At 35.4% G+C, this 70,876-nt stretch overlaps 2 protein-coding genes and 1 long non-coding RNA gene across 3 annotated transcripts; 2 read left to right on the top strand and 1 right to left on the bottom strand.

Moving 5' to 3' along the window:
- Positions 1-54,231: 54,231 nt before the first annotated feature.
- Positions 54,232-55,481, bottom strand: LOC142241679 (uncharacterized). Its single transcript, XR_012723756.1, has 2 exons — positions 55,379-55,481; positions 54,232-54,458 (listed from the first exon to the last, which is right to left on the bottom strand). It is a non-coding gene; the product is annotated as an uncharacterized LOC142241679 (long non-coding RNA).
- A 7,382-nt stretch (positions 55,482-62,863) lies between these two features.
- Positions 62,864-65,448, top strand: LOC142239754 (uncharacterized). Its single transcript, XM_075311530.1, has 5 exons — positions 62,864-63,015; positions 63,777-63,905; positions 63,969-64,572; positions 64,675-64,769; positions 64,839-65,448. Exons 1-5 carry the CDS (start codon positions 62,864-62,866, stop codon positions 65,446-65,448), a joined length of 1,590 nt encoding a protein of 529 aa, XP_075167645.1.
- Positions 65,449-66,120: 672 nt separating this feature from the next.
- LOC142239753 (uncharacterized) lies at positions 66,121-67,545 on the top strand. Its single transcript, XM_075311529.1, has one exon. The coding sequence runs from the start codon at positions 66,121-66,123 to the stop codon at positions 67,543-67,545; it is 1,425 nt and encodes a 474-aa protein (XP_075167644.1).
- The last annotated feature ends 3,331 nt before the right edge of the window (positions 67,546-70,876 follow it).

Here is a 70,876-nt window from a genome sequence, read left to right as displayed (position 1 = left end):
CATTATAGGTCTATCCACTGCCGTGTATAGCCAATGCACAATTTTTGGTTTTAGTCCCCACTTTTTTCCTACAGTTGCCTTCCTCGCCCTTTCTTCAATATTAAGCTTAAAGTTCAGCTCCCTGTCCAAAATAACGCCAAGGTATTTTGCACAATCACCAAAGGGAATTTCAATACCCCCTAAGGAAATAGGCCTAACCGTGGGAGTTTTGCGATCTTTGCAGTACATGACTAGTTCTTTCTTTGCAGGATTTACCCCAAGACCATTGTCTTTCGCCCATTTCTCAGTCATCCGGAGGGCCCTCTGAATAATATCTCTGATTGTGGATGGGAATTTTCCCCTGACTGCCAGAGCTACATCATCTGCGTATGCCACAGCTTTTATCCTTTCTTTTTCTAGAGTAACCAGAAGGCTATTTATAGCAACATTCCAAAGAAGAGGTGATAGAACTCCTCCTTGGGGAGTGCCTCTGTTCACATACCTTTGTATGTTTGCTTGTCCTAGTGTGGCTGAAATACGTCTCTTCATTAACAGTTCGTCAACAGCCTGAGTATACATGGATCAACATTCAGAGTTGTCAGTCCATTTAATATCGAGCTCGGATGGATATTATTGAACGCCCCTTCGATGTCTAGAAACGCCACGATTGTGTATTCTTTGACAGATAGTGAGCTTTCAATAAAGCTGACTAGTTCATGTAGTGCGGTCTCAGTAGACCTGCCCTTCGAGTATGCATGCTGTCGTTTCGAGAACAACCTTGAATCGATGCTAGTTCTAAGATAAATATCTATCATCCTCTCCAGAGTCTTAAGTAGGAATGAGGATAAGCTGATTGGTCGGAAATCCTTCGCCCTCGAGTGAGAGGCTTTTCCCGCTTTAGGTATGAAAACGACTTTTGTTTCCCTCCACTTTCCTGGGATATATGATAAGTTGATACATCCTTTATGTATCACCGACAACCAGGGGACAATTTTGTCAGCTACAGCTTGCAACTCCGCCGGAGTAATTCCATCAGGTCCAGGGGATTTGAATGGTCCAAAGCTATTTAGCGCCCATCTTATTCTAGTTTCCGATACAATTTCCTCGACAGGAAACGACCGCAGAGCAACTGTGGCACCGCCAGTACATGGTTCAACCGTCTGATTTCCAGGAAAATGTGTGTCCAATAGTACCTCCAGCGTCTCCTCACTGGACGTTGTCCAAATGCCCTCCGATGTTTTACTGAAACCTGGAGCGGAGTTGGTGGATGCTAGAACCTTCCGTAGTCTGGAAGCCTCGGACGTATTCTCAATACTGCTGCAGTAATCATTCCAAGAGTTATGCTGAGCCTTTCTCAGTTCTCGCTTGTATCCTCTCAGATTCTTCTTGTAAGCGTCCCAGTCCTCAGGGGCTCTGGTGGACTTTGCCTTGTTAAAGAGCTTCCTGCAGGATTTCCTCATATTACTTAATTCCGTAGACCGCCATAATGGTCGATGTTTCCCCCTTGGCTTTCCTCTAGTGCATGCAGCTTTCAGAGAGATGTTGAAGGCCTTAGTAATCCGCTCCACTGCGTGTTCGATATCTTGCACATTTCTCATATTTGTCTCTGTTATTTCCGGTATCATCATATTGAACGATTCCCTATACCTATTCCAGTCAGCTTTCCTAACATTTGGCGGAAATATGATCTTGATGATATGAACATCAAATTTGAAACTGATGTAGCGATGAATGATCTGAGAAGCTGTGTTCACTTAAAACCTGCCACTCAGATACATTTCATTCAGTTCTTGCGAGGCCAAGGTGATGTCCAAAACCTCTTGCCTGTTTTTAGTGACAAAGGTTGGGGCATCTCCCTTGTTGCAAACTACCAGATTGGTACGCAAAATAAACTCTATTAGCGACTCTCCCTTTGCATTAGTATCACTACTTCCCCATATACTATGATGTGCATTCGCATCGCATCCCATAATGATTTTCGTCTTTGTTTTAAGTGACTCCTCCACTAAGGTCTTAACGGCATATGGAGGCATCTCCCTGTCATGTCCCATGTAGACCGAAGATACCCAATATTTGCATTTGGCTATTTCTAAACTGGCATCGACAGTGTCTGTATTGCACATTGAAGGAAGCAGAAACAAGTTGAGCTCGTTTTTAGCAATTATACAGGCTCGATTTACATCATTACCAGTATACTGCAATAGTTTGAACCCCGGAGTACTTAATTCACATATTTTGTTTTTATAAACATATGGTTCTTGAAAAAGAACTATATCTATGTCCCCTTTCATCAGGAGAACTTTTAAGGCAGCACATGCAGCCTTACAATGATGAAGATTTATCTGGAGGATCCGTAGGACCATCGAGATTTTCAACAACCGTCACATCAGCCGCTTCAATCGAGTCATCAAGAATGTTCTCTTCAGAGATCTCGGTGACTCTCGCAATAACCATAGGTTCAACTTTGGTGAGTTCTGAGGCAATAGAAACCTCCTCTCGCATACGGTGTCTATCCATGTCTTCAACTTTGGTATCTCCCTCAACTTCGCAAGAGGATCCGCTTACTTCTGATTCAGACAGAGGCTTGTCCATTTCTGAATCCTTTAGCTGATCGTTTTTATATACCTTCATTTGGATATAATGAAAGCCATAACATACACGGCCCTGGGACTTTGCTATATGTGGCAAAGACTGAGTGTTCAATATGAACACTGCATGCCGTCTTGGTCCATCCACTTCATCCAAACGGCCAACCTTCCAATCAGCTGTTGGAAGATCTGGATTGCATCGTTTCAGTCTATTTAAAATAGATTCAGGGTCAGAAGGGTTTGCAGGTATCCACGCATGTGCTCTAGGTCTAGCCGGTATGTCTTTCTTCTCGACTAACTCAAGAGCAGCTCCTTCCCAAACTTCACCAATTAGTATCGCTTTTTCCAGTCTCAATAATTCCTTGAGCCCATTTTAAGGAATCGCTTTGTTTAGCCGACAGCGTGCTTGGGTCGACTGATCCTAACTTCTTTAGGATAAACAAAGCATTTCTGCGTTCCTTGAATCTCTTTCGTGAGGGATTACCTCCTTTTGATGTCATTACCTTAGAAAAAGTTCGACTTGTCATAGTGTCGCCACCTGTCGACCCGTCTATAGGTCGACTAATTGGGCCTAACTCTTGGTCATTGCCCATATTTATAACTCCAGTCGATACCCGTCCACTGGGCCCTGAAGTTAGCAACCCAGTGGATGACTTGGAATTTCGCTGCATGGTGGCTTAATATCCCACCACACTTGAAATTCTTAGTAGGTACCTATTACGATGAGTTTATCCGCTATTTAGCATAACTCTTGGAATGTTTACTGCAGCAGCATTGAGAATACGTCCGAGGCTTCCAGACTACGGAAGGTGCTAGCATCCACGAGCTCCGCTCCAGGTTTCACTAAAACATCGGAGGGCAATTGGACAACGTCCAGTGAGGAGACGCTGGAGGTACTATTGGACACACATTTTCCCGGAAATCAGACGGTTGAACCATGCACTGGCGGTGCCACAGTGGCTCAGCGGTCGTGTCCTACCGAGGAAATTGTATCAGAATCTAGAATAAAATGGGCGTTAAATAGCTTTGGATCATTCAAATCCCCCGGACCTGATGGAATTACTCTGGCGGAGTTAAAAGCGGTGGCTGACAGAATTATCCCCTGGTTGTCGGCGATATATATAGGATGTATCAACTTAGCATATATTCCACGAAAGTGGAGAGAATCAAAAGTCGTTTTCATACCTAAAGCGGGAAAAGCCTCTCACTCGAATGCGAAGGATTTCCGACCAATCAGCTTATCATCATTCCTACTTAAGACTCTGGAGAGGATGATAGATATTTATCTTAGAACTAGCGTCGATTCAAGTTTGCTCTCGAAACGACAACATGCATACTCGAAAGGCAGGTCTACTGAGACCGCATTACATGAACTAGTCAGCTTAACGTCCATCCGAGCTCGATATTAAATGGACTGACAACTCTGAATGTTGATCCAGGTATACTTAGGCTGTTAGACGAACTCCTAAGGAAGAGACGCATTTCAGCGACACTAGGACAAGCAAACATACAAAGGTATGTGAACAGAGGCACTCCCCAAGGAGGAGTTCTATCACCTCTTCTTTGGAATGTTGCTATAAACGACCTTCTGGTTTCCCTACAAAAAGAAAGGATACAAGTGGTGGCATACGCAGATGATGTGGCGCTAGCAGTCAGGGGAAAATTCCCATCAACAGTTAGAGATATTATACAGAGAGCCCTCCGGATGACTGAGAAATGGGCGAAAGATAATGGTCTTGGGGTAAATCCTGCAAATACAGAAATATTCATGTACTGCAAAGATCGCAAAACTCCCACGGTTAGGCCCATTTCCTTAGGGGGTATTGAAATTCCCTTTAGGGAGTGTGCAAAATACCTTGGCGTTATTGTGGACAGGAAGCTGAACTTTAAGCTTAATATTGAAAAGAGGGGGAGGAAAGCAACGGTAGCTTTATACTCGTGCAAAAAGGCAATAGGGAAAAAGTGGGGACTAAAACCAAAAATTGTACATTGGCTATACACGGCAGTGGTTATACCTATAATGCTATATGGTGTTGTAGTCTGGTGGCCGGCACTTCACCAGCCGACAAGTTAAGACAAAGTTCAGCGTATGGCGTGCTTGTGTATCTCAGGTGCATTCAGCAAGACAGGAACAAACTCCCTTAATGTCATACTGCATCTATTGCCTTTAGACATTTTGGCCAAACAGTCAGCTGCAACAACGGCTGTGCGGTTGCGCGAGCTATCGCTGTGGTCGGAAAAAGGTTACGGTCACAGTTCGGTCCTCAAAATAATGCCAGATGTGCCTAACGTAGTGGATTACACTTTCGCGAGTCCACTTTTCGACAAAAAGTTTGAGACTCTAATTCCCAACAGTGAGGCGTGGTGTACACGGACCCCGGGGAATAAATGATATATAGATTTCTCCACTGATGGCTCCAAATTGGATGGCCAAGTGGGTTTTGGAGTATATTCTAAAGATCTGGAACTTCGAATAGCGAAAAGATTACCTGATCACTGTAGTGTTTTTCAGGCTGAAATATTAGCAATAAGAGAAGTGGTGAATTGGCTGAGAAGTAATGCTCCAAGCAATATTGGCATTAATATATACTCAGACAGTCAACCTGCAATAAAATCCTTGGACTCTGTGTTCCTCAACTCGAAAACGGCCATCGACTGCCGCAAATCTCTCAATGAGATGACTGAGCAGCACAATATTCACCTAATATGGGTGCCTGGCCACAGGAACATACCGGGGAACTGCGAAGCAGATGAGCTAGCAAGGCTAGGAACTACCTTACATATTCCAGGGGAACTAGAATCTGTTGGTATGCCTCTGGCTACCTGCAAGCTCTTACTGCGTGAGAAGGCTGTCATGATGGCAAATGTTCGATGGGAGAATTGTAAGGGTTGTAACGACACCAAGCAAATATGGCCCCATTTAAACTTAAACCGCACACTAGATATGCTAGTGTTCTCGAGACACCAGATATCACTCCTGATATCTGCTATAACGGGTCGCTGCCTGATAGGCGATTTTGCAAAAACTATTGGTGCGAAGTATAATGACTATTGTATGAGCTGTCATTATGCGGAGGAAAAGGAATCAATAAAACACCTCTTGTGTGAGTGTCCTGCATTTTGTGTAAAGCGCAAGCAACTTTCAGATTACTAGCGGAGCTGGAAAACGTTAACTTAAGCAGTCTGCTAATGTTTTTGGAACAATCTGGTTGGTTCAACAGAAGAAAATAATCGAGAAGGTTCAACGGTTAAAACTACAAGTGCCCATATGTAATAGGTACTTTTAGTTAATGTGGTATCACAATGGACTGAATAGTCTAAGTGAGCCTGAATCTTAATCGGGCTGCCACTTTAACCTAACCTAACCTAACCATCCGCTATTTAAAACACGTCCGTTCCGTTCGACGGTTGAATAGTATATACAATCGCACAAAGTTCCGCAAGTATATACAATCGCACAAAGTTCCGCTATAGACTTTCATGAACAATCGAATTACTTGGGTTGTGGTAGCAGTTGCCGATGGCAATGTTTGAAGTCAGATATTTATGAAATAAAGCAGTGGTTGAACTGATGATTGATTCAGTTTAGTCAATGTAATTAAAAAAATAGTAATTGATATTAAAACTATTCTTTCATAAATTAATATCTTAATAATGCTGCGAAAAAGCGTTGCCAAAAAGTAGTGAAAATGGTCTTTTTGGGTCTAGAAGTGGTGCAAAATTGGCGGAGAAGCAATGCATGTAATATGAGCTTGTCATAGGACAAATGTCCACCGTTTCCACAGCCGTTGCAATGAATTTGCATCACTTCTTAAGGTGAGATCCGAATTCAGTGTTTTGAATGTGAACTAAAAAATGTTGTGATATTTTTTTTTATTTTTTTTTATTTTCGTCTATGGATTAAACCCTTACAGACTAACAGTAATATATTACATTATATACATATCGTTTGATTATATATCAAGTATTTAATAATAATGTTATCTTTTTCTTTACATTGTATTTCTCTTCTGACAAATCAAAATAATAATAAAATTTATTGAATTCATTACAAAGACGGCGAAGTGGATCGTTGTTTTCAAAGTTCGTTCGAAAGTATTTAATGTGGAGCAGTTCAAAGTTGCGGGTAGGTCTAAAGGGTACATTGAATGATATGCTGTTAATAAGGAAGTCAGATTTAAATCTTCCGTTAATTAAATCAACCGTAAAACAGATATTCAGCATGGTACGTCTACTTTTAAGTGTAGGTAATTTGATGAGCGATAGTCTTTCTTTGTAAGACGGCAAGGTTTGAGGTGTCCAGTTATTCTGACGTAAACAAAACAGTAAAAATTGTTTCTGAACAGATTCAATACGATTGCAATGAATTTGGTACTGTGGGTCCCAAATAACAGATTCATATTCCAGGATAAGACGCACAAGTGAAGTATATAAGTTTCTTGTAACAAATGGGTCAGAAAATTCCTTACTCCAGCGCTTGACAAATCCAAATGATCCATAGGCCTTATTTACAGTCCTAGAAATGTGAGATCTAAAATTTAGCCTGCGATCTAAAAGTATTCCAAGATCTTTAAAGGATTCAACAGTTTCAAGCGTTGTACCATTCAAGTTATAATTCGTGTCGATATAATTTAATCTATAAAAAGAGATATGCTTGCATTTCCTTATGTTCAGTTCCATCATATTTGATGAGCACCATCTGTACATGCTATTCAGATCAGATTGGAGTAAGGATTGGTCATCACTATTCCGAATAACCTATTCCGAATAACCTTTATAATTTTAACATCGTCAGCATACCTGAGAGTGTAACCATATTTAATGGCTGATGGAAGGTCATTTATAAATAAGCAGAACAATAGAGGGCCAAGATGACTGCCTTGTGGAACACCAGAAGGCACATGTATTGATTTTGAAATAATGTTATCAAATACTACAAATTGTGTACGATTCTTTAGATAACTTTCAAACCAGGATACCATTAATTCACTGAAGCCCATGCGATGCAGTTCGTACAGGAAAAGTGAATGGTTTACTTTGTCAAACGCCTTACTAAAATCAGTATAAATGACATCAGTCTGTAAACGATCTCTAAAGCCTTCATTAACCATTGTAGTCAATTCCAAGATATTTGTTATGGTCGAACAAGATTTACGGAAGCCGTGTTGTTTAGGCGATAGAAGAGAGGAGACTTGATGATTCAAAATATCAGAAATAATTTTCTTCAACAGTTTTGGAATAGCACTTAATTTGGCAATGCCTCTATAATTCGTAATATCTGACTTTCTTCCATTTTTAAATAGCGGAATGATAAATGAATTCTTCCACAACGTAGGAAAGTGACCTGTGCGCAAAGATTCATTAAACAGAAATGAAAGAGCAGTCGAAAGAGAATGAGCACAATATTTGAGGATGTTACTGGGAATCCCATCAGGGCCCGGGCGATATGAACATTTTATCTTTTCCATATAACTCATCACAATATCAGGAGAAATAAATGGAGTAGTGAATGTCGAATATTCCTGTATCTTATATGGGTACGCATCAGATTGCTTGAAATCCTTATGGTAGTAAGTTGTTGCAAAGAACTTTGAAAACAAATTACATATAGATTCATTATCATCCCCTTCAACAGCACCATAGTGAAGGGTTCTTGGATACACATTTGATTGACGTTTAGAATTAACAAATCTGTAAAATGACTTTGGATTAAGCTTCAGTTCATTTTTAATTTTCGATAAATAATTGTTATAGGATTGTTTATTCCACAGGTTGTATTCTGAACGAGCAATTGAGTAGTTTGCATAGTCAGTCGCAGATCCAGATTTTTTATACTTTTTATAAAGTTTATTCTTTCTATTCTTCAAGTTACGTAATTTACTGTCATTCCAAGGTGGACCAGTGTGAGAAGTTATTCGAATTAATGGAACAGATTGGGCAATGAATGAATTCAAAATTTCATAAAATGTATTTATTGATTCATCAAGATTTCTCGCTGGTAAGATTTTATTCAATACGAGTTTTTTTCGCATAGATCTCGAAAAAGACATATTTATATTCATACAGACAGTGGGATGATGAACATCTTCAGGATTTACAACGGCATTGACGCGTGATAAAAACACATCTTTTAGTTCATTTGTAAAAAATAAATCAAGTAATTTATTTTTCGAATTTTGTATGTTGCTAATTTGAAAAAGACCATCTTTTAACAAGTTTTCAACAAATTCAGATTGATATCCATTTCTTAGCATTGGTACGGAGTAATTCATTTCCTCACAATATTTCCATGTAATAGATGGAATGTTAAAATCACCAGACAAAACAATCAAATCAGAGGATCTCGCAGTAGATAGGACCGATTGGATAGCAGTCAAATGAGCATTATAAACATCGTTACAAGAACCAGGAGGAATATAGGAGCAAGTCACAAACAATGAATTATGGCCGCACCTTATTTTCACTCCTAAATATTCAATTTGAAGTTCGTTTGGAATATCAATTTTTGATGAAGCAAATTTCGAAGAAACAGCAATTAGGAGCCGCCACCAGATTTCTTCAAACCATTTGTGCGGTCACATCTATAAATTTGGTACTTGTCGCATAAGATTTCAGTATTTAAGATATAACTTTGAAGCCAGGTTTCAGTAAATATAATCAAATCATAATCAAAGCCAAAGCTATCCGTATATAGGTTGCATAATTTTGTGTTAAGTCCCCTAACATTCTGATAAACTATAGTAAAATTCGTATCAGACAGGGTTTTATTCAGTGTTTTGATTGCTCAACGGGACGTGCAGGTAAACGGGCAACTCTATCTCTAAAAACAAATTCATGCACCACAGCTCTGTAAGGCCAAAATTCCGGATTGACCACTCAGTTTAGATTTTATGTAGAAATGAATATCATCCTCAGTTGTTTCTGGAGCAAAACGGGCAGCAAAAATGGTTTTCATTGGAGGTAAGACCCTTAAAGGTTTTGGAGCTGAACCAGCAGGCGATTGATTTGTAGGTGTATTAAAAGGAGAAAAGAATGCATTAGTATCAATTAACACAGTAGCTGTTCCAGTGTTCAGTGAATTCGAATGCGACGGGGTAATAATAACAGGTGGAATAGGTAAAGGTGCAGTTTCAGCGTTGTTACTAGGAATGACAACAGTCTCTGAATCCTGAATATTATTATTGGCGTTAACTAGTGTCGGAGAAATTGTTTCAATCTCATTGTTAGATGAATTCTTGTTAGATTTGGATTTCTTCCTTTTTCTGGAATTTTCAGTTGGTGATTGTAACACTATGTCCAAGTTTGAAGAATTATCAAGAAGATTCTTATATTTTTTAAAGCGATCTGACATCAAATCAAAATCGCTCGAAATATCATCGAGTCTGGCTCTACAGTTTTTAAAAAAGGTAAAAATCTCGCCATCAATATGTTTGCACTTTTCACAGCACCACCGCAGACCCTTATCTTCACGTACACCCTCAAAAAAAAATCGCTTCTCTAACATATGTTCCAAACACATTTTGCAGGAAGCACATATATTATTGGAAACTTCCGAAACATTAATATGTTTGTTTTATGTGAACATATTATATGTTTGGAAGCATTTTGAGCCCAAAAATATTATATGGTTGGAAGAATTTTCCCCAAAGAAGATTGTGCTCACTCCCTAACATAATTTTCACTTCCACGAAATTTTTAGTTTTTGGTACCTTTTTCTGTAATACAAATAATGTTGAAGAAATTATTCAATTTTATAATTTTTTTAAATTTTACCTTTCGCCTGGACGGTGAATCGAACCGAGAACCATACAGTTTGTAAGCCAACACACTATCCACTGGGCTACGTAGCAGTTATAGTCACCAGTAGACAATTATCGTTATAAGTTACATTTATATACCATAGATTGCAGCGCCCACGAGCCCATGCAAAAATAACATTATTTAAAAGAAACATACATTTGTTGGCCACGTGGAGCAGTGGTTAGCATGTCTGCCTTGCATGCAAAGGGTCGTGGGTTCAATTCCTGCTCCAACCGAACCATTTTTTTTTTTGTAATTTAGACATTTATACTATATTAAATTTTTATAATGAAACTTCGAAATGTGGGTTATAAAAGATTTACAGTCAGAAACAGTGCTTGATATAAACGAAATGGCTTTTGAATAGAATATTATTATTTTTTTGCAAAAATAACAATTTTATAACAAAAAACTGTTTTTGGTATAAAAGTTTGAAATTTTTGGAAGAAAATCAAAAACAAAAGAAGAGTATAAACATACATAAATAATTTTATAATGTATTTAACACCATTTTAAATGCCTTTAAAACTTATCGTGTTTTGTACTTAATTTCATTTTTACCTTTAGGCCGTTAAAACATGTGTGTTCATAATGCCAAAATGATAAACAAAACACTTGTCCAAACATACATAAAATTCTCCTCTCAAGGCGAAAACACATGAGGTTTTTTTTTTCAAATCTCTATGCTCTTGCTTCCGAATGTATATTCTCTTTACTCCGAATACTCATTCTAATATTCAAATTAAATGATATTTAGACTTAAGCATATCAAATTTTTGGCCTTCTCATAAAGCAGTTTTCCGAAACAACATACAACCGTTTTACAGAAATTGTAAACATATATATGTTTACTCGAAATTTGTAAATTTATATATGTTTACATTCACACATATTATTTTTATGAAACATTCATGCCCCAAACATAATATATTTTAACATATTAACATATGTGTCCCAAACATTTAGTGTTAATTTAGGAACATTACATGTTGGCACTTAAATATATTGTGTTTAAAAATTGTGCCCGAAGCACATTTTGTTTATATCGGAACATATGAAAAACATATTTTTCTAACAGTGTAAGTTGTCAATTGTGCGTGCTGCTAATTGCGCACATTTTGAATGAACTTGTTGAACAAATCCAGCACGAAATAATTTGTTCATCCAATTTAGTGATACGACACGACGGTATAGGGCAATTCATTTTTTAATCTTTCTTAAAATGTCAAAGACAAGAATTTGGTTGCAAATATATTTCCAACAATTTCGCAATGAATAAATATATGTTTCAGACTTGAAATCAAATGAGAAATTTAATACGTAAAATCCAAAGTATACTTCTAGGCATATACAAAATCAGAGTTGAGTTTAGGTTAGCAAATTCAGTACTTAGCTATTTCAACAACCAGTGATTACTACTTAGCCTGATCAACAACCACAGAAAAACTTTTGAAGTGAGCTTTTATCAATCAAAACAGAAGGAGAACAGTGGAATGACGTTTCGCTGGCCAACACAATTTGTGTACTCACAGGTCAAAGCGCCTTTTCTCTTTGTTTACAGAAACCACGAAACAACAACAAAACCTGAATATTTGTATTACTTTCGATGGTTTGCAGTTTTATAAAACTTTATAAAAAATACAGCTTTGAACACAAAACAGCTCAAACGAAATATGTCGAACAGAATGCAGCTTTTGCATATATATATATATATATATATATATATATATATATATATATATATATATATATATATATATATATATATATATATATATATATATATATATATATATATATATATATATATATATATATATATATATATATATATATATATATATATATATATATATATATATATATATATATATATATATATATCATTAATAAAGAAGCATTGGACGGTATGGTTCCAAAGCAAATATGGGGGAAATTGAGAATGCTCTGTCTGTCGTCTACTCACAGGTGCTGGAAAAGTTTCCCGGCCCAAATCCTCGACACCAAGAGGCTGGTTGGTATCAAGGACGATTTAAGCTAGTCGCATTTGAGGACCAAAGGTCTATAGAATGTTTTAAAGCTGCTCTGATACTAATTGGTGAAGCTTGAAGGAGCTGCTCTAGAGTTAGTCGAGAAGAAAGACATACCGGCTAGACCTAGAGCACATGCGTGGATACCTGCAAACCCTTCTGACCCAGAATCTATTTTAAATAGGCTGAAACGAGGCAATCCAGATCTTCCAACAGCTGATTGGAAGGTTGGCCGTTTGGATGAAGTGGATGGGCCAAGACGGCATGCAGTGTTTATATTGAACATTCAGTCTTTGCCACATCTAGCAAAGTCTCAGGGCCGTGTATGTTATGGCTTTCATTATATCCAAATGAAGGTATATAAAAACGATCAGCTAAAGGATTCAGAAATGGATAAGCGGATCCTCTTGCGAAGTCGAGGGAGATACCAAAGTTGAAGACATGTATAGATACCGTATGCGTGAGGAGGCTTATACAGCCTCAGAACTCACCAAAGTTGAACCTATGGTTATTGCGAGAGTCACCGAGATCTCTGAAGAGGACATTCTTGATGACTCGATTGAAGCGGCTGATGTGACGGTTGTTGAAAATCTCGATGGTCCTACGGATCCTCCAGATAAATCTTTATCATTGTAAGGCTGCATGTGCTGCCTTAAAAGTTCTCCTGATGAAAGGGGACATAGACATAGTTCCTATTCAAGAACCATATGATTATAGAAACAAAATATGTGAATTAAATGCAAATATTGGGTATCTTCGGTCTACATGGGACATGACAGGGAGATGCCTCCATGTGCCGTTAAGACCTTAGTTGTCGAGTCACTGAAGACAAAGACGAAACTCATTATGGGATGCGATGCGAATGCGCATCATAGTATATGGGAAAGTAGTGATACTAATGCAAGGGGAGAGTCGCTAATAGAGTTTATTTTGCGTACTAATCTGGTAGTTTGAAACAAGGGAGATGTCCCAACCTTTGTCACTAGAAACAGGCAAGAGGTTTTGGAGGTAACGTTTATGCCTCGCAAGAACTGAATGAAATGATATCTGAGTGGCAGGTTTTAAGTGAACACAACTTCTCAGATCACAGCTACATCAGTTTCAAATTTGATGTTCATACCACCAAGACCATATTTCCGCCAAATGTTAGGAAAGCTGACTGGAATAGGTATAAGGAATCGTTCAATATGATGATAACTGAAATAACAGAGACAAATATGAGCACTGCGTGTTCGATAACTTGCACAGTAGAGTATTACTAAGGCCTTCAACATTTCATTGAAAGCTGCATGCCCTAGAGGGAAGCCAAGGGAGAAAAATCGACCACCATGGTGGTCTGCGGAATATGAGGTGGTCTGATAATATGAGGAAATCCTGCAGGAAGCTCTTTAACAAGGCAATGTCCACTAGAGCCCCTGAGGATTGGGACGCTTACAGAAGAATCTGAGAGGATACAAGCGAGAACTAAGAAAGGCTCAGCATAACTCTTGGAATGATTACTGCAGCAGTATTGAGAATACGTCCGAGGCTTCCAGACTACGGAAGGTTCTAGCATCCACCAACTCCGCTCTAGGTTTCATTAAAACATCGGAGGGCAATTGGACAACGTCCAGTGAGGAGACGCTGGAGGTACTATTGGACACACATTTTCCTGGAAATCAGACGGTTGAACCATGTACTGGCGGTGCCACAGTTGCTCAGCGGTCGTTTCCTGTCGAGGAAATTGTATCGGAAACTATAATAAGATGGGCGCTAAATAGCTTTGGACCATTCAAATCCCGCGGACCTGATGGAATTACTCCGGCGGAGTTACAAGCAGTAACTGAAAAAATTATCTCCTCTTTGTCGGTGATATATAAAGGATGTATCAACTTATCATATATCCCAGGAAAGTGGAGGGAAACAAAAGTCGTTTTCATACCTAAAGCGGGAAAAGCCTCTCACTCGAGGGCGAAGGATTTCCGACCAATCATCTTATCCTCATTCCTACTTAAGACTCTGGAGAGGATGATAGATATTTATCTTAGAACTAGCATCGATTCAAGTTTGTTCTCGAAACGACAGCATGCGTAGTCGAAGGGCAGGTCTACTGAGACCGCACTACATGAACTAGTCAGCTTTATTGAAAGCTCACTATCTGTCAAAGAATACACAATCGTGGCGTTTCTAGACATCGAAGGGGCGTTCAATAATGTCCATCCGAGCTCGATATTAAATGGACTGACAACTCTGAATGTTGATCGATGTATACTTAGGCTATTAGACGAACTTCTAATGAAGAGACGTATTTCAGCCACACTAGGACAAGCAAACATACAAAGGTATGTGAACAGAGGCACTCCCCAAGGAGGAGTTCTATCACCTCTTCTTTGGAATGTTGCTATAAATAACCTTCTGGTTATCCTAGAAAAAGAAAGGATAAAAGTGGTGGCATACGCAGATGATGTGACTCTAGCAGTCAGGGGAAAATTCCCATCCACAATCAGAGATATTATTCAGAGGGCCCTCCGGATGACTGAGAAATGGGCGAAAGACAATGGTCTTGGGGTAAATCCTGCAAAGACGGAACTAGTCATGTACTGCAAAGATCGCAAAACTCCCACGGTTAGGCCCATATCCTTAGGGCGTATTGAAATTCCCTTTGGTGAGTGTGCAAAATACCTTGGCGTTATTTTGGACAGGAAGCTGAACTTTAAGCTTAATATTGAAGAATATATTCGTCCCGAAATTTAAACCACAGTATGCCAACTGGGCCTTATACCAATAAACTGTGGCTGGTGAATTAATTCAACGTTAAAATGCCTTCATAAAAAAGCTATAATGCCCGCAGCTAATGTTTCGATTCCTCAAAGAAAACCAACACAATTAAATCGCAATACGTACTGGTGGAATTCAAAATCTTTGGATCCAAGTAAACTTTTTTGAGTGTTCATCAAACTCCAAATACATCAAAACTTAAAAAACTCAAACGGATTCTTAACAACTTCTTCAGAAGAAATAGTCGATATTCTAGTTTCACGATTCTCAAAAGTGACAAGTAACGAAGTCTACACCCCCAAAAAAGTCGCTCCTTTAACATATGTTCCAAACATATTTTGCAGGAAGCACATATATTATTTGATATTGCCGCAACATTACTATGTTTATTTTATGTGAATATAAATGAATCACCCGAAGCTCAACGACCAGTAAAGCGAGTGGCCCGACCGCTGCCGAACCTCCGAGAGCCGACCCGATTCATCGCAACGCGATTCGTTCGCATCAGTAGTTTGTAAACGCGATTCGTTCGCTTCATAATTGTGTAGTAGATTAGCGCTCCCACTACCTCCGCTCCCCCCCTTACTCTTCCCCTTCCCGGCTATACTAACACCCTCCTAACGCGGTTCGTCCGCTTCCGCGACTCGTTCGCTTCAGCGGTTCGTCCGCATCCGCGACTCGTTCGCTTCAGCGGTTCGTCCGCATCCGCGATTCGTTCGCTTCAGCGGTTCGTCCGCATCCGCGACTCGTTCGCTTCAGCGGTTCGTCCGCATCCGCGATTCGTTCGCTTCAGCGGTTCGTCCGCATCCGCGACTCGTTCGCTTCAGCGGTTCGTCCGCATCCGCGATTCGTTCGCTTCAGCGGTTCGTCCGCATCCGCGATTCGTTCGCTCCAGCGGTTCGTCCGCATCCGCGGTTCGTCCGCTTCAGCGGTTCGTCCGCATCCGCGATTCGTCCGCATCCGCGATTCGTTCGCTTCAGCGGTTCGTCCGCATCCGCGATTCGTTCGCTTCAGCGGTTCGTCCGCATCCGCGATTCGTTCGCTTCAGCGGTTCGTCCGCATCCGCGGTTCGTCCGCTTCAGCGGTTCGTCCGCATCACACGGGTACTAGTATAGCCGAATCCTGTCCTTTTCCCTTTCCCCTCTTACCGTTCTAGGAAACAACATCACCGTGCACGGACACCATCGGCCCGACATCATCGCCATCATCGTATACGACCACCATCGGCCCGACATCATCGTCATCACCGTATACGACCACCATCGGCCCGACATCATCGCCAACATCGTATACGACCACCATCGGCCCGATATCATCGTCATCATCGTATACGACCACCGTCGGCCCGACATCATCGCCATCACCGTATACGACCACCATCGGCCCGATACCATCGTCATCATCGTATACGACCACCGTCGAACCGACACCGCTCATCATCGTACCCAGCCAATTCACCGATCACCGTCCATCATCGTATCCAATCAATTCACCGACACCGTTCATCATCGTACCCAGCCAATTCACCGATCACCGTTCATCATCGTATCCAATCAATTCACCGACACCGTTCATCATCGTACCCAGCCAATTCACCGAACACCGTTCATCATCGTACGCAGTCAATTCACCGACACCGTTCATCATCGTATCCAGTCAATTCACCGACACCGTTCATCATCGTATCCAGTCAATTCACCGACACCGTTCATCATCGTACCCAGCCAATTCACCGACCACCGTTCATCATCCTATCCAGTCAACTCACCGACACCGTTCATCATCGTACCCCGTCAATTCATCAACCCCGTTTCACCATCGTCATCACGCAACATCACCATACATTAACCTACATCGCCCGAGTCTTCGCCATCGTCCGATCCAGACCAGCCTACATCTCATAGCCGAAGCCCCACCAGTCGTCGTCGCCCCTTCAGCCCAATCATTGCCCATTACCTACAATTGTATTGTATATAAGCAAGAATCGTCAATAAAACCCACAAAAGAATAAAAGTAGTGTGTTATTATTTAAGGTTTGTGGATCCTTGAAATTAGCCCTGGACGGCCACTGGCCTACCCCAGCCCACGAAGAAAACCACGTTACAAAAATTATTCCTGAAATTTATATAGAATCATTTTGATCCCAAAAATATTATATGCTTGGAAGATTTTTCTCTCAAAGAAGATTGTGCTACAAAAATGTTTTCTGCCTAATTGCATATTCCCTCACATCTTTCTAACTTCCACGAGTTTGTTAGTTAGTTTGTGGCGCCCACGAGCCGATGCAAGCAATGCATTATTCAACAGAAACATATATACGAGGGCGGTTCGGAACTTCTTAGCATATCAATGAAAGAGAATAGTCAGTTTTTCAAAAATACTTTTATTTTTCAATACAATCTCCTGAAACTTCAATACACTTAGTCCAACGCTTTTCTAGCAATTCTATCCCTTGATTAAAAAAGTTTTCCTCAAGGTCTTCAAAATAGTTGTTTACAGCTGTAATTGCATTTTCATTTGAGGTAAAACGCTTGAAGTCCCAAACAGCCGTTGTCTTACCAGCCGATTGAATTGTTTTTGCCTTCTTTGGGGCACTTCCTCCAGCTTCAGTCCATTGTTTGGATTGTTCTTTTGTCTCTGGAGTATAGTGGTGGATCCATGTCTCATCAAAAGTTATGAAACGACGCTTAAAACGATCCAAACAAGCTTGAGAAATGTTCATTCTTATCCGTTTTTGATCGACAGTTAACAAATGCGGCACCCATCTTGCAGAAAGCTTTTTCATCTGTAGTTCTTCATGCAAAATCAAATGAACTCGATAATTTGAGATGCCCATGATATTAGCAATTTCACGCACTTTTGTTGCTGTTTTTGAACGTCCACTACGTGGTTCATCTTCAATGCTTGTACGACCACGTTTAAATTCACCAACCCAATTTTTTACTGTTGCATATGAAGGAGCACTTTCTCCTAACACACTCGCCATATCATTATGAATTTCTTGTCTCGATAAACCTTTTCTATGTAAATATTTAATGACAGCACGCATTTCTAATTTTTCCATTGTAAAAAAATTGCGGATGCGTCTTTTTTGAACACCTGTTTCTATATGAAGGAGTGGCCAGATCGAAACAAAATTTAACATGTGTTCATAACAGAGATGGAAGTTTCCAAAACACTTAACTTTTTTCTGTTTATACCGCGCTTTTTGTGCTAGGCTAAGAAGTTTCCGAACTGCCCTCGTATATGGTTAGCATGTCCGCCTTGCATGCAAAGGGTCATGGGTTCAATCCCTGCTCCGACCGAACATCAAATTTTTGTTTTTACATAGATTCCAAAAATTCCGAAAAGATGTTGGACATTACATATTACTATATTAAATTGTTACAATGAAACTTCGAAATGTGGGTTATTAAAGATTTACAGTCAGAAAAGAACAGTGCTTGATATAAACGAAATGGCCTGAGCTTTTGGATAAAATATTGAAAAAATAACAATTTTGTAACAAAAAATTGTTTTTGAATTTTTCGAAGAAAAAACTCTAACAAAAGAAGAACGTGAAGTCGAGTATAAACATAAATAATTGTACAATATGCATATAAATTTAATTAGGCGTGAACTATTTTTACTAGCACTTAACATCACTTTAAATGCATTTAAAATTTATTGTATTTAGAAATACAAATAAATGTGAATATTTATTAACGAGTAATTTTGTACTTAATTAAATTTTTACCTTTAAGGCCGGTATTAAGTTGGCATTATCATTCTAAAATCTTCATGTTTTCACGTTTACTTTTCTTTAATAATTCATTTTAAAGAAAATAAACTTTTTCAATTGTTGCTTTGGATCATTCTATTCATATAATACAATTTTCCAAAAAAGTTATAATGTTATTCTGCTTTTAAACATTAGAGATTTTAGCTGCAAAACTCGAAATTAATGACCGCTTTTATTTTTGAAAGTGTCCGTCAACTCCTCTTGGACTACTTATTAATAAAGAGGAACTGAATTTTGTTTTTATACATTTTACTGTTTAATTTTTCGTTGTTTCCCCCTTTTTTCATTTTACTGTACCAACCCTAAAAAGAGTATAGTGCCCTTTCGATATTTTTTATGAAGATCCCTTTGTAATTATACCCTCCACCATATGATGGGGGGTATATTAATTTTGTCATTCCGTTTGTAACATATCGAAATATTGCACTAAGACCCCATAAAGTATATATATTTTCGGTCGTGGTGAAATTCTGAGTCGATCTGAGCATGTCCGTCCGTCCGTTTGTTGAAATCACACTAACTTCCGAACGAAACAAGCTATCGACTTGAAACTTGGCACAAGTAGTTGTTATTGATGTAGGTCGGATGGTATTGGCCATATCGGTCCACTTTTACGTGTAGCCCCCATATAAACAGACTCCCAAATTTGGCTTGCGGCTCCTCTAAGAGAAGCAAATTTCATCCGATTCCGTTGAAATTTGGTACGTGATGTTAGTATATGGTATGCAACAACCATGCAGGAATTGGTTCATATCAGTCCATAATTATATATAGCTCCCATATAAACCGATGCCCAGATTTGACCTCCGGTGCCTTTTGGAAAAGCAAAATTCATCCGATCTGGTTGAAATTTGGTACGTGGTGGTAGTATATGATAGTTAACAACCATGCCAAAAGTGGTCCATATCAGTCCATAATCATATATATCCCCTATATAAACCGATCCCGAGATTTGGTTTTGGAGCCTCTTGGAGGAGCAAATTTCATCCGAGTCAGTTGAAATTTGGTACATTGTGCTAGTATATGGCCGTTAACAACCATGCCTAACTAGGTCCATATCGGTCTATACACGGACGAAAAAGACTGTTTTTCATATGTTTGGGTATAAACATTATATGTTTGGAACTCAAATTTTTAAACACAATATTTTTGAGTGCAAACATATAATGTTCATAAACTAGCATAATATGTTTGGGACATATATGTTAATATGTTAGAACATATTATGTTTGGGACATAAAATGTTTGTAAATATAATATGCTTGGATGCATACATATATTAATTTAGAAATAGCCCATAAACATATATGTGTTTACAAAGAGAGACAAAGTGTCTGCTGGAAGTAAAATAATAAAAGTAACCAATTGGCGAATTACAAATATATATACAAAAAAGAAAATTTCATTAAATATAGGAAAAATACTATGTGTGAATATAAACAAGTATAAATTTACATATTATGAGTAAAAATATATATGTTGTGATATAAGACTTCGCCAAAAATTGTATATGCTTAAGTAAAATATTAAAATGAGTATACGGAGAGAAAATTCATTCGGAACCAAGAAAAAATATATTTGGTCTTTCATGTTATGATTATTATATTTAATATTTTTTTATACCCACCACCATAGGATGGGGGGTATATTAACTTTGTCATTCCGTTTGTAACACATCGAAATATTGCTCTAAGACCCCATAAAGTATATATATTCTGGGTCGTGGTGAAATTCTGAGTCGATCTGAGCATGTCCGTCCGTCCGTCTGTTAAAATCACGCTAACTTCCGAACGAAACAAGCTATCGACTTGAAACTTGGCACAAGTAGTTGTTATTGATGTAGGTCGGATGGTATTGCAAATGGGCCATATCGGTCCACTTTTACGTATAGCCCCCATATAAACGGACCCCAAAATTTGGTTGCCGATCCGGCTGAAATTTGGTTCATGGTGTCAGTATATGGTCTCTAACAACCATGCAAAAATTGGTCCACATCGGTCCATAATTATATATAGCCCCCATATAAACCGATCCCCCGATTTGGCTTGCGAGGCCCCTAAGAGAAGCAAATTTCATCCGATCCGGCTGAAATTTGGTACATGGTGTCAGTATATGGTCTCTAACAACCATGCAAAAATTGGTCCACATCGGTCCATAATTATATATAGCCCCCATATAAACCGATCCCCCGATTTGGCTTGCGAGGCCTCTAAGAGAAGCAAATTTCATCCGATCCGGCTGAAATATGGTACATGGTGTTAGTATATGGTCTCTAACAACCATGCAAAAATTGGTCCACATCGGTCCATAATTATATATAGCCCCCATATAAACCGATCCCTCGATTTGGCTTGCGAGACCGCTAAGAGAAGCAAATTTCATCCGATCCGGCTGAAATTTTGTACGTGATGTTAGTATATGGTCTATAACAACCATGCAAAAATTGGTCCACATCGGTTCATAATTATATATAGCCCCCATATAAACCGATCACCAGATTTGACCTCCGGAACCTGTTGGAAGACCAAAATTCATCTGATTCAGTTGAAATTTGGTACGTGGTGTTAATATATGGCCTTAAACTCCCATGCAAAAATTAGTCGATATCGGTCCATAATTATATATAGGCCCCATATAAACCGATGCCCAGATTTGACCTCCAGAGCCCCTTGGAAGAGTAAAATTCTTGCCATTCGGTTGAAATTTGGTACGTGATGTTAGTATATGGTATCCAACATGCAGGAATTAGTTCCTATCAGTCCATAATTATATATAGCTCCCATATCCCATATCCGATCCCCAGATTTGACCTCCGGTGCCTTTTGGAGAAGCAAAATTCATCCGATATGCTTGAAATTTGGTACGTGGTGGTAGTATATGATATTTAACAGCCATGCCAAAAGTGGTCCACATCAGTCCATAATCGTACATAGCCCCATATCCCGAGATTTGGTTTTGGAACCTCTTGGAAGAGCAAATTTCATCCGAGTGAGTTGAAATTTGGTACATTGTGCTAGTATATGGTCGTTAACAACCATGCCTAACTAGGTTCATATCGGTCTATAGTTATATATGGCCCTCAGATAAATCGATCCCCAATCACACAAAAATTGGTCCATATCAAGTTCATAATTGTATATAGCCCCCATATAAGCGACCCCCATATTTCAATTCTGGTCCTCTACGTACAAAAAGTCCATATCGATTCGTAATTATTTGTAGACTTAACTATACATAACTTTTTTGTCTAATATATACCATGTATGGACTAAATCACAGTCTTTCGTAGAAGTTTCTACGCAATCCATGGTGGTGGGTACATAAGATTCGGCCTGGCCGAACTTGCGGCCGTATGTACTTGTTTTAATTTTACCTTTTGCCGGACGGGGATTCGAACAGCGGACCACACAGTTTGTAAGCCAGCACACTAACCACTGGGCTACGTAGCTGTTATGGTCATCAAGAGATAATTATCGTTATAAGTTATATTTATATAGCATAGCTTGCGGCGCCCACGAGCCGATGCAAACATAGCATTGTTTAACAACATAACATTGTTAAACATACATTTTTTGGCAGCGTGGAGCAGTGGTTGGTCGTCCGCCTTGCGTGACAGGGGTCCTGGGTTCGATCCCTGCTTCGACCAACACCATATTTTTTAAATATATTTTTTAACATATATTCCAGATTCGTTCGGAAGTTCCCGAAAAGGTGTTCAGCATTACATACTATTATATTAAATTTTTACTACGAAATTGTAAAGTGTGTTTTATAAAAGACTTAAAGTCAGAAAAGAAAAATGCTTGATATAAACGAAATGGACTGAGTTCAAATCAAATATTATTTTTTTATTGCAAAAATAAAAATTGTGTAATAATAAAGGTTTTTGTTTAAAATTTTCGAAGAAATTCAAAAACTCTTACAAAAGAAGAACGTGAATTCGAGTATATAAAAATATTTTTCCATCGAATCCTAAGGTAAACGATAACCATTCAAAAGCACATTATATTTAAATTCTAAACAGTAATTTTACAACAGAACATAAATTTATTTTGGTGTGAACAATTGTTTGCTAGCATGTAACACCATTAATTTAGAAATACAAATAAATATGAATTGTTATTAACGAATAATTTTGTACTTAATTTAATTCTTAAGGCCGGTATAAATTGGTATTATCGCGTTAAAATGGCCATGTTTACCCTTTTACTTTTCTTTAATAATTTCTTTTAAAGAAAATAAACTTATTCAATTGTTGCTTTGGATCTTTCCCCACCATGTTATAATACAATTTACCGGAAAAAGTTGTAATGTTATTCTGGTTTTGCCGCTAAAATGAGAAATAATTTTAGCGGCAAAATTCAACTCAATGCCTGCTTTTATTTTCGGAAAAATCCGTCAACTCCTCTTGGACTACTCATTAATAAAGAGGAACTAATCTTTGTTTTTATAGATCTTACTGTTTAATTTTTCACTGTTTCGCCCTGTTTTCATTTTACTTTCACAACTCTAAAAAGAGTGCGCTGAAAAAATATTGTCGTGAGGCCAAAGAGTTCATGTCCTTAAAATAAGAATACAACTTTTGCTTAGCTTAGAAGACGCAAGGTCGATACTTTCAATAAAGTCGTGTTGTCGTTATAATTATGTGATTTGACTTAAAAATGGGTATCATAACATGAAAGAACAAATTTTTGGACTAAGGTCAACTTGACTTTAATAATTCAGAAAAATTCTTTAAAATTAATGAAACTGTCTATAAATTTGTTGCATTTTTGCATCTTGACTACAAGGCAAAAATCATTAAAAAATAGGATATGTTTTTCAATACTTTATTTTAAAGACATTTTTTACTTGAAACATAGCATAATTTCTACTGGAGTCTTGTTTTTAACGGACATTTTATAGCATATGAAAAAAGGCTGAAAAAGCGAAAAATTGAAATGTGCTTCGTAGAGTCAAGTACACAAAACCCCATTTAAAAGAGTATTGTGTCTTAAAAGCATCCTTACTTGTATTCTCCGCTTCTTTGGTTCGGAATCAATACCAAAATTGTTAAAGTGGAGACACAATCTTTGGAACCGGACATGCTTTTTGTTCAGTGTATAGTGCCCTTTCGTTAGTTTTTATGAAGATCCCTTTAATTACCTTTGTTTGAATATTTTGACTTACTCGTCCCACGTTCCGATTTGTTTTGACGAAACAAAAAAAAATTGTGCCCGTAATGCGAAAATGATAAACAAAACTCATGCTCTTTTTTCAAATATATTTTATCTTGGTTCCGAATGAATTTTCTCTCCGAATACTCATTTTAATATTTTACTTAAGCATATACAATTTTTGGCGAAGTCTTATATCACAACATATATATGTTTACTCATAATATGTAAATTTATACTTGTTTATATTCACACGTAGTATTTTTCCTATATTTAATGAAATTTTCTTTGTGTATATATATTAGTAATGCTCCAATTGGTTACTTTCATTATTTTACTTCCAGCATACACTTTGTCTCTCTTTGTAAACACATATATGTTTATGGGCTATTTCTAAATTAATATATGTTTGAATCCAAGCATATTATATTTACAAACATTTTATGTCCCAAACATAATATGTTCTAACATATTAACATATATGTCCCAAACATATTATGCTAGTTTATGAACATTATATGTTTGCACTCAAAAATATTGTGTTTAAAAAATTTGAGTTCCAAACATATAATGTTTATACCCAAACATATGAAAAACAGTCTTTTTCGTCCGTGTACGTATCGTGCAAAAAGTCCATATCGATTCGTAATTATTTGTAGACTTACCTACACACAAAAAAATAACTGCAAATAAATATTAACAACTTTATTTGTATGTAAAATCTGCTGATGCTCAACAAATTTGTTAATTGAATATGAGACATTTGTTGTTGAAATGTGTTTGTAGATTGACAGAGGAAATAATAGAAATATTCTGAATTTTCAACAAATTGTTTTGTTGCGAAATTAGTTGACAGCTATCGATATGAAAACAAAAACAAAACTACAAGACTGGTTACGCGCACATCGTTGAAAACATGTACATACGAAAGCTAAAAGAAGTATGCGAAGAATACCGTTAGAACAAAATGAGTATGAGCACATGCACGTGTATGATAGCAAGCAAAGAGCTCATTCATCAGAGAATACAGAAAAGCATTTATAAATGCCTGTAAAAAATTTATATTTTTTAAATTTGGTAGTTAAATGTGTTTGTTGTATGAGATAATTAATAAAACCGTATTAATATCGGGATTAGAGTTATTACAATTCTAATTAACTAGAATATATATCACTGGGCAAAAAGTTGTCAAAATGCTTGCTAGACCCTGGACTACTCAAATTTAAAATCGTCATACATTTACAAAACTGAGTATAGGATTTTCGACACAAAAATGTTACATGTTCCCCGTCCAAAACTAGCATTTTGTCATATTCATTCTCTGTGTGTACTTAACAAAATATCTCCAAAATTGTTCCGGCAATTTTGCAATTTTGGTGCAATAATTCTGTCAATTTCAATTTAATTTTTTGTCAATACACCAATAAATTTGTTACAGGTCATTGATAGACTGCAACAAACCACATACAAATTTTTTCGTTCAAATTCAAAAATATTTGTTGAGGATTAAAAGTAACGTTCAACAACAAATATTTTGAACTGTTGGATGCTCAACAAATTACTTACAAATTATGTTATTGAGAACACAAATTATTTGTTGCCTTCTGATGGTAACGATTGCTAACAACTTTTTTGTAATAATGGTTATTAAAAGTACAAATTAGTTTGTTGCAGGAAAATTAACAAATTTTGTTATTGGTTTTCCAACAAAAGTTATTGGTTCTCAAACTTATTTTTATCTGTGTATACATAACTTTGATATATACCACGTATGGACTAACTCACAATTTAGAAAACGATGTTAAGAAGTTTTAAGATACAACAACCCAAGTAATTCGATTGTGGATGACAGTCTTTCATAGAAGTTTCTACGCAATCCATAGTGGAGGGTACATAAGATTCGGCCTGGCCGAACGTACGGCCGTATATACTTGTTTTTATATATTTTCCACTTGTTTCTATACCCTTCACCACTACTGTGATACAGGGTATAATAAGATTGTATGTAACGCACAGAAGGAACAGTCATAGACCCATCTTTTAGTATACCAATCATCTTAGAATTAAATTCAGAGTCGATTTTGTTGATGTATTTTTGTGTGCAAAGTACAGCTCGCAGTTTTAGTGGGATCTTCCTCAAATTTGGCACAGGGTCGTTTTTCGGCTCAAAGACGATCCCTATTGATTTTGGATCGGTTCAGATTTAGATATAACTGCTATATATATTTATAACTGACCTTCTCATAAATGAAGTATTTATCAACCGATCTTCTTAAAATTTTGGCTATTCAAATGTTTTGTGAGTCTCATAAATCTTGCCAAATATCGACAAATCGGTTCAGATTTAATTATAGCTGCCATATATATATTTCGCACGATTTACAATAGTATAGCCCCAGAGGTCAAAATTTTACTCCGATCTGAAATTTTGCACAGGGAGTTGAACTAACATTCTTCTATACATGCTAAATTTGGTTGAAATCGGTCCAGATTTGGATATATGTAGCTCCCATATATATTTTTCGCCCGATATGCACTTATGTGGTTCCAGAAGCAGACATTTAGCCTGATTGACTTTAAATTTTGCACAATGAGTACCATTGATAGTGTCGTTAATTATGATAAATTTACTTGAAATCTGTTCCGCTTCATATGACCACAGATAGAATTAACATTCTTTAAAACTGTGTAGAATTTTATCCAAATCGGTTCAGAATTATAAAGCACTGCATATTTTTCCAATTTATCGCACAACGTCAGCTATGATTTCCCACAGGCTTACCAGAGAACCGGTTAATATATATTGTCGCTCGATATAGCCAACTATTGTCAAAAACCTCACAATTGACCACCTACCTTTATTAGGTCTAGCCCATATCCTTGTAAAATCCCCACTGCTACGTAACAAAAATGATACATATGCGTCAAATTTACATATATCTCTAATACATAGTACTGTTCAAAACATTTGCAACTAGCCCTACCATGAACTTAATCTACGTATATCTCCCATAATTATAATTTTATAGTTCAGTTTCCACTTCAAGAATACTCTTTTTCATTCATTTTCATTTATTTATTTTTGGGTTCCTAATACACAAGATATATATCTTATAATGAGTATTAGAATCAATAATGTTATAATAAATATAATAAGTAGATATTTTACGATATTTTAAGAAGTATAATAATAATAATTATGAATAGGAATAACATATAATATGGTTATGAATTAGATATTACCTTACCATGAAATTAATCTACGTATATCTCCCATAATAATAATTTTATTGTTAAGCTTCCACTTAAAAAATAATCTTTATGGAGTGGTATTTCCAAATTCATGTTGGATAAATGAATGGACAGTTATAAAATATTGATATTTACCGACAGATAAAGAATCGTATGATTCGACCTGTTCAAAACATTTGCCACTACCTTTCATCCTGTAATATTTTCTTCTTTAAGGGCATTATTTTTTTATTTTTGGACTGAAATAGTTATAAGGACATACAAGAGGACATATTAAACGTACAAAAAGGGCACTGTAGGAATATCATTTAGTTCATTGCCTAATTTGGTCATAAACTGATCGCCATGGGCCTTTATGGTCTATTTTTAGAATAATTCGATAAAATGACCGGCAATAAGTATAATCAACATATTTAAAAACAAAATATTGATGATTTTAAAGTTAGGACATCAGAAAAATTAATTTCTGAAGAGTACAATGTCCACAAATCAACTGCATCTCAAGTTATAAACAGAGGATGTACCAAAACTGTACACTGTAGTAGAAACAAGTATATACGGCCGTAAGTTCGGCCAGGCCGAATCTTATGTACCCTCCACCGTGGATAGCAAAGAAACTTGTACTAAAGACTGTCATCCACAATCGAATTACTTGGGTTGCGGTAACACTTCCCGATTGCAAGGTATCTTAAAACTTCTTAACACCGTCTTCTAAATTGCAAGTTAAATACGTATATAATTCAGTTTGACAAAATTTTCTATAGGAATAAAATTTTGATAAAATTTTCTATAGAAATAAAATCTTGACAAAATTTTGTATAATAATAAAATTTTGAAAAAAAAAATTCTATATAAATAAAATTTTGACAAAATTTTCTATATAAATAAAATCTTGACAAAATTTTGTATAGTAATAAAATTTTGACAAAATTCTCTATAGAAAGAAAATTTTGGTAGATTATTTATGGGGATCGGCTATATATAACTATAGACCGATATGGACCAATTTTGGCATGGTTTTTAGCGGCCATAGACTAGCGCAATGTACCAAATTTCACTACGTACCAATTTAAACCGGATCGGATGAGTTTTGTTCCTCTAAGAGCTCCGGAGGTCAAATCTGGGGATCGGTTTAAATGGGGGTTATATATAATTAAGATCGGTGTAGACCAATTTTTGCATGGTTCTTAGAGACGTACCAAATTTCAACCGGATCGGGTAAACTTTGCTCTTCCAAGGGGCTCCGGAGGTCGAATCTGGGGATCGGTTTATATGGGGGCTACATATAATTATGGACCGATATGGACCAATTCCTATATGGTTATTAGGGACCATGTACTAACACCACGTACCAAATTTCAACCAAATCGGATGAATTTTGCCCATCCATGAGCCTCCGGAGGTCAAATCTGGGGATCGGTTTACATGGGGGCTATAAATAATTATGGACCGATGTGGACCAATTTTTGCATTGTTGTTAGAACCGGATCGGATGAAATTTGCTTCTCTTAGAGGCTCCGCAAGCCAAATCGGGGGATCGGTTTATATGGCGGCTATATATAATTATGGACCGATGTGGACCAATTTTTGCATAGTTATTACAGTCCATATACTTACACCATATACCGATTTTCAGCCGGATCGAATGAAATTTGCTTCTCTTAGAGGCTCCGCAAGCCAAATCTGGGGATCGGTTTATGTGGGGGCTATATATAATTATAGACCGCTGTGAACCAATTTTTGCTTGGTTGTTAGATATCATATACTTACACCATGTACCAAATTTCAACCGGATCTGATTAATTTTGCTCCTCCAAGAGCCTCCGCAAGCCAAATCTGAGCGTCGGTTTATATGGGGGCTATATAGTGGTCCGATATGGCCCATTTGCAATACCATCCGACCTACATCAATAACAACTACTTGTGCCAAGTATCAAGTCGATAGTTTGTTTCGTTCAGAAGTTAACGTGATTTCAACAGACGGACGGACGGACATGCTTAGATCGACTCAGAATTTCACCACGACCCAGAAATTATGGGGTCTTAGTGCAATATTTCGATGCGTTACAAACTGAATGACAAAGTTAAGGTATATCCTATGGTGGAGGGTATAAAAAACCTAAGACTACGCCAGAAGAAGATCATATAATCAAATAAACTATGCAACAATTCACTCAAATATCATCTGAAGGGGTCAAAAATTAAATTAAACTGGATATATCAACCATAGTGATCAGATGTAGAGCTTTAGAAGTCGAAGTGCGATTATACAAAAATGTCAAAAACCACTCATTTGCAAGAAAAATAGGTTAACGCGCCTTCAATTTTCACAAAAATACCTTAAATGGTCTAAGGAGGAGTGGAAATGTGTTATAAGTCCCTACGACTCAAAGTTTAACTTGAATGGATCGATTGGTAGAAATTTAGTACGAAGACTGAAAGGAAAGTCTTAATACGAAGAAATACAAAAAGTTCAGTCACTGAAAAACAGTGAACCCATCAGGAAGGAAAATTTTTCTTTATTTTAGAAAAGTTTGGTAAATTTTAGAAAATCAGTTTAGTTAACTGTATAATAAACACCGACGTCACGCCGATATCACAAAAATAAGTAAATATTTTTCGACAAATTCAAGAACATTTATTAGACATAATTAATTTTTTTTCACTTGTTAAAGAAAATTTTCTAGTTTGAAGAAAAAAATTGGCTTGTAAAATTGCAAGAATGTCTTTAGTGCCTTACGAAGTTCAAGATGGGCGCATTTGTACACAGAAAAAAATTTCCGTATTTTAACTAACGTTAAATTAAACTTATTTTTATTGCAAACAAATTATTTGTTTGTAGTTAAATTTTATTATTTTTTTCGAAATGAAAATTCCGTTTTTTAAGTATGGCTCAAATATTTTAAGAACTAAACGTGAGTATAAAGTTCAATGACCGAACACATAAGTTCAATATGAACTAAAGCAAATGAAAATTTTCGTACGATTCCCAAAAATAATAAGAATGAACTACTGTATGGTTAAAATGGTCATGATTTGGCGCCAATGATTTTCTTCTTTAATTTTAGTTAATTTCTTCTTCTATGAGAGGGTGTTATTTCGAGAACTGCAGTTAAAATGTACAACGGGCCATTAAATTTTCCTGGTTTTAACAACGCTTTGTGGAAATCTCAAAATGTGGAGTAAAATTTAGTTCAACTTTCGTACGAGTTAGTTTATTCTTCCTATAAAACAGTTTACTTTTTTCGGTGTATTACACTAATAGCAAAAGTTTCGTTATATTAACGAAATGTGTCGTTAAAAGTCATCCAATGAAACAAATTCGTTAATACAACGAATTTTTTGGTTAATATAACGAATTTTCTGTAAATCAACGTAACGTTTCGTACTATTAACGAATATTTTCATTGTATTAATGAAAATGTTTCGTTATATCAATGAAAATTTTTCGTTGGCTGACTTTTAATGAAATTTTCTTGTGTGTAAAATTTACAAATATAAAGAAATGATGAACTATTTTGTGAAAAGTACGAATTTAGTAAATCTTTATACTTCATTTGTGTATAATTGTTTCCCTTTTTTAGTTAATTTAACTAACGTACGCAAAAAAATTATTAAGGTAAAGGAAACATTCTCCAAACATAATAATTCCATGAACTAAAATAAAGTTAAATTGGCTTTAGTGAAGTAGAGGGTTAACTTTTTTTCTGGGGGTGGTTTTTTGGACAAGTTATTGGCTCGATTCATTCGGAAACACATGTTGTTCTCGAAGGAAAATCAGATATGTCCATAGCTGGCTAGAATCGTGGATATTAGTTGAATATTGTTGATAACCTATCAATTGTGTTTAGAGGTTTCGGTTTGTGTGGTATACTCAGTTATTACGGTGCTATCTGTACTGTAAAGTAAATGTGTTCATAGCAGGTACACCGAAAAAAGTGAACTGTTTTATAGGAAGATTGAACTACCACGCAGCAAAATTGAACTAAAGTTTACTCCACATTTTGAGATTTCCACAAAGCGTTGTTAAAACCAAGAAATTTTAATGCCCTGTTGTACTTTTTAACTGCAGTTCACGAAATTACATCATCTCATAGAACAAAAAATTAACTAAAAGTAAAGAAGAAAATCATTGGACCAAAATCATGACCATTTTAACCATACAGTAGTTCATTCTTACTATTTTTGGGAATCGTACGAAAATTTTCATTTGTTTTAGTTCTTATTGAACTTATGTGTACGGTCATTGAACTTTATACTCACGTTTAGTTCACAAATTTTTTGATACATATTTAAAAAAATAAGATTTCATTAAGCTGTGGAAAATTCCGATAAAAATAATAAAATTTAACTACAAGCAAATAATTTTTTCCAATAAAAATAAGTTAACTTTAGCGTTAGTTTAACTACGGAAATTTTCTTCTGTCTAGAATTGTAGGGTGAATAGCTCAAACATCACTTGTCCTATGTAAATATAATCAATTGTAACCATAGCGAGCGAATGCATTTTTGTTATCAATTCATTGTTTATATGTTCCTATATTTAGTCTTATCTAGAGTTTAATGTATTTATAGTTTGTATTGACTTAGGGATTAGAAGATAAGGTATTGGAAGAAGAGGCTAAGAAATAGTTTATACGATAGCAAGTAAGAAAGAAAAAATAAAAATAAAATGAGTGTGTTCATCAACCTCTAGCGAAGCGGTAGCATTTTTATACACTTAATATTAGTTGCTAATGTTTTGAACAGGCCAAAACTCTTATTTTTAAATAATTTTATAAATTATCAAAAAGCCTTTGTCATTAGTTTCCTTATTGCCTTAAATCTTTAAAATGTACATAATAAGCAACAACATTGCATTAAAAGTTTGGTTTTAATATTTTTAGTTTCATTATAATTACTGTTTATTTTCAACAGGAAATGTGGTTGCAAATGTTTTGAACAGCACTCTATGTATCGCCCGATAAATCATAAATTCACGTTTGTTCAGCTGAATAAAAATAGCTCTAGCTTTATATTTCTCATATTTTTTTACTAACGTTGATATTTGTATATGGTAATATAAACATTTATATAGCTCCCAAAAACCAAATGATATATAAAATTATGGTATACATAGTGGTGCAGGGTATAATATAGTCGGCCCCTCCCGACTTTAGACTTTCCTTACTTGTTTTAATTGCCTTTGAGGAAATAAACAATTTTTTAAACAAATATAAACATTACCGAAGATCTTCCTAAATGGAGCACATTTTCGGGCTAAAATATATCTGAGCCGAAATGAAAATATCTACATGTATGTAAAAAACAAAAATGTTCAATGAGTGATTTTACTATTGGGTAAATCATATAGACTATGTCAGTGAAAGTATATCCAAAAGCACTAAAATTTTAAAGAGCATATGTGGAATGCACATTGAAAGCCATAGAAGAACCTTGACTAATGTATTCAAATCCATTATACTGAGCAAAATCGACTATGCAGTAATCATATACACTGAAAAAAATATTGTCGTGAGGTCAAAGATTTCATGTCTTTGAAATACGAATGCAAATTTTGCTTAGCATAGAAGACGCATTTCTCTAATATAAAGTTTTTTTCCTTGTCCAAAAGTCGATAAACTTTGCAATGAAGTCGTATTGTCCTTATAATTAAGTGATTTCGCTTAAAAATGTGTATCATAATATGAAAAAAAATGTTTGGGCTAAGGTCAACTTAACTTTAATAATTTAGAAAAATTCTTTAATTTTAATGAAATTGTCTTTAAATTTGTTGTCATTTTGCATCTTGACCACAAAGCAAAAAATCGTTCAAATATAGGACATGTTTTTCAAAACGTTTTTTATTTCAAACATAGTATAATTTTTACTGGAAGTCGAGTGTTAATTTGGAAAATAAAGTTGTCGTTAATTCGTTTTTAAAGGACTTTGATAGCATATGTAGAAAAAAAGCTGAAAAAGCGAAAAATTAAAATTTGCTTCCTAGAAGCAAGTACACAAAACCCAAATTTAAAAGAGAATTGTGTCTTAAAAGTATCCTTACTTGTATTCTCCGCTTCTTTGGCTCGGAATCAATGCCAAAATTTTTAAAGTAAAGACAAAATCTTTGGAACCGGGCATGCTTTTTTTTTCAGTGTACGGAAAATCCTCAAAATCGCAATGAAAAGATAATATCTCCAATCGCTACCCATAGTTTCTCAAGCCTTCAGAACAACCCCGATTAACAATATCATAGTCGAATTAGATTTACCATCGATTGAACAAAGGTTTAAATCACTTCTGGTGAACCAAATCTTTAAATAATCCCAAATTAGGTCTAACATAATATACAACGATGCTAACAACTATAGACAAATTAAACGAAAACAAAAATTCCTACAACTATTGTACAAATCTTTGGCAGATGAGTTTTTAATTTCTTCAAATAAACCAACCAGATTTTGCGTCACGCAACCTCCATTGGTAGACAAACCCCAAAGAAAAAATACTTTCCTCCGGAACGAAATTTTAGACAAACGAATTTCCCTTTTAATGAAAAGTATTAAGAGCAAACATATCTGAATTGATGATAAACGATTCAACAATTGTCTTTAATACTTTCTATTCGCAGTTAAAAAAAAATTCAGCGTCAAAAGAAAATTTCGTTCCTGATAAAAGAAAACTCTTCTTTCAGTGTAGAAAAAAATACTCATCTCCAGAGGTGCTCCAGCATTTTCATTTGGAACAAATTAATGAATTCAATGATATACCATTTGGCATTGTAATGGAAAACTAAAACTAAGAGAGTACAGAGAGAGTATAGAGAAAGAAATAGAGATGGAAACCGGGAGAGTTGACAAAAGATATCAACATAACACAGCGAAAGAATCAAAAGAGAACAATTTCTATGAAACCGCTTGTATGTTGTTTCGGAAAACTGGTTTATGATAACGCCAAAAATTTGATATGCTTAAGTCTAAATATTATTTAATTTGAATAAGGAGAATAGACATTCGGAACCAAGAGAATAGACATTAAAAAAAACAACATGTGTTTTCGCCGTGAGAGCAGCATTTTATGTATGTGTGGACATGTGTTTTGTTTATCATTTTGGCATTATGGGCACAATTTTTTTCTTGGTTCGTTAAAAGGAATCAGGGGTCTTCATAAAAATAACGAAAGGGCACTATACTCTTTTTACAGTTGGAACAGTAAAATGAAATAAGGAGGAAATAGTGAACAATTACACAGTAAAATGTATAAAAACAAAGTTTAGTTCCTCTTTATTAATAAGTAGTCCACGAGGAGTTGACGGACACCTTCAAATATAAAAGCGAGCATTAAGTTCGAGTTTTGCAGCTAAAACAATTTAAAAAGTTTATTTTCTTTAAAATGAATTATTAAAGAAAAATAAAAGGAATTTTAGAGCGATGGTGTTAAATATAAAGAATAAACTTTATAAAAAGTATAAAAAATCTGGATCTGTGACTGACTATGCAAACTACTCAATTGCTCGTTCAGAATACAACCTGTGGAATAAACAATCCTATAACAATTATTTATCGAAAATTAAAAATGAACTGAAGCTTAATCCAAAGTCATTTTACAGATTTGTTAATTCTAAACGTCAATCAAATGTGTATCCAAGAACCCTTCACTATGGTGCTGTTGAAGGGGATGATAATGAATCTATATGTAATTTGTTTTCAAAGTTCTTTGCAACAACTTACTGCCATAAGGATTTCAAGCAATCTGATGCGTACCCATATAAGATACAGGAATATTCGACATTCACTACTCCATTTATTTCTCCTGATATTGTGATGAGTTATATGGAAAAGATAAAATGTTCATATCGCCCGGGCCCTGATGGGATTCCCAGTAACATCCTCAAATATTGTGCTCATTCTCTTTCGACTGCTCTTTCATTTCTGTTTAATGAATCTTTGCGCACAGGTCACTTTCCTACGTTGTGGAAGAATTCATTTATCATTCCGCTATTTAAAAATGGAAGCAAGTCAGATATTACGAATTATAGAGGCATTGCTAAATTAAGTGCTATTCCAAAACTGTTGGAGAAAATTATTTCTGATAGTTTGAATCATCAAGTCTCCTATCTTCTATCGCCTAAACAACACGGCTTCCGTAAATCTTGTTCGACCATAACAAATATCTTGGAATTGACTACAATGGTTAATGAAGGCTTTAGAGATCGTTTACAGACTGATGTCATTTATACTGATTTTAGTAAGGCGTTTGACAAAGTAAACCATTCACTTTTCCTGTACAAACTGCATCGCATGGGCTTCAGTGAATTAATGGTATCCTGGTTTGAAAGTTATCTAAAGAATCGTACACAATTTGTAGTATTTGATAACATTATTTCAAAATCAATACATGTGCCTTCTGGTGTTCCACAAGGCAGTCATCTTGGCCCTCTATTGTTCTGCTTATTTATAAATGACCTTCCATCAGCCATTAAATATGGTTACACTCTCATGTATGCTGACGATGTTAAAATTATAAAGGTTATTCGGAATAGTGATGACCAATCCTTACTCCAATCTGATCTGAATAGCATGTACAGATGGTGCTCATCAAATATGATGGAACTGAACATAAGGAAATGCAAGCATATCTCTTTTTATAGATTAAATTATATCGACACGAATTATAACTTGAATGGCACAACGCTTGAAACTGTTGAATCCTTTAAAGATCTTGGAATACTTTTGGATCGCATGCTAAATTTTAGATCTCACATTTCTATGACTGTAAATAAGGCCTATGGATCATTTGGATTTGTCAAGCGCTGGAGTAAGGAATTTTCTGACCCATTTGTTACAAGAAACTTATATACTTCACTTGTGCGTCCTATCCTGGAATAGGGATCTGTAATTTGGGACCCACAGTACCAAATTCATTGCAATCGTATTGAATCTGTTCAGAAACAATTTTTACTGTTTTGTTTACGTCGGAATAACTGGACACCTCAAACCTTGCCGTCTTACAAAGAAAGACTATCGCTCATCAAATTACCTACACTGAAAAGTAGACGTACCATGCTGAATATCTGTTTTATGGTTGATTTAATTAACGGAAGATTTAAATCTGACTTCCTTATTAACAGCATATCATTCAATGTACCCTTTAGACCTACCCGCAACTTTGAACTGCTCCACATTGAATACTTTCGAACGAACTTTGAAAACAACGATCCACTTCGCCGTCTTTGTAAAGAATTCAATAAATTTTATTATTATCTTGATTTTTCAGAAGAGAAATACAATGTAAAGAAAAAGATAACATTATTATTAAATACTTGATATATTAACAAACAATATGTATATAATGTAATATATTACTGTTAGTTTGTAAGGGTTTAATCCATAGATGAAAATATTAAAAAAAAAATGCTAGTAAAAAAACTGTTCACGCCTAAATATATCTATGTTTATATTATAAAATTATATATGTATGTTTATACTCGACTCCACATTCTTCTTTTGTTAGAGTTTTTGAATTCCTTCCAAATTTTAAAGTTTTGTACCAAAAACAGGTTTTTGTTACAAAATTGTTATTTTGCAATAAAAAAATAATATGTTATCCAAAAATCAGTCAATTTCGTTTATATCAAGCACTGTTACTGACTATAAATCTTTAATAACCCACATTTCGAAGTTTCATTATAAAAATTTAATATAGTATAAATATAAATGCGTAAATTAAAAAAAAGCCAATGGTGTTCGGTCGGAGCAGGGATTGAATCCACGACCCTTTGCATGTAAGGCAGACATGCTAACCACTGCTCCACGTGGCAAACAAATGTATGTTTCTGTTAAATAATATTATGTTTGCATGGGCTCGTGGGCGCTGCAAACTATGCTATATAAATGTAACTTATAACGATATTTATCTGCTGGTGACTATAACAGCTACGTAGCCCAGTGGATAGTGTGTTGGCTTACAAACTGTATGGTCCTCGGTTCGATTCCGTGCAGGCGAAAGGTAAAATTTAAATAATTTATAAAAGTGAATAATTTCTTCAACATTATTTGTATTATAGAAAAAGGTGCCAAGAACTAAAATATTTCGTGGAAGTGAGAATTACGAGTATGTTAGGGAATGAGCACAATCGTCTTTGGGAAAAATTCTTCCAAGCATATAATATTTTTGGGCTCGAAATGCTTCCAAACATATAATATGTTCACATAAAACAAATATGTTAATGTTTCGGCAGTATCCAATAATATATGTGCTTCCTGCAAAATATGTTTGGAACATATGTTAAAGAGGCGATTTTTTTTGAGGGTGCACCAGCGCATGTTAACATTGGGGAAAATGAACACGCTGATAAGACCGCCAAGCAAGCAATTCACCTACAATAATGATCAACAACTATACAAACATCTGATCTGAAGAACCTAATATAACCACAATTAATGCGAGGAACAAAAATTGGTGCAAATGCATATTATAAGTCAATCAATCCCACTTTTTCAAAACCGATATATCCAAGCCACAGGAAATTTTGAAATTTTCGACTCAAAAATTCAAAACGAGAAAAATTGGCGTGATAAGTAAAATTATATGTATTTAATTTTTACCCATAATGTGTCAAAAATTTATGGAGAAATTTTCCAAAAATTATACGAAGGTGAGCAAAGGCATTGTTTTTTATACACTCAATGAAATGTGAAATTTCGAAAATTTTAATTATACTTTTAAAAATCCCGCTATCACGCCGATATAACGAAATAAATAAATATTTTTCGACAAATTCAAAAAATATTATTACACATAATTATTTTTTAATGAAAATTTCGTAGTTTGAAGGAAAAATCTTGGAGTTCACAGTAGAAATTCGGAACTATTTCACTCAAAAAAAAAAAAAAAAATAAATAAATAAATAAATATTGAACTCTCTATTTCACTAAAGCCAATTTAACTTTATTTTAGTTCATGGAATTATTATGTTTGGAGGAAGTTTCCTTTACTCTAATAATTTTTTGTGTACGTTAGTTAAATTAACTATAACCGAGGAAAAAATATACTCAAATGAAGCGTAAAGACTAACTAAATTCGTGTCTTCCACAAAATAGTTCAGAAATTCTTTAAATTTGTAAACTTTACCAAAAATGCGTCCATCATGAACTTCGTATGTTATGTCACTAAAGACATTCTTGCAATTTTCAACTCCAATTTTTTCCTTCAAACTACAAAATTTTCTTTAACAAGTGAAAAAACTTAATTATGTCTAATAAATTTTCTTGAATTTGTCGAAAAATATTTACGTATTTTATGACATCGGCGTGATGCCAACGTTTGTAATACTGTTTAGTTAAAATTTTCTACAAATATTCAAAATTTTCTAATATTAACCCAAAGTATTCTTCCTGGTGGGTTCACTGTTTTTTCAGTGATTGTGGGAAATACGAATTTAGTAAATTAATATTGCTAAAGTACACAAAAAATTATTAAAGGCAATGAAACTTTTTCATATTGGAGAACGTTTTACAGAAACATAATAATTGTTATGACCTAAAATAGACTTTAATTCGTTTTAGTGCCCTGGAAGGTTCACTTTTTTGAGTGTTGTATACAGAAAAAAGTAAACTATTTTATAGGAAGAATGAACTACCTCGTTCGAAAATTGAACGAAATTAACATATACTCCACATTTTGAAATTTTCACAATTTAACGCCCTGTTGTATTTTTTAACCGCAGTTCAAGAAATTACACCCTCTCATAGAAGAAAAAATAACTAAAACAAGTATATACGGCCGTAAGTTCGGCCAGGCCGAATCTTATGTACCCTCCACCATGGATTGCGTAGAAATTTCTACGAAAGAATGTCATCCACCATAGAATTACTTGGGTTGTGGTATCTTAAAACTTCTTAACATCGTTTTCTAAATTGTGAGTTAGTCCGTACGTGGTATATATTAGACAAACAATTTATGTATAGGTACGATACGTAGAGGTAGGTACGATATAGGTATAGGTACGATATGTAGAGAGCCAGAATTGAAATATGGGCGTCGCTTATGTGGGGGCTATATACAATTATGAACTTGATATGCACCAATGTTTGTGTGTTTGGGGAACGATTTATCTGAGGGAGGGATATAACTATAGACCGATATGGACCTAGTTAGGCATGGTTGTTAACGGCCATATACTAGCACAATGTACCAAATTTCAACCGAATCGGATGAAATTTGCTTCTCTTAGAGGCCCCGCAAGCTAAATCTGGGGATCGGTTTATATGGGAGCTATATATAATTATGGACTGATATTAACCAATTCCTGCATGGTTGTTGGATACAATATACTAACATCACGTACAAAATTTCAACCGAATCGGATGAATTTTGCTCTTCCAAGGGGCTTCGCAGGTCAAATTTGGGGATCGGTATATATGGGGCCTTTATATAATTATGGACCGATTTCGACCAATTTTTGCATGGGTGTTTGAGGTCATATATTAACACCACATACCAAAACTGAATCAGATGAATTTTGGTCTTCCAAGAGGCTCCGGAGGTAAAATCTGGTGATCGGTTTATATGGCGGCTATATATAATTATGGACCGATGTTGACCAATTTTTGCATGGTTGTTAGAGACCATATACTAACCCCATTTGCTACTCTTAGAGGATTCGCAAGCCAAATTTGGGGGTCCGTTTATATGGGGGCTATATGTACGTAAAAGTGGACCGATATGGCCTATTTGAAATGAAATTTATTCGTTGTATGGATGCAGCTTATACGTTGTATGAATGAAAATTATTCATTGTATGGACCCAGTTTTTTCATTGTATGAATGAAAGGCGAACGTTGTATAAATGAACACAAACGTTATATTAATGAAACCCAACCAATTAGTACATTTGAGTGTAGTCATTGGTAGAGTATTATTTTTTGTTAAGATCTTTGAAATATGATTTATATACAGTAGGAAATAATATTTACTGATAAATTAAGTAATTTAATAATGATATATTGTGACTTTCACTTAAGAAAAAAAGCCTCTTATTTCTAAGATCAAAAAATGATAACCGTATCGCCGTGTACATTTATCCAATTTTTTTGCAACCAAGGTTCAATACGGTAATTGTTCCGCCTTCTTCATCTGAAAGTTCACTTCCCCGGGGCATTTTCACTAAAGATTAAAAATGTACACTACATTTCTTGCGAATATACAAAAAACACAAATTTAACTTACCTCACCCATCTATGTTTATTATTCACAACGAAGCTGTAATGAGCCTGTGCACTCTTCAGCGAAAATGTAAATGTTGTTAAGGTTTGCCCATCAGACAAGTTTTCTGTTGAGCTTTTTACTGGTTGTCTTTCAAGATGCACACGCAAACATGTGTTTATTGCCATGCTAAGATGTGTATGTACAAATTACATAGACGCTACAGACGTATTACACGCAAAGAAGAAACATAATTGTCTCAATCATATTCGAAGAGCAAAATAATATGATAAGAGCTATTTTTGCGGCGACCGTGTAACATTTTCACCTGCAACCATGTTGGCTCAGTGAACATGGTTCTAAGAAAAATACAAATGTCCTCATCTAAAATGTTATTATATTGATTGAAATAATTTAGTTTAAATCAAAAGACAATGGTCACCATCTAAAATGTTATGGTATTTGTCAAAAATGTTTTTCTTCCAGTTAAAAGAACATGGTCACAACCTAAAATGTTTTGATCTTCATGAAAAAACTTTTTTCGTCGTCGAACTTGAGAAAAGAAAACAAAAAAATAACTTTATTTATTTGTGTTTATTTATTTATAAACTAATTCATTGTTTATTTGTATTTATAATGTCGTGCAAGCAAACATCACATAATTTTACACACTCTATTTTGGTTCAATTTCAACAATATGTAATCTTCCATATTTACGTCGTGCCCATCAAATGTACAAACGCAGGCATCATGTAACTGCAAATAAAAATAAATTATACCATAAGTAAAATGCAGAACAAAAATCAGGTAAATTTTTTTCAATTACACTTTCCTTTTTTGTGTTCACATAAAACCACGTGCCTCTCCTAAATGAATAAATTAACATAACACAAAACACAGTAATTCCAATTCCAAGCAACAATCAACAATGTTTTTATAAAATTCTTTTCGCTGCAAAAAAGTTAAAAAATTAAATGGTCACGAAAAATGTACATGGTCTTTATGGCCATGTAATGGTTCTAGACATGTCTATACCTAACTTATAAAAAATACTTTTTTACCTGCAAAAAAGTCGGCAAATTGAATGGTCTGGTACATGAATTCCCTGACCATGTAATGGTCTCAAATTCTATCATTTAAATGATAGAACATGTTTGCGGCATTTGGGAACCATTTAAATGCTTATTGCCAGCAAACATTTTTTCTGCTCGAAAATTATTTTTACACTAATAGAAAAAGTTTCGTTATATTAACGAAATGTGTCGTTAAAAGTCAGCCAATGAAACAAATTCGTTAATACAACGAAATTTTTCGTTATTATAACGAATTTTCTGCAAATCAACGTAACGTTTCGTACTATTAACGAATATTTTCATTGTATTAATGAAAATGTTTCGTTATATTAATGAACATTTTTCGTTGGCTGACTTTTAATGAAATTTTCTTTGTGTGTACAACGACAAAATACATGGTTTTCGCGACAATTACATGCTCTAGATAAGTATTTTTCTGTGCGTGTAGAGAGAGTATGGAGAGACGTTTTAGAGAGAGAGAGTAAGGAGAGGCAGAAATACTCAAACTCCCATTCGTATTATTGAACATATTTCATTAATATGACGAAATATAACAATTTAAAATTTATTTTTTAACCATCCATATCATTATTTATTTTTATGTATTAATTTGTATATTTCTACACAGCAAGACAATGTCTTATAATTATAGTGCAGATTTCAATAGTTGAAATAATATCCATCTTAACTAGGATTACAATAATTCATATAATGGAAAATTTTATAAAAAATTGAGGAAAACATTTCTTTTAAATAGTAATAATTTATATAATTAATGATTTTTGAAAAGTAATATGTTATTAGTATTTATAATAATATCGTAGAAAATTTAACATTTAAATGCAAAGACGTGATAGTATGTAAAAAAGAAGTTTATGAAGGACAATATAGATGTAAATTAATTCCGATACAATTGAATTATTCGCTTTTTAAAAATAAAGGGGTTGCTGATGCTTTGTATGTTCCTTGGTAATGTGTTCCAAAGACGTATTGTACTGATAAAGAAATGCCATTCGGAAACAAGACATCGACGTCTAAATGGTATTATTTTTCTTCCTCTGCTTGATCTTGTGAATCTCAATTTGCAATACAAGTTATCCGGTGTCCGTTTTACTATACACTGAAAAAAATATTGTCGTGAGGTCAAAGATTTCATGTCTTTAAAATACGAATACAAATTTTGCTTAGCACAGAAGACGCATTTCTCTAAAATAAAGTTATTTTCCTTGTCCAAAAGTCGATAAACATTTCAATGAAGTCGTATTGTCCTTATAATTAAGTGATTTGACTTAAAAATGGGTATCTTAACATGAAAGAAAAAATTTATAGGCTAAGGTCAACTTGACTTTAATAATTCAGAAAAATTCTTTAAATTTAATGAAATTGTGAAATTGTCTTTTTGCATCTTGACTACAAAGCAAAAAATCGTTCAAATATAGGACATGTTTTTCAAAACTTTATTTTAAAGAAGTTTTTTACTTCAAACATAGCATAATTTCTACTGGAAGCCGAGTCCTAATTTGGAAAATAAAGTTGCCGTTAACTCGTTTTTAAAGGACTTTGATAGCATATGAAGAAAAAAAGCTGAGAAAGCGAAAAATTAAAATTTGCTTCCTAGAAGCAAGTACACAAAACCTAAATTTAAAAGAGAATTGTGTCTTAAAAGTATCCTTACTTGTATTCTCCGCTTCTTTGGCTCGGAATCAATACCAAATTTTTTAAAGTAAAGACAAAATCTTTGGAACCGAGTATGCTTTTTTTTCAGTGTAAGTTTCTGCAAAAATATCAAAGCCTTTGAATTGAGGAGAGTCTGAAAACTAAATCCATTGTTGTCGCCTATTCAGTCCATACACATAACGGATGATGCTATTGAAAGCAACATTTAGCCTCCGTAGACTCCCCGAGTCACAATTAGCAAAAAGTTCATAGCCATAAATCAGTCCTGGTACCAGTAAAGTTTTCGCCAAGAGAATTCGTATGTTCAGTGGCGTATAGGAATGGCTAAACCACAGCGCTCTTAACCTAGCATAAGTTTGGCCCGCAGCAGAATTGACATGATCTGTCCAACTAAGTGAACTATTGAAAATTACTCCTAAATTCTTCGCTCTGGTGACAACATCTATCTTCTGATCATTTATAATAATATCCGGCGCATGTGGATGGAAATGCTTGTTCCTGTGTATTATAAGGCATTTCGATTTCGTAGGGTTCACCAATAATCCGTTAGCCTTCGCCCAATTAAATACACGGTTAAGATCATTGTTAAGCCTCTCTACAGTGTCCCTGATACTGCCAACATTGCCGCTCAGGAAAACCTGGACGTCATCAGCATACATGACAGTCTTGAAATGCTCTAATTGTTGGGGGAGATCGTTGGCATATAGTGAGAATAATAACGGACCTATAATGGACCCCTGTGACACACCCTTATATACAGGTAGAGGTCCCGATCTATCGCCTCCACTATAAACTGTTTGAATCCTGTCCTTAAGGTACGACGTAATCAGGTCCAATGCGGTTGATGTGAATTTAAAGAAACGTCTCAATTTCATGGCCAGATTTTGATGATCAACAGAATCAAACGCTTTTGAGTGGTCCAAAAGTACAAGAAATCCAACTTTGTTGTCATTAATATCTCCTCTCGACGATTCTGAAACCTCCGCCAGGGCAGTGATGCAACTATGGTCCGGGCGAAACACAGACTGAGTATAGATATGGGACGGAAATCCAAATTAGATTTACACTGGTAGAAAAAGTTTCGTTAATACGATGAATTTCTACGTTGTATTAACGAAATTCTTCATTAAAAGTCAGCCAACGTAGCATTTCGTTATAACAACGTATTTTTACGTTATATTTACGAAACCCTTTATGGAGTACATTTCGTAGTATTAACGAATAATTACGTTGCTGTTACGTAGCCTTTTCGTTGTATTAACGAATATTATTCGTGGTATGAATGAAATTTATTCGTTGTATCGATGCAGCTTATACGTTGTATGAACGAAAATCATTCATTGTATGAACCCATTTTTTTTTCATTGTATGAATGAAAGGCGAACGTTGTATAAATGAACTCAAACGTTATATTAATGAATCCCAACCAATTATTGCATTTGAATGTAGTCATTGGTAGTGTATTATTTTTTGTTAAGATCATTGAAATTGGATTTAAATACTCGTACAGTAGGAAATAATATTTATTGATAAATTAAGTAATTGAATAATCATATAGTGTGACTTACACTTAAGAAAAAAAGCCTCTAATTTCTAAGACCAAAAAATGATAATCGTATCGCCGTGTCCATTTATCCAATTTATTTTTGCAACCAAGGTTCATTACGGTAATTGTTCCGCCTTCTTCATCTGAAAGTTCACTTCCCCGTGGCATTTTCACTAAAGATTAAAAATGTACACTAAATTTCTTGCGAATATACAAAAAACACCAATTTAACTCACCCACCATCTATGTTTATTATTCACAACGAAACTGTAATGAGCCTGTGCACTCTTCAGCGAAAATGTAAATGTTGTTAAGGTTTGTCCATCAGACAAGTTTTCTGTTGAACTTTTTACCGTTTGTTTTTCAAGCGCACACGCAAACATGTGCTTATTGCCATGCTTAGATGTGTATGTACAAATTACATAGACGCTACAGACGAATTAGAGAGAGTATGGAGAGACGTTTTAGAGAGAGAGAGTACGGAGAGGCAGAAATACTCAAACTCCCATTCGTATTATTAATGAACATATTTCATTAATATGACGAAATATAACAATTTAAAATTTATTTTTTAACGATCCATATCATTATATTAACGATCGCTGTCGTTTTATAAATGAAATTTTCAATTCCAGTTTCGAAGTATATAAAACGACTGTTTTAAGGGCTAAAAGTTTCCAAAAGTTACTCTCTATGTGCAAATGATTCTAATAATTTCATCTTGGAAAATTTTTTTATTCTAATTCTTGAAAAAATTACAAAGTTAATATTCGTAATGTTAACGAAACGTGTTTCATTAATATAACGAAAAACCAAAACACGAAATTGTCTTTTAACGATCGATTTCGTTGTATTAACGATCACTTTCGTTCTTATAACGAAAAATTTCGTAATATTAACGAAAAATAATCAACGAAGCCCGTTCGTTAATAGTACGAAACATTTTTCTACCAGTGTACAGTAGTTCATTCTTTTGCGTTAGTTCATAGTGAACTTATGTGTACGTTCATTAAACTTTATACCAACGTTTAGTTCATAAAATGTTTGAGACATACTTAAAAAGAGGAAAATTGCATAGGGCTGTGGAAAATGTCGAAAGAAAATTAAAATTAGCGTTAGTTTAAGTACGGAATTTTTTTCGGTGTAGTTTTCCCTAAAGAAGGCTATTAAGTTCGAGTTTAGCAGTTAAAATAAAAAACGAATCAGTAATACCAGAATAAATTATATGTATTTGACACATTTTAATATAACTTGAAAGGGAAGTGATGTATCAACTCAAAAATTTGAAACCAAAATAAAAGTGTAGATAAGATATGCTTGGGGTAGAAAATAATAAGTTTGCGGAGTACAAGCAATTGGTTGTTTGCACAAATTCTGAAAGTATTATGCTTGAAACCGTTTGGGAGCCGTTTTTTGGAGTGTATATATTTTAAATTTAACGTAAGGAAATGAAATTTTGTACGATAAAATAAGTGATTTTTGACTAAATTTATTTCAATTCATTTGTGAACTATTTCGATTGACAAAATATTCATGAAAAATTTATATCTGGAGATTTTCTTTGTTGCTTTTAATTTGAATCCAGTTTTATGTATTTTCTGTCCTTGAAAGGTTTATGTATATGTAATTATTACTCTTAAGTTATAAAGGTTACATTTATAAATATATTTAAGTATTTACAAACAAACATATATACCCTAATGGCACTGTGTAAATTAGATTTTGTTCCGGTTCATTCCGGTAAATAATTGTTTAAAGTCGGTGGGTTTTTTTTCAAATTTCTTTGATAAGCGTATATAGTTCTATTCTAGGAAGATACACGATTTTAAGTTATTTATAAAAATATATATTTCACATAGAATATATTCATAGAAAAACTTAATATTTAATTTCTTTTATTAATTGAACATGATTAATTACAGCCATTTTTCTGTGATACACTAATAGAAACAGTTTCGTTATATTAACGAAATGTGTCGTTAAAAGTCAGCCAATGAAACAATTTCGTTAATACAACGAAATTTTTCGTTATTATAACGAATTTTCTGTAAATCAACGTAACGTTTCGTACTATTAACGAATATTTTCATTCTATTAATGAAATTGTTTCGTTATATCAATGAAAATTTTTCGTTGGCTGAATTTTAATGAAATTTTCTTTGTGTGTAGGTTAGGTTGGGTGGCAGCGCAATGTACTAGAAAAAAAAAGAAATCAGAAATAACCAAAATAACTCTTGAGATATTAGGTAGGAAAATTAATTTCTGATTTCGGTACGAAAAATAAGAAGTAAAATACCAGCTGTAATGGGTTACAGTTTGGAATTCAATTTGATTTAGAAATAAGGCTAAGATTGATTGCTTGGGAAAATTTATATTAATTTACAAAAATTGTCATTGTGTGTTAATTTATTTTTTTTGCCAAGTGTGTGACAAAATTATCTCGAGGGCAATAGGCGCAAATTTCCTCCGCGCTAATAACCGTGTGGAAAAAAGATTTTCTTTATTGTTTCCACAGTTGAATACAAAATGCATTTTGGTATTATTTAATGATTTAATACATTGAATAAATAATAATTGCATTAATATTTTTGTTCATATAATGTTCATTCGTGTATTAACAATTTAATCTCATTCCAAAGAAAAGCCAACTATAATCGGAGGAACAATAATAAATTATTTCATCTAAAAATGGGCGATTAAACATAAAAAATATATTTGATTATAAATCAAATATATGATTTCAGCGGGAAATTTTAATTTATTTTTTATTTGACCCCATTAAATATATTGGTTATTTGATCGCAAATTTCAGTTAATCTTTTAATCGAGACAATTAATTTTTTATTTGAGCTTATCCTTCATGCAATTAATTTGTGATTGACTCAATTAAAAAATTAATAACACTAGTTTACAAAAAAAAATTTTCATGTACACTTGATGAGAGAAAACTTTTCTTATGTATTTTGATCTGCTGAATTCGAAAAAAAAATTAAAGAATTTTTTATGGAACAGTTCTTGAGATATCCCGTTATTTTCGTTTTTTGCTCTTTTTTCACTAAACAAATTATATCTCCGATTATATCGTTACTTAAATGAAAGGTACTAAGATGAAGAATAATCGTTTATAATTGAATCTGTGCACTGAAAAAAAGCATGCCCGGTTCCAAAGATTTTGTCTTTACTTTAAAATTTTGGTATTGATTCCGAGCCAAAGAATCGGAGAATACAAGTAAGGATACTTTTAAGACACAATTCTCTTTTAAATTTGGGTTTTGTGTACTTGCTTCTACACCCAGAAAAAGTGCCTTCGAAACTAAAAGAAAAAATGTTTATCGATTTAGTTTAGCCATTTTATTTCCATTAAGTTAAATTTTTGTGTGAAATAATACAATTTACTTGTGTCAGTAAAAAATCCTAAACTTAAAGCAGTTAGGAATAGTTCATTAACTAGAATAAGGCATGGAATTTTACTAATACTGTTTTCTTCGCTAGGTATAAGAATTTACTACTGAACAAGAAAATTGTATTCACTGTTAACAAAGCATTCGTAAAAATAAACAAAAACCGATCTAAAACCAAGTTTCCTCAAATTTAGTAAAATTTCTTATAAAACGATAACACTGAATTCCTTTATTATAGAATATCATACATGCGAATTACACTTGGCATAGAAAAATATTTTAGTTCATTTATACTAAGAAGTATTCAATCCTTTTAAAACTTAAGGAGACACACTTGTTAGAATATAGGAAATTTTCTATATTTCTTTTATCTACCTGTAATCGATACCTGTCATCGATGTAATCGATATGTTCGCGCCTGGGTTGTGTTTTAGTTGGAATCGCGTTGTTATGCTATACGGAGGGATTGTTAAAAAATAATATAGTAAAATAATATAATAAATAACAAATAAAATATATAAAATATTTATTATTTTAAATTAAGGCCGGTACTATGTTCATTCTTGCGAAAAATTTTTATGGAAACCATTATTTCGCACATAGAAAGCGGCGTTTTTTTAGGTAGCTTGGAGCGCTATTTTACAGGGAGCGATATTGGATTAAGTTGGTGGTTGTTGCTTGTTTTTACAAAATAACATTTTATTTTTCCTTGGGCAATTGATCTGCTATTCCTTTGATCCTTTGTATAGTTTCGGAACAAAAATATGGTCCGTGTTTGATTTATAAACCCGCACAAATAGTTTTTAATAAATAAATTATTTCTTAATTCACATTGCAAATGGCGCCGTGCTATAAACGTCAGTTTTTCAACACGAAAAAACAAAGTATCACAAATGGAAAAAATTTCGCAAATTTTTCGCATTTTTTGGTTTTGTATGGAGTTTCAACGCGAAAACCGAACAGAGTACCAGCCTTTAGCGAAAAAAATTATGTTCGTGATGGTGTAACGGGTTGGCTGATAAGTTTGTTTCTTTTTTACATGTATTCCATATATGTTCGGAAGATTCCGAAAAAAATGTTCAACATTACATTGTAGTATATTAAATTTTGAACTGTAAAATGTGTCTTATTAAAGGCCTAAAGTCAGAAAAGAACAGTGTTTGATATAAACGAAATGGACTGTGTTGTTGTTTCAAAAATAACTTTTTTTTTTGAAAAAATAAAAATTTTGTAACAAACGAATTTTTTTGGTGATAAAAGTTTAAAATTTTCTTAGCAATTCAAAAAATGGACCTTTTCCGCCAGAAAAGTTTAAACCATTAAAAAAATAAAAGAAAAACGATCGAAAAATGACAAAGTTATAAGCAATAGAGTGAATAAATCCGATGTCAAATCATGCAAATATGAGCAACTCACCCACTTAAAAATGCCTCTCGGTCTCACAGAAATGCATTTTTGTGTGGGTGTTGTCGGATTCGTTCACTCAATAGCTTATAACTTTATCATTTTTCGGTCGCTTTTCTTCTTGTTATTACTTACGTTAGAGTATCACCTATACGACCATGAAGAGAAACCGGACGTTTTCAAAATGTGGCTTTTTCACATCAATATTTTTTTAACCACTTAACTTATCACAGATCCAATTATACACGATCATTCATCATCTTAATACCTTTCATTTAAGTAACGATATAATCGGACGTTTCTAACTCGAGATATAATTTGTTTAGTAAAAAAGCATAAACGTAGAAAGGCCTCTGGGGAGGGGGCTTAGACCCCCCCAGAAAAATTTTAGATTTATTTAATATCTTAATAATGCTGCGAAAAAGCGTCGCCAAAAAAGTAGTGAAATGGTCTAGAAGTGGTGCAAAATTGGCGGAGAAGCAATGAATGTAATATGAGCTTGTCATAGGACAAATGTCCACCGTTTCAACAGCCGTTGCAATGAATTTGCATCACTTCTTAAGGTGAGATCCGAATTCAGTGTTTTGAATGTGAATTAAAAAATTATGTGATATTTTCCCAAAAAAAAAAATAATTTTTTTATTGTTTTCATGATTTTTAATGCATTCTGACTTGTTTGAAACGTTTATCCTCGAATAATTTCCAAAATTATCGATTTTTCTATAATGGATTTAGCAGTTTATGGCAAAATTTGAATAATTTGTACCAATTTATTTTTTCTTACTCTTTTCTTAAACTATTTGAAAAAAAAGAAAACAAAAAATCACACAATAAATATGAAAAAATGAAGTAAAAAAACTTCCTGTGTAGTTAAAATAATTGAGGACATATTTGGAAGTGCTTTTAAAGTTGTGCCTTTAGACCAACTCACAATTTTTTTGCTGGGAAAAGTGTGGAACTACTTTTAGTTGCTTTATTATAAATTAATTGTCGAGTTATTTTGATGTCTAATTTTTTATTCAATTTTATGAAATAAAACATTAATTGAACCTATAAGTTCAGTCTATAAATTTTTAGCTAGGGGGGGGCTATAGCCCCCCCTAGGAAAATTGTCTAGCTACGCTAATGAAAAAAAAGAGCGAAAAACTAAAATAAAATTTCGAATTCAGCAGATCAAAATACATAAGAAAAGTCGACTCTCATCAAGTGTACATTTTTAGTGTAATTAATAAATTAATTTTAATCGCAAGATACGACTGAGATCTCAATAGATTGAATGAACAATGGTTAGTTGGAGCCTTTTGAAATCTCGAAAATTCTACCCGATTTTACTAACCGGGTGGACAGGTGCTAGCAAAGGTAGATATGCTATCTACCTAATATATTTGACAAAATTAGTCTTTTATAAGGGCATTTGGTCATTAGTTTTTGTGGCCTTTTAATATAACCAAAAGTGAAAATATCAATTGTCGAAAGTCAATTGTTTCAAACAATTGACTTTTTTGATATTTTGAATAGTATTCCTACAACACTTTTGTTATGGGTATCAAAAACATCGCTGAATATGTCTATGTAGGAAAAGTTATATGTATATTATTCCGTGTTACTTTACTGCAGTTTACTTCACATTTTCTGATTCGTAAAATCTTGTAAATTCGGAAACGAAATCTTAGACAAACGAAATGTCTCTTTATTACTAAGTAGATTCTTTAACAGAAAATAAAGCCTCACTTATGGCAAGCGTTGCAACGATTAATTCTAACGTTAAAAAATTGTTTCGTTTATCTATAATTTCACTTCTTTCAGTGTGTTTCTGACTAACATGAACCTCCGTTAGTGCTACATTAGCTAACGAACTTTTAAACCGTACTATGGTCATATCTGTCATCTTACCCTTTTTATTACATATGCAAGTTAGGAATTTATCTGCGAAAAATTTTCAGTTAAAGTTAAGTAGATAGAAGATTTGCTTTCTGTTAACTGGCACTTAAAGCCTAAGGGAGCTACATGAAAATGGCCGTAAATATCTTAGACGATCATTTTTTTTGTTACAAAAATTCGTATGTATTGATTATTTGGATTTTGATCATTTTATGTATGTTTATATTATAATAGCGTGTATATATTATAGTATTAATATATTATAGAACTTATAGTTGATTGTGTATATGCTCTTGTTGTTTTTTAATGTAAGTTGAAGTACTAAACTAAAACATAGATTATGTAAATATTTTTTTTGAAATATTTGAATTTCAGTTTTAATATAAGCGTATTCTTTAATTTTATTGTTCAAAATACACCACACTCCGTTGTAGAATCTTTTCCAACATTAGAAACTTAGAAGTGCTTCTGAAGCACATTTCTAGGACAATTGGTGGCTGTGATTTCTTTTGAAAATATACTTAGATTATATTTATTTATGGAAATATACTATGTTTATAAGAACAGTCAACATTTAACAGTCATTTCGATATGATTCTCGATTGGAAGAAATTAAGAGTAGTTTTTGGCATGCATCAAGTTTATAGCGCAAGTCTCACAGCATAAAACTATCAAAATAATTTGAAAAATTCTATATCATCAATAACTAAGTGTCCTAGTGTAGAATAAAAAAAAATCGCATTAATAATGTGTGTGTGTGTTTTTTTTTTTTTAATATTCAATAATCCTCTTCTATAGACTCTAAAATCGAACTTTGACTAAAAAGTATAAAAGCCACATTTGAATTGAAAGGTAAATGTGTTGTAGCTCCTTCTGTGCTTAAAGTTCGAAAAAGTCGAAAGTTTCGGTATCAAAGTCGATTTTTCAATGATCACATAAGGTGACATCGATTTTTTTAAAATCGCTTTTCCAATTTTTAAACTAATTAAAAAGTCGATAAGAATAGGCTATACCAGCGTCACTCTAATGTATAAATTTGTATAAGTGTGTGAATATGCAAACTAGTGTCGAAAAATTATTAATTCGAATTTTTTCAGATGTTTTGTTAATGGTTGCACGAAATCATAACTCCCACATATCATGAAAACTCTCTTAATTATACTATGAATTAATTATACTATGAATTCACACAATTTCTGTTACTCACATATAACGAGGGGATAACCAAAGAGCACTTAAAAAGGGGAAGCTAATGCCAACTTAACTTTAGAAAATTAGTTGACTTTAGTTAAATGTGCCCAAAATTAGTAAAAGTTCCATATTTAAATAATGAACTAGAAATAAGAAAAAAGTTGTATACAAATACACAACACAATTTTACTAAAAAATAATATAGTTCATATTTGTCTAAAATTGAGTTCATAAGTCTCCCAAAAGGCTTTGAAATTCGTATGGCGCTAAAGACACTTTAACAATTTTTAAATCCAATTTTTTTCCTTCAACATACGAAATTTTCTTAAAGAACTGATATTGATATTCAGTTCTTAATCAACAAAATCACTGTTGCCCTGTGTAATAAGTTATTATTTTTAATAAATTTTCTTCAATTTGACAAAAAGTATAAAGATATTTGTAACATGTTAATTTTTTAAAATAAATCTACATTTTCTTTGATGGTGCACAGAAAAATATATCACCAAAATATTTCCAATTAAAAAGTTAATTGAAGTTGAAATTTTGTTCAATTAATGAATTAATTGGTACAATTAACTTTTTAATCAAGATAGAAACATTAAGTTAATTAAGTCAATGATTGAACATTTTAAAATTTTTAATTAAGAAGTTAATTGATACAATAAACTTTTAATCAAATTCGGAAGACTAAGTCAGTTAAAAAAGTGATTAACATTTTTTTAAATTTTTAATTAATTTTTTTTTTTCAAACAATCAATTGTTAATCCAAATAAAAATTCTAAGCCAATTCAAAAGGTAATTAAAAATAGTTACCTTTTTTAATTAATGAATTAATTGAGTTTTGCAATCAACATCAATTAAATTTTTAATTGAATCAATTAAAAAATTAATTGAAATTTGGTAATGAAATCAATTAATTTTTTAATCAAGATATTTTTCTATGCCCAATTAAAACTGTGATTGATACTATCATTTTCGTGATTGAAAACATTTCAATTAAAAAATTAATTGGATCAATTAATTTCGTGATTGAATCAGAAAAATTTTTCTTGTGTGTGGATTCACTTTTTTGGGGTGAGGAAATATTAAACATATTGATAATCACATTAATAACAATTTTGGCATCAGTTGCTAATGTTCAATAATGAAGTAGCATCACGAAATATGGTCAATAAGGTTGAAGGAGTAAACAAGTTTTACAATAGGTAACTGATATAAGAACTTCACATAAGAATGTTTTTATTATGTGAATTTTTGTTTTTATAGGGAATTATTGTTTACACGTTTCTTATGCATATGGGCATTGGAAAATTCTTTTAGGAAAACTTGTAGATTTTGGAAATAAAAAAATGACATTTAATAATTTTGTTCGTCCTTAAAACAAAATAAAGTAGTATTTGTAAATGAAAGAAGGAATGTGAGAAGTGCAGCGACTTAAAGCAGTTACGTTATGTGGGTGACAGACCGTACAACCATTTTCTTTGTATAGATATAGATATTCACTTATTTTGTATAAAAAAATCACACTTTTACCCAAGTATTATTTCTTTTTTTAATATTAACTTTTCAGGGAAGATAGGAGTTAATATAATGTCTTACAAAACATGTAGATTTTCACAGCTCTTTGATTTGGATATATCGCTGAGGCAAATTTTATGAAGTATTTCCTTTGCCATTTGCAGTGATATATGGGTGCGGGATGTTTTCATCTTGGAGGTACTCGCCTTTTTCTCCCTCGACTCCTTCAAGCGCATCTAGAGGTATGACAAAGAAAAATAAAAATTTATTTTAATATAAGTAACTAAAAATTTTGAAATTATTTTTTGTTTGGTTTGATATCTTATGAGCTAAACAAATCTTTAACGGGAACTCCCATGAAATAAATCATTTCTCAATCCGTTATTAAACGTTTATTTCAAGCTTTGGTAGTGCTGCGAGGAGATTGAAAGTGAGATTTAAAGCTGGTAATTCTAAAGGTATCTTAAAACCTTTCGATAGAGATTCTCGATATTTCAGATAGAATTAAATCGATAAATTTTAGTCAGTCAGCCATTTTGTTTTATTTTCATTTATTTAAGTAGTTTAAAGCCTTTGAGATGTAAATCGTTTTAGCGAAGTGCAATTAACTACTCTAACTGATGTTAAAGTAATAATTTGGGCCTGCTTTCTTATTCGTTATATACGTGGATCCTGAATATTTCGGTTGTGCATATTCACCGCGTAGTAACATATAAAGTTATCAAATTAGACGAATAATATTAATAAGCAACAACAATAGCATTTATACATGATACGTAGGCCAAAGATAATAAAAGAGGAAGATGGGAGATTGGCTACTGAGCACATCAAACCATTTACCACATTAGTTTAATACTCGAACCAAACGCGTATACGACAAGTATTGACATAGCATTCAAATGCAAATAAAAAGAAATTAGGAGCACGAAATAAATTTCCATAAAGGGGAAAATGTAATTTTTTTTGTTGTTGCCTAAAATTTAACATTGTTTCATTAAGAAAATTATATTTTTCATTTAAAAAATAAGAACGAAAAAAAGAACGAAAAATGCAACATTTGGTATGAAGCAAGCCAATCTCCCATCTTCCTCAAATCTATAATCTTTGACGTAGGCTGCCCATGTAACCTTTTATCATATTTATATTGGAGTAGTACCTGTTTCAAGACTCCAACAAGAAGTTCATCTACATTGTGCTGAATACCACTAGAAGTTTCAATGAATTTAACATCACGGGAGGCAGCTAGAGTTTTTCCATCTGAAAATTAATAAAACATTCATGCATTAGGAGAACAAAGATAAATCGTATTAATTTTTTCTATGAAATACTTCATATATCACAACCACTATAATTTATTCAAAGACTAGAATAGAAATCGTTTTCTTAAAAATCCACTAGACGACTTTCCATACCTTTGTACCCGATCCAAATTGACATTGTTGGCAGTTAAAAATGACATTTTGAGTAAAATCGGGATCGGATTATATGGGGGCTATGCGCAATTATTGATCGATAATAACAAATTTTTGTGTAGCGCAATTTTTAGACACAACATTTTTAAGTGCCACCATATAATTTTCATAAATGAGTAAAAAATGTTTGTGACATAAATTTTAATATGTAAGAACATGCAGAAATATATATAACTTAGAAATATATTGTTACAAACTGATACTTCTAGATTTAAGTTTATTTAAATTAGTTTCCGTTAATATAACATTTCAAATTGTAACGATAAAATTAAGTCATCACTTGTTAGAATCATCTATTTACTTTCTTAAGCTTCTTTTGTGTTCTTAGTTTCTCAATCGCTCTTAACCCTTTCACTACTGATGTTCACTTAGAAGGACATTCGAAAAAGACACCAAATTCTATTTTCCCACTTAGTTTCGATTTATTTCTCGATGTTATTTTAAAGTAGAGGCTTTCATATTGTCCATATTGGTGAGGTCTAAAATACATTTTTATAAACTTCTTTAACAAGAAACGAAAAATACGAAAATTTGAGACAATTTTTGTACTGTATGTTTCTAGTAAATGGACATTTATACAAAAACTATAGCTGATATTTTTACGGGTTCTTTTTTGTATTTTTTCTCACACTTTGAAAGATATTATAGGCTAAATAGCGCTTATTTTCGTAAGACCATTTGGTCGCAATTCACGAATAAAGTTTTTAGAACAAGCTCATATAGCTCTTGAAGTAATTGAGGTAGGTTTTCAAAATGACAATTTTTGTTCTACATGCTGTTAGTACAAGTAAAAAAGAAGAAAAATAAAAGTTTTTATCATTAGGTTTATTTCTGTAGTGAAAGGGTTAATTCAGTCAAAAACAATAACTCTAGGAAGATAGGAAATTGGCTACAGAGGAGATCAAACCATTTACCGTGTTAGTTTCATACTCGAACCAAACGCGTATACGACAAGTATTGACATAGCATTAAAATGCAAATAAAAAGAAATTAAGAGCACGAAATAAATTTCCTTAAACGGGAAAATGTAATTTTTTGTTGTTGCCTAAAATTTAACATTGTTTCATTAAGAAAATTAAGTTTTTCATTTAAAAAATAAAAACGAAAAACAAATTTAAAAAATTACAAACATGTATGGAACTAACATGGTAAATGCAACATTTGGTATTACGCAAGCCAATTTCCTATCTTCCTAGAGTTTATTGTCTTTGCTTTGAATTCAGTAACCCCGTTTGTTTTGTTATTCTCATTGCCTATTGTTATTGTTGCAGTAATAAGAGCATAACCACATGTAAATATGCGGTAATGTATGTGTGCGACATCTAACAGATGAATTACAAGTTGCTTGTAGATTATTCCAGATGGTTATAGATAAGACTAGATAAGACATAGGTTGGGTTTGGTTGGGTTTGGTGGAAGCCCGATGTATCAGGCTCACTTAGACTATTCAGTCCATCGTGATACCACATTGGTGAGCTTCTCTCTTATCACTGAGTGCTGCCCGATTCCATATTAAGCTCAATGACAAGGGACCTACTTTTTATAGCCGACGCAGGTCGAAGCAGGAATCGAACCCACGACCTTGTGTATGCAAGGCGGGTATGCTAACCATTGTACCACGTTGGCTCCGGAAGGTACTAGCATCCACTAACTCCGCTCCAGGTTTTATTAAAACACCGGAGGGCAATTTGACAACGTCCAGTTAGGAGACGCTGGAGGTACCATTGGACACACATTTTCCTGGAAATCAGACGGTCGAACCATGTTCTGGTGGTGCCACAGGGGCTCAGCGGTTGTTTCTTATCGAGGAAATTGTATCGGAATCCAGAATAAAATGAGCGTAAAATAGATTTGGACCATTCAAATCCCCCGGACCTGATAGAATTACTGCGGTTGTCGGCGATATATATGTAGGATGCATCAACTTAGCATATATCCCAGGAAAGTGGAGGGAGACAAAAGTCGTTTTCATACCTAAAGCGGGAAAAGCCTCTCACTCGAGTGCGAAGGATTTCCGACCAATCAGCTTACCCTCATTCCTACTTAAGACTGATAGATATTTATCTTAGAACTAGCGTCGATTAAAGTTTGCTCTCGAAACGACAGCATGCATACTCACAGGGCAGGTCTACTGAGACCGCTTTGCATGAACTAGTCAGCTTTATTGAAAGCTCACTATCTGTCAATGCATACACAATCGTGGCGTTTCTAGACATCGAGGGGGCATTCAATAACGTCCATCCGAGCTCTATATTAAATGGAATAGGTATACTTAGGCTGCTAGACGAACTGTTAATGAGGAGATGTATTTCGGCCACAATAGGACAAGCAAACATTCAAAGGTATGTGAACAGAGGCACTCCCCAAGGAGGAGTACTAACACCTCTTCTTTGGAATGTTGCTATAAACAACCTTCTGGTTTCTCTAGAAAAAGAAAGGATAAAAGTGGTGGCATACGCAGACGATGGCGATCTAGCAGTTAGGGGAAAATTCCCATCCACAATCAGAGATGTCAGGCTGAAATATTAGCAATAAGAGAGGTGGCGAATTGGCTGAGAAGTATTGTTCCAACAAATGTTGGCATTAATAACATATATACTCAGACAGTCAACCTGCTATAAAATCCTTGGACTCTGTGTTCCTCAACTCGAAAACGGCCATCGACTGCCGCAAATCTCTCAATGAGATGGCTGAGCAGTACAATATTCACCTAATATGGGTGCCTGGCCATAGGAACATACCGGGGAACTGCGAAGCGGATGAGTTGGCAAGGCTAGGGACTACCTTACATATTCCAGGGGAACTAGAATCTGTTGGTATGCCCCTGGCTACCTGCAAGCTCATGCTGCGTGAGAAGGCTGTTATGATGGCAAATGTTCGATGAGAGAATTGCAAGTGCTTTAACGACACCATGCACATATGGCCCCATTTAAACTTAAACCGCACACTAGATATGCTAGTGTTCTCGAGACGTCAGATATCACTCCTGATATCTGCTATAACGGGTCGCTGCCTGATAGGCGATTTTGCAAAAACTATTGGCGCGAAGTATAGTGACTATTGTATGAACTGTCATGATGCGGAGGAAAAGGAATCAATTAAACACCTCTTGTGTGAGTGTCCTGCATTTTGTGTAAATCGCAAGCAACTTTTAGGAGCATATAGCTTTAGATTACTGGCGGATTTGGAAAACGTTAACTTAAGCAGTCTGCTAATGTTTTTGGAACAATTTGGTTGGTTCAACAAAGAAAAATAATCAAACAGGTTCAGCGGTTAAAACTATAAGTGCCCATATGTAATAGGTACTTTTAGTTAATGTGGTATCACAATGGACTGAATAGTCTTAGTGAGCCTGAATCTTAGTCGGGCTGCCACTTTAACCCATCGATACCATCTGAAATTTAGCTACAGGAGGGGGGCGATCAGAATCTCCTCCATATTTATAACGCTGGTAATCAAAATTGTACACGGTACAAATGTACACCAATTGCCATACAAGGGCTTCTTGGCGGAATTTGTGATACGGGCTATTGTATAGCTAACAGAAATTCGATGGTAATTGCTGAAACCACGCGTGTGTTCAATTGTAAAATTATGGTGGAATCAAATTAGTAATTTTATTATTCCAATTAAAATTTAATTGAATGGTTAAAATCCTTTTTTTTAACCTATTGAGATTTTTGTTTGATTATTTTTATCAATGTTTAATATTTTTCTTACAAAGAAAATATTGTTCTTGCTATTGAAATTTTTAATTGCTAATTGTGCTTATTCACCTTGTGTTAATTCTACCATTATAATTATAATTTTGAAGTTGTTGTTATTTCTTGAAATTGTTAATAATTTTCGAGTTAAATTTGGATCGGTCCTGTGATATTTATTTGTTTTGTTGCATATTTATAGCCTTCAAATTGATTTCAATTAAGTCTTAATTAAAATCTAATAGGTATTAGGCTTTGTATTTTTTTTATGTAAAAGAATAGTGGATAGATCTGTAAAATTATTTCCATATTTTTTGTTAACCAAGTTAATAGGATTTATTAAATGTTTGTCATCAATCACAACAGTGAGGGCCTCCGCACATGCAGATTGAATGGGTAAGTGGTCACCTACACAGAAAAAAAAAATTCCGTAGTTAAACTAACGCTAAAGTTAACTTATTTTTATTGGAAAAAAATTATTTGCTTGTAGTTAAATTTTATTATTTTTATCGAAATTTTCCACAGCTTACTGAAATCTCACTTTTTAAGTATGTCTCAAAAATTTTATGAACTAAACGTGAGTATAAAGTTCAATGACCGTACACATAAATTCAATATGAACTAAAACAAATGAAAATTTTCGTACGATTCCCAAAAATAGTAAGAATGAACTACTGTATGGTTAAAATGGTCATGATTTGGCGCCAATGATTTTCTTCTTTACTTTTAGTTAATTTTTTCTTCTATGAGATGATCTAATTTCGTGAACTGCAGTTAAAAAGAACAACAGGGCATTAAAATTTCCTGGTTTTAACAACGCTTTGTGGAAATCTCAAATGTGGAGTAAAATTTATTTCAATTTTCGTGCGTGGTAGTTCATTCTTCCTATGAAACAGTTCACTTTTTTTCGGTGTATACAGTTTCCCAATTTTTATAAATTTACCTAATAACTTGGTTGCTTGATAACTTTTATCCCTTTATATATTATTCATTTACTTATAAAAATTTAAGGAATCTAATTTTTGAATTATTTTTGTTGTTGTTGTAGTGTGATCATTCACACATCCCATTCATTTTTGTTGTTGTACATAAAATTGCATGTTAACATTCTAAACATTTTTAACATACGCTGCATCTGCACTTAACATTGTTTTGTTTACTATGTTGGTTCATCAACATACTTTGTTATTCGATGACTGCATCAACATATGCATATGTCCAACTGACCTATATATTATTGCCATTACTCTTAAATAGAACATTGAACTAAACAAGAATATGGTCAAATGGGTTCAAAGCAGAGCAATGCTGCGCAGTCAGCATAAATGCAATTGTAACGTAAAAAGTGAAAATAAGAATGAGAAACACATGTGTGTAAGAATGTGTGTAATCCATGACTTATCATTGGTCAATTCATAAATGTAAATATGTATTATTAAATTTAAGACTGAAAAATGTAAAATAGTTTTAAGAAGAAATTAGTATAAAAGAGGGACCTTGAGCCCACAGTAAACGGAATTGACTTAGACATTTAACAACTTGATCAATTCCTCTACATTGTTATCATAATGAATTGAATTATCTTTTAAATCGAAGGAGAGCCACAGAGGAGGGATTTTTAGAATGGGGTTCCAATAAAAACATAATTTAAGATTTTGGAACATTGGTCGGTGTTTAAGTTAGTATAAAGATTAATTGGGTTTAATAGTGTTCGTTAGAACTTGTATACTAATTTTTGGTACATCCCTGCCAGAGTAGAAATGTCATAATTCGAATATTGATTTATCTTGTCAAAAGCCCCGCCTTCCGCCATCTTGGTTGAGAGCATCTCTCACTTACTTGTTATCGATCAGCCAATTGGTGCGGTTGCAACTTTATCCATATCGTTGGAAATTATAGGTAATATTGTTTACCATTTTGTATTTATTTAAAACCTTTCAATAAAGCCTCCTGCTTTTATTATATATCGAAAATACTAAACTATCGTGTTTTTATTTTTCTTTATATTTTCGATATTTTTCGCAATCGGCGAATATTTTGGTCCATTCGTACCGGATAATTGGACTTCGGAGCGGAAGAATTGGTTTTAACCGGTGTTTTCTTGGTTTTTTGTCTAGTTACAGTCCACCTGACCTGGTCATCCCCTTCACCTAAACTCAAACTAATCATTTCATCATCCTCAACATCTATTTCAGTGCATTTTCCTTTATAAAGTGAGTTCGCGGTCGGTGCAACAACAAATATAGTGGTCGTCCGTCCATTTAAAGAAAAAAAGGTTGTTTTACAACGCTACGCGATCGTTTTTTATTGTAAATATTCCTAAAAGTGGTATACAAGTTCAGTGATATCAGTGAATATTAGTGCTTTTTGATTTTAAGTGGTTTATTTGCTTTTATTTGCGTGAATATATCGTTTTTCAGTATTTTTAAGTATATTTTCATTTGCCGACGGCAAAACGCATTAAAGTTTGTTGTTTTTGTTATTCCATTTTGCCGTCTGTCCAAATAATTTCGGAGAGAAATAACTTAAAGTATTTATTTTCACCACTTTCGTATACTAATATTAACTCCACCTATTTATCACTCTCTTTGTTTCGTATATTCACCACTTTTTCGCGTTTTTCTTTGCTGAAATTCCATTAATTTATTTTTATTTCGTTCATTTGCATATTTGAGAACATACAAAAGCTTTTGTTTTGTTTTGTTCTCATCAGTGTTGCGCTTTTGGTCGATTGCTTGGTGTAGTGACTAATCGGACACTTCTCGTACTATCGTGTTATCGGTTATCGATCGTCATTTGAATTCTTAAGGGGCTATACACTACATGTACTACCCACATTATAATTCAAGTTGAATTCAAAGGTTTGGATATTTCCCGGTTTGAGTCGGGACTTGAATTAATACTCGGTACACTTTGAAATTTTTACGCTCTCACACTGAGAGAAATTATTCGATCGTTGAGATATATGGTGAATTTTGAATATTTATTTGACAGGTATTTATTATTATTATTGATTTACTTATACTTTTTTATTATTATTATAATTTTTGTGCCAAGCGTTCGGGGGTAATATTTTGTGCACCCTACATTCAGTATTTTCGGTTTTTGGAAACGTTTGATCTTTTTGTCGGATTTCAGGAGTTTGTGGCCTCGGATTAGTTTTTATAACTCGAGATAAAGTGCGTTTTGATATTTTGGCTACGGATTGATTTATTGATAGCGAGAATTGTGTTTTTTATTTTGGTCTGAATTTGATTTTCTTGTGCGGATTTTGCTATTTTTATTGAACGGAACCTTGTTTTGAGTTTGGTAATTTCATTGGCCGTTGCTTCTTGGCTATATTGTAATTTCGTATTTGGTTACATTCTTCAATTTGGTAGTTGAACTTAAAGTTAGGATGTCTCTCCTTTTGATCGCTTTATTCGCGTTTCGGACGCTCTTATTAAATTCCACGCCCATTTTAATGACATGAAGGATGAGGATTTAGATGTATATAGCCTCGAGATTCGAAGTGAGAAATTGGGGAAGTTGTGGACCAAGGTTCAGGATTCCTTTGAGGAATGCTTGGCTAGTTTACAGGGTTCCGGATCAACGAATGATATTAAATCGGTGGACGGGAAGTATGATGCGTCCCATCAGGCATATATGAATTGTTTGTCCGCAATAAATCGGAAGTTGGGCCAGTTTCGTCGCCGGTTTTAGGGGTGAAGTGGCCGTGGGTGGCCCTCCACTTTGTGATGTATTTGAGGGCAATTTTCTAGATTGGCCTACGTTCCGGGATTTGTTTCAAGCGGTTTATGTTAACAATTCAAGATTAACGGACGTCGAACGTTTGTGTCATCTTGTGCGGAAGACCAGTGGCGAAGCTAGGGAAATTGTCTCGAAGTTTCCGCTGACACATAGAAGTTTCGACCTCGCGTGAAGGCCCTCGTTGATGTATACGGCAATAAGCGGATTCTAATTCACAATCAACTCAAGTCTCTCTTTGCAATTTCGTCAGTAGCGGTAGAGAATAGTGCGGGTTTGAAATCGATTCAACGCGGAATCAATGGCTGTCTTTCGGCATTGAATACATACGAGGTTTCGGCCGATAATTGGGACCAGATACTCGTTTTTATTTGCCTTCAACGTTTGCCGCGGATTACACAGACTCTTTGGGAGCAAAGTGTTAGAGACAAATCGGCCCTTTAGTCGTGGGCGGATTTGGACGCTTTTTTGTCCGAAAGAGTTCGTACGTTGATGTGTTTGCATGATTTTTGGGAGGACACGTCTTCGAAGCGTTCTCAAGAGAAGAAGATCAAAGCGCATTTTGCCAATGCGTCTTCTTCTAAGTCGTCGCGTGCTTCATCGGAATTTAATGCGCTATTTGCCCTAAACATAGACTTTCGGCTTGCGTTAAATTTGGTAAACTGTCGGTATCGGAACGTTATACAGTGGTGAAACGTAATCGGCTGTGCTTGAATTGCTTAACGAAAGGTCATGAGATGAAGGATTGTCCAAGTAAATATTCGTATTCGAAATGTAATTAGAGACATCATTCGCTATTGCATCGTGATTCTACGCCATCTAATAGCGCGACTTCGGTGACAAGTTCGACCAACACGTTGTCGAGTTCAGCGGCTAGTTTTCAACCGAGAACTACGCCTTCGGGTGATCAGCCGCAACCTTCTACCTCGTCTGCGTGCCTGCCTCGTCAGGCATTTCATACGACGCAAAATAGGGCCGTGCTGTTGGGAACTGCGATGATTAATATCATGCACGATGGGGTTTCATATCCGGCACGCGCTTTGATCGACCCCGCTTCAGAATCTTCGTTTCTGACGGAACGCTTTCGAAATCGGGTGAAACTGCCAGTTCACGCGGCTAACGTTTCAATTTCGGGGGTGAACAGCGCTATTTCGGCCAAATGGAGTAAAATGTATAATTTGAAAATCGGATCTCCACTCAACGCGTCGGTTTTGTTGGAGACAACGGCAATAGTGCTCCAATCTATATCAGGAAATTTACCTTCTTTTAGGGTTTCGCAGGAAGTGTTATCTCAAATTCCAGATATTCGTTTAGCCAATCCGACCGGTCTACATTCTACTATGCGCGGATTTGTATCCGAGAATACTCTTGGAAGGTTGCGTGCAGATTGTGGCTCAATCATTGATAGCACAAAACAGTGTCTTCGGCAGGTTAGTAACAGATCCGATTGCTCCATCGCAAATTCAGACGTTTACGACGAGTATCGTGGTTAATGAGGAGGAAAGTTTAAATTTTTGTCCCCCTCCGATAAGATTGGTAAGGAAAATTATGTTTGGACAACGCGCAGAGATTCGGAAGGTCGATATATAGTTTCACTGCCGCTAAAGGAAGAGTTCGGTCGTCATGGGTATTTGGGTGAGTCCCGTACAACTGTTTTGAAGCAATTTCATCGTAATGAATCGTAATTATTGAAAAGACCAGACGTGAAATCAGTTTATGAAAGTGTTGTTAAAGAGTATTTGTATTTGGATCACATGAGGCCTGTATCCGCCATTTCTTCAGGTGATACACTCTCGTGTTATCTTCCACATCATCCGGTCAATAACCTCGAGAAGAAGACTTTGAAACTTCGCGTCGTGTTTAATGCGTCCAATAAAACGTCCAACGGGAATACTCTTAACGATATTCTTCACGTCGGTCCCACTTTGCAGCAGGACTTAGTCCTTCTTATTGTGCGATGGCGAATTTTCAGATACGTGTTCAACTGCGATATTACGCAAATGTATAGGCAAATTCGAGTGGACTCTTCTCATGCTCCGTTGCAGAGAATTATTTTTAGGGATTCTCCGACAAGGACAGTCCAGGACTATGAACTACAAACGGTGACCTTCGGTGTAAATTGTGCACCATATCTCGCGATACGGACACTGTTACAGTTAGCAGAAGATACTGAGAAGGACTTTCCGCTCGCTGCCGATATATTACGTAAATGTATGTACGTTGATGACGTTTTGACCGGAACTCATGGCCTTGAAACCGCGATAATGGCTCGGGCTCCCAGCCTCCGAGTGGGAGAAATTTGTTGATAGTTATCCGGATGTCAATTCGATAAGTATTCCTCGGTGGATTCGTTACACGCCATGCGCTTTGGCTGAACTTCACGTATGCCTCGATTAGGGCATACGCGGGGGTGGTATGTATTCGAGTTTTGACCCCAAACGAGATTGTCGTTAATTTCCTATCGTGCAAGACGAAAGTTGCTCCGTTGAAATCGGTTTCTTTGCCTCGTTTGGAGCTTTGCGGCGCTGTTTTATCGTCCGAACTCGCAAAAGCGGTCGTTCGGGAGGTCGATTTTGATTTTCGTCGAATTTATTGTTGGACGGATTCGACTATTGTTCTGGCCTGGTTAAAAAAAGACTCCTTCGACTTGGACAACATTTGTCGCGAATAGGGTATGTCGCATTCAGGAGAACGTCGGTGGTACGAATTGGTATCATGTGAGGACGGAGGATAATCCTGCTGATCTTGGCATCCGGAGTGTGTCCCCATCGGATTTGGCCGCCTCTCGGATTTGGTGGCATGGGCCTCAGTGGCTATCGTGTAGTCAATCGAAATGACCGGTTCGTAACATTTCCTCTTTTGATAGCGACGTAGAAATTCGGTCTGTGAAGGCACATGCTTCTTTCTTTAATTCATACGAGGATGTTCTCGATAGGTTTTCTTCTCTGGATAGAGCGTTGCGTGTTGTCTCATATGTCATGAGATTCTTCTATCGGACGCATCCCGCTCATAAGCGTAATTGGAGCTATCTGAGTCCCAGTTTATCCTCGTCGGAAATTAGGGCGACTAAGAGCCGTTTGATAGTGTTGGCTCAGAGGTTAAATTACGGTGATGAGTATAGGAACTTGATGAGTAAGTCTTCGGTGGGAACTGAAAGCTCACGGGTTCCATTGAACCCGTTCCTGGATGAAGGGGGTGTTATGCGGATGCATTGTCGTTCAGAGCGGCATCCCATAATTTTGCCCTATGGTTGTCGATTCACCAAACTTTTGGTGGAATTCGTTCATTTGATTTCCATTCATGGAGGAAATCAGTTGATGTTGCGCGTTCTTCGTATAGAATATTGGATACCTCGTGTGAGAAATCTTATTCGATCGGTTATACATAGGTGTAAACCCTGTCTTTTGGGGAAGAAACGCGTTTGTAGTCAGGTGGTGGCTCCTCTTCCTCCGGAAAAGACTGTTCTCGACAGACCTTTTACTACGACTGGCGTAGACTATGCGGGTCCCTTTGAGGTGAAGTCGTTCACCGGGCGTTATTGTCGCATAACTAAAGGTTATGTTTGCGTTTTCGTGTGTTTTGCTACTAGGGCGATTCATTTGGAAGCGGTTTCCGACTTGTCGACTGCCAGCTTTCTAGCGGCATTTCATCGGTTTGTTGCTCGTAGGGGTTGTCCTGCAACCATTTTCTCGGACAATGGGACGAATTTTGTCGGTGCGTCTCGGAAGCTGGAACGAAATTTCCGGGAATTCATTAGGGGAAGCAGTGATGTCGTGTCCTCTACGTTTGCACACCAGGGCCTATCGTGGCGATTTATCCCAGCTGGTGCGCCTCATATGGGAGGCCTTTGGGAAGCTAGTGTGAAGAGTTTTAAGTTGCATTTCAAAAGGCAAGTAGAGAATATTCGTTTCACGTTTGATGAGTTTTCGACGATGTTGGCTCGTATTGAGGCTTGTTTGAATTCAAGACCTCTTTGTCCCCAGTCGGATAACCCGCAGGAAATTGACGCTCTGACCCCGGGTCATTTTCTTATAGGTGCCCCTCTACTCGCCCCTGCTGAGCCTGTTGTAACCGAACAGCCTCTTTCGTTGGTGTATCGGTTTCGTAAGGTACAGGCTCTTGCACAACAGTTTTGTGTTCGTTGGAAAGAGGAGTATTTGAAGAATCTGCATATGAGATATAAATGGAAATTTCCCCCGCGCGATGTTATGGTAAATGATTTAGTCGTTATTCGTCATGAACAGCTTCCACCAACTTCTTGGAAATTAGGTCGAATCGTATCGGTCCACCCGGGCGTAGATGGTCATATTCGCGTCGCGGATGTACGTACGGAGAATGGCGTTGTTAGGCGACCTATAGCTAAGTTGGTCCCATTGACCGACACTTCGGCGAGCCTTTTGTAATTCGTATATTTTCTCGCAGTAAAATACCTCGAGCTTCGCCGACGACTTGGACATTTTTGAGGATATTATGGAACAATTGGATGATGATACTGCGTGCCCTCTTGGTATGTCGGAGGTCGAACAAGCGCTGTTGGAGGAGCCGCTGGCGATACCTTCTCCTACCAGTCCGGAAGTTCAGCTATCTCCCCAGAAAATTGAGAGTCCTCCTCCAGTAGTTGTGGAAGAGCCCGTGGTGGCGCCTGCTGTTGTAGAGGCTCCTAGAGCACCTGATGTTGCTCGAACTCCTGCTCAATTGGTATGCAGGGTTTGTGGAGGTCGTCACGCATTGCGGCGGTGTCGAAAGTTTCTCTCTCTTTCGATTGAGAGGCGTATACGCATGGTGGTTCGACATCGCTATTGTTATAGGTGTTTAGCACAGACCCACCAATTGAAAGATTATCCTTGCCAGCGTAGTTGCCCCAGTTGCTCCGGGAACCACAATGTTTTGTTGCACTCTACGGCTACAGTGCCTCGAAACGAACATGGAAACTCGAGGTCTGCTCACCGGATTCGTAGTGAGGTCCATACGAATCATCCGTCCGATCTTGCTGTGGCACGGCCATATTCCGGTTTTGGCGGCGTCGGACTTCTGCCCCTGCAGAATGTCGTTACTCTGGCGCCCAGTCTCGTAGTCCGAGTGTCCCCCCATGGTGTGTCCGTTCCGGTCCGTGCAGTAATCGACAACTGCGTGCGACAAAGCCAAATCTATCGCTCTATGGTTGAGAACTTAGGGATCTCGGTTACAAATATTGGGGGGGTCCAATTTTGCCGGTTGACAAGGAATATTTTTTGGGATTTCCTTTGGCAGATCCGCAATTTTACAGAGTGGGACGGGCTGCGATCGTTTTTGGTCTTGAGGTGTATGGGCGAATCATTACTCATAGGGTGTATACGTCGCCCGGTCTTCCGGTGGCTCATTGCACAATTTTCGGTTGGGTTCTGTCCGGGTTGTGTAACTGTTACGGTAAATACGCCCCCCTTTTGGGTTCTAACGGCCCCTTTTTGGCCGTCGCTTTATTTTTGTTTCTCTTCGCGAGAGCCCCCTTTTTTGGGGTTCTACCGGGCCCCTTTTTGACCCATCGCTACATTGTCGCGAGAGCCCCCTTTTGACCTTACGTACTCATTTTAATGAGTTTTTTTTTGTAATCTAGTCTTAAGCTGAATTTGAAAAGAGGAATGAATAAATTGGATTTATGGTAAATGAACTGAAAGAAACTCACTTTGCACTGCACTTAGCCTCATTTTGTATTTTAAGTTTAGTTTTAGTTACAACATACCTTGATGTTAGGTTGGGAGCCACCGTGGTGCAATGGTTAGCATGCCCGCCTTGCATACACAAGGTCGTGGGTTCGATTCCTGCTACAGCCGAACAGCAAAACGTTTTTCAGCGGTGGATTATCCCACCTCAGTAATGCTGGTGACATTTCTGAGGGTTTCAAAGCTTCTCAAAGTGGTTTCACTGGAGTGTGGAACGCCGTTCGGACTCGGCTATAAAAAGGAGGTCCCTTGTCATTGAGCTTAACATGGAATCGGGCAGCACTCAGTGATAAGAGAGAAGTTCACCACTGTGGTATCACAATGGACTGAATAGTCTAAGTGAGCCTGCCACATAACCTAACCTAACCTTGATGTTAGGTTAGGTTAGGTTAAAGTGGCAGCCCGATTAAATTTCAGGCTCACTTAGACTATTCAGTCCATTGTGATACCACATTTAACTAAAAGTACCTATTACATATGGGCACTTCTAGTCTTAACCACTGAACCTTCTCTATTATTAACTTTTGTGGAACCAACCAGATTGCTCCAAAAACATTAACAAACTGCTTAAGTTAACGTTTTCAAGGTCAGCCAGTAATCTAAAGCTATATGCTCCTAAAATTCGCTTACGCCTTATACAAAAAGCAGGACACTCACACAAGAGGTGTTTAATTGATTCCTTTTCCTCCACGTCATGACAGCTTATACAATAGTCATTATACTTCGCACCTATAGTTTTTGCAAATTCGCCTATCAGGCAGCGACCCGTTATAGCAGATATTAGGAGTACTATCTGACGCCTTGAGAACACTAGCATATCTAGTGTGCGGTTTAAGTTGAAATGGGGCCATATTTGCTTGGTGTCGTTACAACCCTTGCAATTCTCCCATCGAACATTTGCCATCATAACAGCATTCTCACGCAGCATGAGCTTGCAGGTAGCTAGGGGCATACCAACAAATTCTAGTTCCCCTGGAATATGTAAGGTAGTCCCTAGCCTTGCCAACTCATCCGCTTCGCAGTTCCCCGGTATGTTCCTATGGCCAGGCACCCATATTAGGTGAATATTGTACTGCTCAGCCATCTCATTGAGAGATTTGCGGCAATCGATGGCCGTTTTCGAGTTGAGGAACACAGAGTCCAAGGATTTTATTGCAGGTTGACTGTCTGAGTATATATTAATGCCCACATTTTTTGGAACATTACTTCTCAGCCTATTCGCCACCTCTCTTATTGCTAATATTTCAGCCTGAAAAACACTACAGTGATTAGGTAATCTTTTCGCTATTCGAATTTCCAGATCTTTAGAATATACTCCGAACCCCACTTGTCCATTCAATTTGGAGCCATCAGTATAGAAATCTATATATCTTTTATTCCCCGGGGTCTGTGTACACCACGCCTCACTGTTGGGAATTAGAGTTTCAAACTTTTTGTCGAAAAGTGGTTTTGCCAGGGTGTAATCCACTACGTTAGGCACATCTGGCATTACTTTGAGGACCGAACTATGACCGTACATTTTTTCCGACCACAGCGATAGCTCGCGCAACCGCACAGCCGTTGTTGCAGCTGACTGTTTGGCCAAAATGTCTAAAGGCAATAGATGTAGCATGACATTAAGGGAGTCTGTTCCTGTCTTACTAAATGCGCCTGAGATACATAAGCTCGCCATACGCTGAACTTTATCTAAACAAGTCGGTTTCTGAAGTGCCGGCCACCAGACTACAACACCATATAGCATTATAGGTCTAACCACTGCCGTGTATAGCCAATGCACAATTTTTGGTCTTAGTCCCCACTTTTTCCCTATTGCCTTTTTGCACGAGTACAAAGCTACCGTGGCTTTTCTCGCCCTCTCTTCAATATTAAGCCTAAAATTCAGCTTCCTGTCCAAAATAACGCCAAGGTATTTTGCACACTCACCAAAGGGAATTTCAGTACCCCCTAAGGAAATGGGCCTAACCGTGGGAGTTTTGCGATCTTTGCAGTACATGACTATTTCTGTCTTTGCTGGATTTACACCAAGACCATTATC

Source organism: Haematobia irritans, chromosome 5, assembly GCF_050003625.1.
Source record: "Haematobia irritans isolate KBUSLIRL chromosome 5, ASM5000362v1, whole genome shotgun sequence".
NCBI classification, from domain to species: domain Eukaryota; kingdom Metazoa; phylum Arthropoda; class Insecta; order Diptera; family Muscidae; genus Haematobia; species Haematobia irritans.
Note: the sequence above shows the minus strand (reverse complement) of the source record. Positions and strands in the feature narration are given on the sequence as shown.

What these genes read in the sequence shown, in the direction of transcription:
- LOC142239753 (XM_075311529.1), top strand. Translation starts at nt 66,121, where the DNA reads ATGAGATTCTTCTATCGGACGCATCCCGCTCATAAGCGTAATTGGAGC.
- LOC142239754 (XM_075311530.1), top strand. Translation starts at nt 62,864, where the DNA reads ATGAAGGATGAGGATTTAGATGTATATAGCCTCGAGATTCGAAGTGAG. An exon ending in CAAAACAGTGTCTTCGGCAG is followed by an intron (nt 64,573 to 64,674) that starts GTTAGTAACAGA and finishes CCCTCCGATAAG; the next exon opens with ATTGGTAAGGAAAATTATGT. An exon ending in GAAGAGTTCGGTCGTCATGG is followed by an intron (nt 64,770 to 64,838) that starts GTATTTGGGTGA and finishes ATTATTGAAAAG; the next exon opens with ACCAGACGTGAAATCAGTTT.